General features: G+C 33.2%; 3 protein-coding genes across 3 annotated transcripts; 2 read left to right on the forward strand and 1 right to left on the reverse strand.

Annotated features, from left to right (window-relative positions):
• Window positions 1–3,995: 3,995 nt before the first annotated feature.
• LOC141519640 (olfactory receptor 4P4-like) lies at window positions 3,996–4,913 on the forward strand. The gene has a single exon (XM_074231819.1). It carries the CDS (start codon window positions 3,996–3,998, stop codon window positions 4,911–4,913), a length of 918 nt encoding a protein of 305 aa, XP_074087920.1.
• Window positions 4,914–29,686: 24,773 nt separating this feature from the next.
• LOC141516984 (olfactory receptor 4P4-like) lies at window positions 29,687–30,613 on the forward strand. Its single transcript, XM_074227929.1, has one exon. It carries the CDS (start codon window positions 29,687–29,689, stop codon window positions 30,611–30,613), a length of 927 nt encoding a protein of 308 aa, XP_074084030.1.
• A 15,667-nt stretch (window positions 30,614–46,280) lies between these two features.
• On the reverse strand, window positions 46,281–47,207 carry LOC141516985 (olfactory receptor 4P4-like). Its single transcript, XM_074227930.1, has one exon. It carries the CDS (start codon window positions 47,205–47,207, stop codon window positions 46,281–46,283), a length of 927 nt encoding a protein of 308 aa, XP_074084031.1.
• Window positions 47,208–72,089: the final 24,882 nt, after the last annotated feature.

Raw genomic sequence — 72,089 nt, forward strand, 5'->3', positions numbered from 1 at the left:
CTATTATATTGAAGAAGTGATGTAGTGGAGGTAAAATTGTCAAGTTTTGGTAGATTATTAGATGAGGACAATCAAAAAGAGAGAATAATAAAAACAGAAATGTTACCCAAAAAATCCTGTTAACCAGGAAAATGATGTTGGGAATAGTGACATTTAGAAAAAAATAGGAACTTAGCAGGGCATGTTGTGCTTGACATATCTTAGGAATATTCAGGTAGTGGTATCCAACACACAATAGGAAATAAAGCATATGAGATGAGGGAAATTATTATATACATTTGTATATTTGGAAGGAATTTGCATTTGACTGATGGTTCTATTTAAGGTACAAGAAAAGATTATTAAGTGATGAAGTGTAGATGAAGCATAGATAGATAAGAGGTAAATGCTCAGAAGAGGGAACATGTAAATATACATTTGGGAAATCATATCATTTATGTCAAGTTTTCCCAGCAAATGTGTTTAGATCTGGTAAAGAGGCAAGAAGAGAAGCACAACAACATCATGTTGACAGTGAGACAGAGAGAGAGAGACAGACAGACAGACAGACAGACAGAGGTAGAGAAAAGCAGAGAGTGACAGACAGAGAGATTGAATGAATAGAGAAAGAGGAGAATGAGAAGATGAAGAAGTAAAAGAAAGATAGAAAGAAAGGAAAGAAAGAATAAAAGAGACAAAAAGAGAAAATGAGAGAGAATCAAGGAAAGAAGGAAAGAAAGATTCAGGAAGAATATCAGAAGGCCCAGAAGAATTAGGAAAAGGAAGAAATAGGAGTGGGGGGACAAGAAGAAGAAGAAGAAGAAAGGGAGAAGGAAGGAAAGGAGACAACATATAAGGAAAGGTTATTAATAGTGTATGTTCTACAGATAGGTTCATAATATTTTCTTATGTACCACACATACTTTTTGGATGCAATCAGATATTGGAAACATCAGTATTGTGAATTTGCAATATCCAGTCAAAACCTTTCATTTCGCAGACCCAGTGCTCTTCAGTCCTTGTGACAGCCTCAGCAGAAAGGGCCCAGAAGGCAGCTGAATGGGAAAGGAGATTTTCTGCTTTCCAGAATAGGTAGTAATAATGCAGCTTTTAATCACCACTAAAAATAAAAACCCTAATGAGATGTCCCCAAGCAGTAAAGTTTTTTCCATGTTAGAAATAGTCCATATGTTGGACTGCTTTCAAAATCTTGTGGGAACCTATTTTCCTTCACTATAACACATCTTTAAATCCACGCAATACTCAGCCTTTCCTGATTGATTCTACTCTGTAAAGGTTTACAAAGGAATCAGTGACTTTGACTCTTTACTGATGGTTATTTTTCTTGACTGATTCAGATGGAGAGGAGCTGTCATGTGCCTTGCTTTCTAGTCTAATGAGTTAATGTCACCATGAAAAACACAGCTTTGTTCCAGTTGTGGAAAAGGCTTTTGAAGATAATTTTAATCATTGTCTTGGAGTGCACAGATCAATATTTGTCTACATCTCTTCCTCAGGTATCAGTTTAATTTTTCAGGTGATATATTTGAGTTCTTGTAATATGGCATAATTGAGTTGTTGACTCTGTTTATTCAGTTGTTTTCTGGATTGAATTTGTTTTCATTATCTTGAATCCTGGATTTTCCTGAGATGAGGAGGATCTTTACCATTTTTTTGTCCTGGATAGTCTTTGACTGTCAGGATAATGTTGTGGATAACTGAGAATAATGTGGTTAAATGCAAAAATATCAGTATTTTTAGGATTACAGCAAAACCCAAGTATATTTTTAAAAGATCATTTTTTTCCCAAACAATATCAAAGACACACGGATATGCATCCAAGGTTTGCAGGTTAATATAACCTTCTTTTATATTATGTAATTATATTAATATCAGAAATCTCTGATTTGTTAAGTGTTTCTATAGATTTATATGCATTTGCACTAAAATCATAATCTTCATAGATTAAGTAATTAAATATATTTAATGCTATTGGGAGAGGTCTGTTTAGCTCATAAACATGGATGACATCATCTTGGTCATCTCTATGCAAAGTCTCAATTCTTCAATCTCTCATTCTCCCCAAAAGTATCTTTAACTATTTCCAAAGTGTGTTGTATGTCACCAAGTCATTTCAAACTTCCCTATCCTCACTAAGGGAGAATGAAAGAACATAAGACTAAAAGGGATAATAAAGATAATTTACATAAAGTTATATATTATGGAAATATGATTTTTTTACACACTGATTTGCCCCTCTCTTATACATGTTTGAGGCAGGAAAGGAGGCACTCAGGCAGACATTGCTTCAGTGAGCCCCACTGATCCTCACAGTGATACAGTGCTTAATATATATCAAAATTCATTATCCAATATTATCTGATCTATCACCGGGAACATATGAGGTTTAGTGTTATCTCTTATAATTTCTTTTTTTTAAAGTAAAGTATAACTAGTATTATTACCTTGAGATCGTCCCATGACAAACCATTCCTACTTATTCAGGTCTCTGTCTTGCAGTCACTGGCACTAGAGAAAGAATTGTGTTTATCCTAAAGTGTTTACAAGAAACTCTATATTTTTAGTGAGGATTGTTCTTTGGCTTCTTTCTGAACAACTAAGTATGTACAGGGGAAAATCTAATAAAAACCCTTTACTCTATTTTTATTTAATTCTGAGATATTTTATTACATCAAAAGAAATAATTTTCTATTACATTTTCATATATGTTTTTAATTGTTAGAGAGAAAAAGAAAGAAAGGAAGAAAGAAAAAAGGGAGGAAAAGAGATGAAGGGAGAGTAAAATATAACAAGAAAAGAAGGAAGTTATCTTTTTGTATCCCTGATCAAGTCATTCCCTATATGTAACTCAAAAAAGCACTTAAAAGTTACCTGCATAGATACTGATTTTGTGGGAATTTTGGAATCGAGAATATATGTTAACTTTGGTTTTATATTTGGCAAATGACACTGCAATGATATATAAGAATCAGAAGAAGGCAATCGATATGTTAGAATACATTAATATTATGACATGAGCAAGAATTAGCAGTCATTTAATGTTTGAGGTTGGAGTCTTGATTGATTATAGAGGGAAATAATTTGGAGTTACAAATGTATGATTAAATGGCACATAGCACATGGATTCTAACAATATTAGTTTTATGCTTTAGCTAGTCTATGTTTGTCATTCTTGGCACTGTTTTCTGAGAATTTCTAATATAATTCTACAAAATTTATATTTAGTCATTGAATTTCTGGTAAACATTTAATATGTGTATGATAACCTCCTGACTTAACTATGGTTTAGTGAACTGTATTCCAGTAATAATTTAATTTTATCTAGTAAGTAATTTATATTTGTGGGGGAATGGCATGTCAATATATGATTGTTCTATCCCCTTCAATGTTAAGCCTAACTTTCCTGAGTAATATTGAAAGATTCACATTGCTACTTAATATTTAGCCTTGTTTTTTTTCTAATGAAAAGATCAAATTTAGAGAGAAACCCTTTGTTTAAAAAGTGATTTTTTCATGTCTTCTATACTGTTCAATTTTCTTTTTAATCAAATACATTAAGTTTAACTATATTGCATTTATGCTATATGTATTAAACTTTAATTACATCAGTTTCACATGGTGACTAGACTCAAGAAAGGATCTCCTTCAACTTCAAAATACAGTCCTTATATTCTTTGGCTACTGACATCTCCTTCAGATTGTGTTATAATTTGAACATGAAGACATCAGTTTATTTTCTTGGCAAAGAAAGCAATGTTGGATGAACAATAAATATTAGAAACTTTTGAATGAGAAACATAATTTAAGGCTACCTTGATCGTCTCATTTAAAAAGGCTGAAAACAAAATTAAATTAAAATAATACTGTGTGAGTTGCTATGATGATGTGGATTTTCATTTTGCTCACAGAATTATCCATTTGATGCTAGCTAGGTTTTATCATGCCCTCTGTATTTTCAGGTTTCACTGGTGGGTAATCATTTCTACTTTCAATTCATGGAAAACCATAACAATGTCACTGAATTTATTCTCCTGGGACTCTCCATGAAGAAAGAAATGAAGAAAGTATGTTTTGCCATTTTCACCACCTTTTATTTAGCAATCTTCCTGGGGAACTTCATTATCTTTATCACCATCAGTTACAGCCATCTGATGCAGCAACCCATGTATTACTTTCTTTGGCATTTGTCCTTCATTGACCCATGCTTCACTTCCACTGTAGTTCCCAGGATGATTGGTGACTTAATTTCTTCCAGGAAGACAATCTCTTACAATTGCTGCATGACTCAGCTCTTTTCTTTTCACTTACTGGGAGGTGTGGAGATTTTCATTCTGGTATCCATGGCTTTTGATCGCTATGTTGCCATCTGTAAACCCTTACACTATATGACAATTGTCAACAGACAGAGATGCAACATGCTGATCATGACATCCTGGTTGTTGGGATTTTGGCATTCTGTTGCCCAGATCTTCATGTTGCTCAGGTTACCTTTTTGTGGGCCTAATCAAATAGAACACTATATGTGTGAGTCAAAACCCCTCTTAAAGCTTGCCTGCACAGATACACATGTTGCTAGCATTTTAGTCATTGCAAATACTGGAATGATTGCCTTGGTAACCTTTCTTATCTTGGTGTCGTCTTACATCATCATATTGTATAATCTTAGGAAGCATTCATCTGAAAGTCGGCGTAAAGCCCTCTCCACTTGTGCTTCCCATGTCTTGGTTGTTCTTTTGTTCTTTGTACCTTGTATCACCACCTATCTCCCTCCTTCTGATACTGTGAATGACAAAGAATTTGCAGTGTTTTACACTGTGATTGCACCTATGTTGAACCCTCTCATTTACACACTGAGAAATGTAGAAATGAAGAACGCTATAAGAAAAGTGTGGTGTAGAAAACTGACCAGATGAATTTTAACGTGTGATTTTTTTTCTTTAACTGTCCTCAAGGTAAGAAATAGGTATTTGCCTCACAAAAAATTCATAAAAAATGCACTAGTGCTGACTATCCAGACTCCAAATTGTCAAGAAATGTTACATTTCCTGACTCTTCCAGGGTACTCTGAAAACCTTAATGGAACTGTAACTATCTTGGCTTTCAAGAGTCTTTGTCTCCACATATTACTTTCATCAAAGCATTGTCCTATTCTTCATTACTTCAGTTCTACTTAAATATTAATTATTGGATTGTTTTAAAAAGATATAATGATGAAATATAAACATTTATCTTTACCTCATCATTCTCTGAAAAAGGGAAGGGTATTAGTCTTATAACTTAATTGAGTTGCATAGCATAGTCCTATTATCAAATCCAGTGTTCCTATAGAGCTAAACAACCTGTTTCCTCAAGTTTTCAATAATGAGCTGAATATGTGCAAAATTCTACCTAAAATCCTGTTTACATATGTCATCATGCCTAAAGCTTCCATGTCCCATGGAGCTTACTTCATACATATTGAAAATGAGGAGAAATAAAAAAGGAATAAGACAAATATCCTTCTACTATTTCTCAGAACCACAGAACAAAATTGAGAACAGGATAAGTCAAAGGTCTTTCATGAATCAATCATTCATTCAGTTCTTGGTAACTATGCTTGGAATTAATCTTTATCATCTCTACAATGAGGACCAGGGAAGAAAGGATGACTATTTCAGTCCTCCAGTTTTAAAGATGATGACTATCAATGGAAGAAACTCTCAAACATGTGAAATGGGAAGGAAAAGAAATAACATTTCCAAGTTAGGCCCTTTTAGCAAGTTGCAAGCTTCCTTATACTTTAAAAACTCAACCAGGCCTCAATGAAAAACAGATATCCAGATGAATGATTGTCTCTTGTAACATTTACCTTGTACTTTCACATAGTAGACACTTCAATTACTCTTCAATGAATTTTCAGGGTTTGAAAGAGAATGGCAATCTCTCTTTTTGGTTTTCTATACAGAAGTCATTCTTCCATAGATAAGAGCCTTCTCTTTGCAAAGGTCAGTTATATCTAAAAACAGGGTCAAGCTTGGGTAGAACTTTGAAATTATCAATTGTTTCCTTTGATATTCAATGAACTTCCCCTGTCTTTACATCTCTATGCCCTTTTTGTTCATCTTCACAACAATGTTACTCTCACTGATGTGTCTATTTGTATTCTTTCTCTCTAATATCATCCAGGAAATCTTGTTATAATGCATTCAACCAGATTTTAATGTCCTTAACAAAAGTCACTATATGCCAACATCTGATACCCATCTGAACCAAGAGAAAATCCATAGCCTCAATTAACAGAAAGGCTATCTATAATGCTATTAATTTACATCACAATTAAGCATCCTTTTCTATATTATTTCTTTTTGAATATCTGGAAAAACAAGCATCTTATTTTTATAGATGGACTGAAGGTGGGAGAAGGATAAATGGAAAATAAACTGCTTCTTATACTTCCCAGACAAGACATGCCTTAAGAAAGGAAAATAAATTTTTGTCAATAAACATGTAGTAGCTTCTATGATATTCTAAGCATTATAATATTCACTGAGGATTCAAAAAGAGGCAAAAGAGCACCCATTTTAATGGAGGAGACAGTAACCAGACACCTATACAAACAAGCTCATACAAGATAAATAATAAGTCATTAAGAGAAAGAAGTCATTGATATAAATAATCAATAAAATATATAAGGAAAGGCTTCATGTAAACAAAGGGAATTTAATTAGCATTGGAAGGAATCCTAGAAAGGTAAAAGGTAAATACAAGGAGGCAGAACACAGAAGGCATTGGGGGACATTTTAGATAAAATGTCAAGAGGCGAGATTTAGAGTGTCTTCTTTGTCGAATTTCATGGAGTGCAAAGTCACTGGATAGACAAGTGACAGGGAGTAAGGATCAAGGAAGAGGGTTTGGTTGGAGGAGATGAAAGAAGGAAGGAAAGAAGATAGAGAAAAAAAAGGAAGGAAGGCAAGATTCCTTTTATAATTATACACAGTAAATCAAAGCAAATACATGTTGACCTTAACCCAAACATTTCTCATTCTTACTTTGAATGTATCACTTTCTGTATCTATCTGTAGCAGGCATCAGAGGGGCTACCTAAACCTTACCATATGTTTGATGCATGTCCAAACAAGGGAGCATTGATCTCTTATTATTCTAAGGTTGCTTCATCTGAAATGTACTGTACTAATCATATGTTAGTACACCCCAGCCTTCCCAGCCTTTTCCAAGGATTTTTGGTTGATATGTAAAAGAACTTATGTAACAGACTCCTTAGGCTGTTCCTTCCCTGAATCTCCCTGCATGCTGTTATTTCTTATTCTGCTTCCCCTGCCCTGCTAGGACACTCAAGGGCTTCAAACTGTGGGTTTTTTCTTAATTTCATTACTCTATCTGTCTGTCTCTTTCCATCTGACTGTCTGTCTATATATCTAATCCATCATAAACATTAAAGAGATAGGGTTAAAATAAAATGTCAGAAAATATTGATCAGAAATAATGTTTTATTCTCTATGATTTACCTTTATGGAAATCATTATGGTAATGACCACCCCAACTTAGAAAGAATGTTTTATTTATCAAAAACCAAGGATGTGCAAAATCATTAATCTGGTTGTAGGGCTGACAGTGAACATTGCACATTATTAAGCTGTCTGTTTCCCCTCAATGATTGTCATCTTTATAGAATATTTTCTTTTCCTGGACTTATAATATCATGATGGTGGGTCAGGTTTTCCAGCTTTCTAATCATCTGTCTTCCTGATTTTGTAATTAACAGAGGGGGAGATATTCATGGATCCACTCTTCTTACTTATTGGCAAAAGTGACTGAAACAGGAAGGCTGAGTACATTCTAAAGAAGTCAAAAGGAATATAGATTTGAGATGCATTATACCTTGACACTACTCATCTACCTATCTATCTATGCATGCTGTTATATCGATGTTCTATCTGTCTATCTATCTATCTATCTATCTATGTTGTGCTCTATGTTGCTATCTATCTATGTTCCTATATATGCATCTATGTATCCATCTATCTACCTATTACCTCTCAGTAGGAAAATGGACATAGTTATATATACACATATGTATCCATGCACTAGAATCTGCATATATAAAGAAGCATACATATATATGTAAACATACATATTCATATAAAGAGAGCTAATTAGTGTAAAGTGCACAAGGTAAACTGAATTCAGGTCCTCCTGCCTCTAGTGATTGTACCCTATCCACTGTGCTCCCTAGCTTCCTTGATTGCCTCACATCCAGTCCTCCTTATTCATATTGGGACAATGGACCCAGATAACTCTGGGGGAGAAAGTAAGGCTAGTGATTTAGCACAGCAAACTCTCACTCAAATCCAATTCACTTGTCATGGCATTATCTGCCTGATGACAAGATCTCTTTCAAGTATGAATGGCAACAGAGTAGCTAGGTGTCACAGAGGATAGAGCACTGGTCCAGAGTTAGGAGAACCTGAGCTCAAATATGGCCTCACACTAATTGTCTGTGTGATCTTAGGCAAGTCACTCAAATCCTACTGCCTTCAATAAATAAATAAAAAAAAAACTTTTAAAAAATGAATGAAAGGCCAAAGAATAGGGCAAGTCATCTCCCAGAGAAGAAACAAGAAATAAGTGTTTGTAGTGGATTGGAAGAAGGGGAGGTGAGTTGAAGTGAGTGAACCTTATACTCATTGAAATTGACTCAGAAAGGGAATACAAAACCTACTCAATTGGGTAGAGAAATCTTTCCCTAGAGGAAAGTAAGAGAGGAAAAGAATGGAAGGCCCAGGTAGGTGATAGAAGGGAGGGAAGATTGTGGGAGGGGGTAGTCAGATGCAAAACACTTTTGAGGAGTGATGGGTAAAAGGAAACACAATAGAATAAATGGATTGGGGATAATAGGATAAAGAGAAGAAAGAAATACAGTTAGCAATAGTAAGATGGGAAAAATATTGAAATAGATTTCTCTTTAAAAAACACCATTTCTCAAATATAGATAACAGAGTCAAACATTAAAATTAGTCATTCCCCAAATGATTAATGATCAAAATATATGATCTTTTCAGATGAGGTTATGAATGCTAGATATTTAAATCACTTTAAAAAGATCTAAACTCACTATAAGTAAGAGATATGTGGATTGGAACGATTCTGAGGGACTAACTTGGGTTGGCTAAGAGGGCAGATAGAAAAATGGCAAATGTTGGAGAAGTTGTGGGAAAAATGAAACATTCATGCACTGTTGGAGGAGTTATGAAAGGATTCAGCAATTTTGTAGAGCAATTTGAAAATATGCCTGTCAGTCTGTAAAACCATGCCTACACTTTTAACTAGCAATATCTCTACCAAATCTTTCTTACAGAAGAGATGACAAACAGGAAGGAAAACTACATATAAATATATATATATATATATATATATATATATATATGTATATATTCTTATATAAATAAGGGTATTTATTTATTTTCTAGTGACAAAAAATTGGAAACTGAGGGAATGCCCACCAATTTGGGAATAGCTAAACAAATTGCAGTGTGTGTGATAAGATGAAATATTATTCTGTTTTGAAGAATGAAATGGGTCAAGCAACAAATGATAAAAAGAATTAATTATTTCATCCTAGATAATGACAATAATGAAACAAATTTCCAAAACCTATGGGATACACTCAAGAGGGCTGTCAGGGGATATGTGATATGTTTAAATGATTACATGATTAAATTAGAGAAAGAAGAAATCAATAAAGTAAATATGCAACTAAAAATTATAGAAAGAACAAATTAACCCCCGAACTAAATATTAAATAAGAAATTCTAAAAATTCAAAGAGAAATTTAAAAAGTAAAAAATCAAGAAAACTATTGAACTAATAATAAAACCAAGAGCAGTTTATTTTTTGAAAAAAAAAACCAATACAATTGATAAATCCCTGGTAAATTTGATTTAAAAAAAGAAAGAAGAAAACCAAGTTGCTAGTATCATAAATGAGAAAGGTGAGCTCACCATCAATGAGGAAGAAATTAAAATAATACATTGGAATTATTTTGCCCAACTCTATGCCAAAGAATATGATAATCTAAGTAAAATGAATGAATATTTACAAAAATATAAGTTTCTGAGATTAAATGAAGAGGAAATTAAAAACTTAAATAACCCTATCTCAGAAAAAGAAATCAAGCCATTATTGAATTTGCTAAGAAAAAATCTCCAGTGTCATGTGTAGTCACAAGGCAATTCTATAGAACATTTAAGGAACAACTGGTTGCAATCTTATACAAACGTTTTGGAAGAATATGTGAAGCTGGAACTCTGCCTTACTCTGTCTATGGTGCTGATACCCAAACCAGGAAGAGTTAAAACAGAAAAAGAAAATTATAGACTTAATGAATTATAGACCTAATGAATATAGATACAAATATCTTAAATAAAATATTAGTCAAATGACTACAAGTTATCAGTAGGATAATACATTATGATCAATAGGATTTATCCCAGGAATGCAGGGTTGGTTCAATATTAGGAAAACTGTTAGTTTAATTATATCAATAACATACCTATCAGAAATCATATGATCATATCAATAGATGCTGAAAAAACTTTTGACAAAATACAGCACCCATTCCTACTAAAAACACTAGATTGTATGTGAATAAATGGACTGTTCCTTAGAATAATAAGCAGTGTCTATCTGAAATCATCAACTAGTATTATATTCAGTGGTGATAGGCTAGAGGCAATCCCAATAAGATCGGGGGTGAAACAAGGATGCCCATTATCACCAATACTATTCATTATTCTATTGGAAATGTTAGCTTCATCAATAAGGGAAGAAAAAGAAATTGAAGGAATTAGAGTAGGGAAGGAAGAGACAAAACTCTGACTCTGTAGATGGTATGATGTTATATACCTAGAGAATTGCAAAAATTCATCTAAAAACTACTAAAAATGATCAGCAACTTTAACAAAGTAGCTGGACATAAAATAAACCTTCATAAACCCTCAACATTTCCATATATGACTAGCAAGATACAGCAGAAAAAGCTAGAAAAAGAAATCCCATTCAAAGTAACCTCAGACAATATAAAACACCTGGGAGACTACCCGAAAGGCAAACTTTTTGAAAACAATTACAAAACATTTCTCACACAAGTAAAATCAGATATAAGTAACTGGGGAAACATCAACTATTCATGGATAGGTCAAGCTAATATAATAAAAATGACAATTCTAACAAAACCAAACTACTTGTTCAGTGCCTTACCAATCAAAATTCCACAAAGTCACTTTAATGAGTTGCAAACCCTAGTGCATAAATTTATATGGAGAAAAAAAAAAGACAGGGATTTCCAGGGATTCAATTAAAAAACAGTGTAAAAATACTGGCTTAGCCTTAACAGATCTTAAATTATCTCTATCTGAATGCAGCCATCAGAGGGACTACCTGACCTTTTCCCTAGTTTGATGCATGCCCAAACCAGGTGCATTGATCTTTTGTTATTCTATGGTTGCTGTAATTAAAAGCTGCAGTTCTGACAGAACATTACTAATTCCCAGGCTTTTCAAAGAATCTTTGGTTATTATGCAAAAGAACTTACGTAACAGACTCCTTAGGCTGTTTCTTCCCTGAATCTCCCTTCTACTATTTTTTATTCAGCTTCTTCTGCCCTACTAAGACACACAAGGACTTCAAGCTTTGTGTTTTTTCTCAATTTCATTATTCTATCTATCTAGAAATCTAGCCCATCATTAACATTAAAGATATTCAGTTAAAATAGAATGACAAAATATTAATCAGACATAATGTTTTATTTGTTAGCATTTACCTTTAACATATAGGTGGAAGTCATTATGGTAATGACCACCAATTTAGAAAGAAGGGATTATTTATTAAAAACAAAGGATGCCAGAATCATTAATATATTTGGAGGACTGATAGTGAATGTTGCACGATATTAAGTTGTCCTTTACCCTTCAAAGAATGCCATCTTTTTAGAGTTATTTTCTTCTCCTGGACTTTTAACATCATGAAGGTAGGACAGGTTTTCCAGCTTTCTAATCTTTGTCTTCCTGATTTTGTAATTAACAGGGGGGTAGATATTCATAGATCCTCTCTTGCCTATTGGTAAATTGGTATTTGATACAGTAAGACTGAGTACTGTCTAAAGAAATCAAAAGCAATATAGTTTTGAGAATCATTATACTCCTTCTCAAGGTATCCATCTAGCTATATATTATTTCTATTTAAAAATGAATATAATTATATACACATACATGTATACATGCACAAGCATCTACTACATGGAGACATATACATATATGTAAATAAACATATTCACAGAAGCACAGTCAATTAGCAAAAAGTATCTGAGGTCAACTTTGAACTCAGGTCCTCCTGACTCCAGATGTGCTGCCCTATCCAGTGAGCTCCCTAACTTCCTTGATTGCCTCAAATCCCATAGTCCTTATTCATCTCTGCACAATAGACCCAGATGGCTGTGGAGGAGAAAGTAAGGCTGGGAATTAGCTCAGCTCATCCTCCCTCAAATCCAATTCACTTGTCATGTTATTGTCTCCCTGATGAAAAGAGCTTTTTCAAGAATGAATGACAATAGAATGGAGTAAATTGTGCCCTATAAAAGAAGAATGGAAAAGTTTTTGTAGTGGATTGGAACAGGGAAAGGAGAGTTAGTTTACTCTCTTTGGAATTGACTCAGGAAGGGAATTAAATGATTACTTAATTCAGCATAGATATCTATCATTCTCTAGAGGAAAGAAGGAGAGGAAATGGGAGAATGGGAGAAAGAATGCTGGAGATCCAGGTAGGTGATAGAAGGGAGGGAAATGTGCAGCAGGGAGCCATTAGATGCAAAACACTTTTGAGAAGGAAATGGGTAAAAGGAGAGAGAGAGAGAGAGAGAGAGAGAGAGAGAGAGAGAGAGAGAGAGAGAGAGAGAGAGAGAGAGAGAGAGAGATAAGAGAATAAATGGGTTGAGGATAATAGGATAAAGAGAAATCAAGTTTGCAAGAGTAACTGGGGAAAATATTGAAAGGTGTTTCTCTGTTTAAGCCCTCATTTCTCAAAAGAACGTAACTGAATTAAACATACAAAAATAGTTATTCTCCAATTGATTAATGATCTAAAGATTTGAAGAGTTTTCAGATGGTGGTTATGAATGTAATCTATTTAAATCACTTTCAAAAAAGGTCCTAGTTCACTATTAACAGGAGATATGTGTGTTGGAACAATTCTGAGGTAAGACCTCGGGTTGACTAATTGGGCAGAAAGACAAAATGACAAATGTTGTAGGAGATGAAGGAAAAATGAGACATTCATACACTGTTGGAGGAGTTGTGAAAGGATTCAACAATTCTGTAGAGCAATTTGAAATTATGCCTAAATGTCTATAAAATCATGCCTACCCTTTTACTTAGCAATGTCACTACCAATTCTATATTAAGGAAGAGATGAAAAACAGGAATGAAAAGAGCCTATCTATATTATATCATATTATATCATATCATATCATATTATATCATATCGTATCGTATCGTATCATATTGTATTATGTTATATTATATTATATTGTATTGTATTATATTATATTATATTATATTATATTATATTATATTATATTATATTATATTAATTATATGGATATGTTGATATTTATATTTATATATAGATATAGATAAATAGATATCCTTATATAAATAAAGATGTTTATTCCTTTTCTGGTGGCAAGAAATTGGTAACTGAAGGAATGCACATCAGTTAGGGAATACCTGAACAAACTGTGGTGTGTGATTAAAATAAAATGTTATTTTGTTATAAGAAATGATGAACACAATACTCTCAGTAAAAAAACTTGCAGGAGCAGATGCAGTGGGTAATGTACTGTTGACAAAGTTGAAGGATGATCCGCTGTAAATAACTTAGCTATTCTCAGCAAAGCTGTGACCCAAGAGAACGCTGAAGTACTTATGATAAAGATTACTAACAGTCCCCCAAAACAGTTAATGGGGTGTGAATACAGCCTGAAACATAGCTTTTTTTTTTTTTTCCTTGAGATTTCTCTTTAGGGGGTTGGGGTAGGTTATGTTTGCTTTTGCAACTTGGCTGTTGTGGTAGTATTTTCCATCACTACACATTTTTAACTCATATCCATTAATTGGCTTTCTCAGTGAAGGTAATGGGGTTGGTGGAAGGTAGGGTATTCAGAAGTCAAGTTTTTAAAAATAAATCATGAAACGTATTTGCATGAAACAGGAAAAGCATGTAAGTTCATCATCATATATGCATACACACATATTCACACATAAATTTATACACCACATACACACCTAAACATCTGAACACATGGATACTTTTAAAATGTGTGTTTTATGTAAATATATCTATATCTATCTATCTATCTATCTATCTATATATATATATATATATATATATATATATATATATATATATTATCCTGTACATATTGTCTATGGATTACTAGACCTGAAGTCAATGAAAGTCTGAGTTAAAATTTAAATTCATATACTGTTTAATTCTAGACAAATCCCTTAATTTATTTTTGCCTCAGTTTTCTCATTCATAAAATAGGGATAATAATATCACCTAAATTGTGGGGTTGTTTTAAGGATCAAATTAAATAATATTTAGGAAGCATTTTTCACAATTCTAGGCACATAGCAACATGAGGACCAAGCCCCAAGAGATAGAGTTTCTGGGTAATTAATAATCCATCTGTTAATTAGACTAGCATGGAATCAAGAAATTGATGATCAATAAACCAACTATGTCCTCTTCTTATGGATACTGCCAAATCTTTAAATAATTTTTCGAATAAAATAATGCCTTGTCAAGTAAATGTACCCTTATTCCTGGCCATTTCATGAGAAGCTGGACTAGAGGACTTCAGGTCTTGCTGTTGAGAACATGATCATGATAAAACACCTTTAGTCATTTTGGAAGTACAATCTATCTCCATTTATACTGCTCTGGATCAATGTAAATTGGGTGACCATAAACTTTTATGAAAGGATTCAAAGACGGAACTCCTTTCCCCAGTCTAAGGACTTGTCCAGACTACATTCTGTTTATGATCCCAAGAAAAGTAAGATCTCCCAAGTGAGTAGAGTCATTCCTAACACTGAAGAGCATATTCCATGAGGACTGGGAGAACTCACTTTGATCAGGGATCCTTAACATACTGACTTTAACAAGAGCTAAACCTAATATGAGGAAACAGAAGAAAAGATTGGATCAATTGTAAATTAATAATTTGTTATTAATATGAGTAAAATAACAAATTTCCTTGATAGCAATCACTACAAATAAGATTAAAGTATTATTATTGACTGTTAAAACAGCTTCTACTAGATCTCTTTTCATTTTCCCAGAAAATTTTGTTGAATATTCAACTTCTAATCAAATAATTAGAGACTTTGATTTCATCAATTATTATAATGTTGAATATATGTATTTTTTCATATTTTGTAGCTAATCTTTTCCTGAAGTTTTATTTTTATATTTTCTTAACCAATGCCAAATTGAATTGCTGATAATTTATTTGCAAAATAACTAGGAATCAGGTTGAAACCACCTGTTTTTCAGTTTTGATTTATTTCCTTTTCAGATTATTGGCCTTGTCTTTAACCAAAATTTATGAGAGTATTTCCTTTACTTGTCCCGATTGCATCTTAAATATTCATCTTGCATAATCTTCTAATATAAAAGAAAGTAGGCATAAACCCCTCTCCACCCATGGCTCACTCATCATGGCTGTGGTCCTGTTTTTGCTGTCCTGTATATACCTATGAGCCACCACCCACCAAATACCAACACTAAAGAAAAGGATTATGATTCTGCATTGTAAACTGGGATTGCTTCATTGCTGAGCCCTTTTATCTACACATGGAGACATACATAAAGGAAGAATGTCATATGGAAGTTGAGTTGCCACAACACAGAATAGGATAAAAATAAAATATGCAACATTTTACTTGATCTATCTCTTGAATTCATAGTATCAAAACTGTTTTACATAATCTTTAATTTTTCTTGCATGAGGAGTATGTTAGTTTAATTGTAATAAATACCTTTGTAAAGATATACCTTCATCTAGTCTAAAATATAGATCTTTGGGGGTGCAGTGGGGGTGCAGTGGATAAAGCACCGGCCCTGGAGTCAGGAGTACCTGAGTTCAAATCCGGCCTCATACACTTAATAATTACCTGGCTGTGTGGCCTTGGGCAAACCACTTAACCACATTTGCCTTGCAAAGAAACCAAAAGAAATAAAATAATAAAATAAAATAAAATAAAATTTAGATCTTTGCATAGTCCAGAAGCAAGAACATCTGGGTGTATGTTTGTGTTTCTTTATGTCTATGTGTATGTGTGTGTGTGTGTGTGTGTGTGTGTGTTTGTGTTTGTAAGCCCTACCTGTACCTCAGAGACCATTCCACTCCTTTTATTTCCCCACATTCGGTTCCTATTATCCAGCTGACCATGGCTCAATCAGTTACTCTCTCTTTGTTAGAAGGGGACTGATGTTTTTTTGAGCTCCACAGAGGATGGAGATTCATGTATGGCTGGGCCAGGATGGCAAAAACTAGGGTCTGAGAATTGAGAGACCTTGATTCCAAAGTCTCTTTATTCTCCTTATCTTCTGTGTCCTGTCCAGGGTCCTCCCTGTGTCTTTGTTTGCTAAGTCTTGTGATGGGAGAAGAGGATATTGCCCTGAGTGGTTTCCTTATGAATACTTTAGGCTAGACTTTGATATTTGATATAATTTGTAAATACACACACACACACACACACACACACACACAGACATATATATAGGGAGAGAGAGAGAGAGAGAAAATTTATGCTGATTAAATGTTTTTGAATGAATTACATAATATTTCAGGATTACAATAATAACAGTTAAATATATTCCTTATTATTCTATCAAAACTTTTAAGCTTTAAAGTGAATTGATAATATATGAAATTATGAAATTATAAAATTGGGACAAGCACAACTGATTAGTTGAATACTGTCTGGGAAAAACCTTGATGTTAAGTGGGAAGTGAGGCTGTAATCATATTTTAATAAACAGTGTGGACAAATGATGAAAACAATGATGATGGGAGCCAAATAATGAAAAGTGTACAGAGGTTGAATGAATTGCTGCTACAAAGGATGAAACGGTGAAGGAAGCATGTAGCAATAATGGAGATGATGGGGAGGGAGAAAGGCAGAGTGTCACAAAACCATCATCTCTCTTTCAGAATCATCAAAATCCAGAAGCAATCCAAAGCCAAAATGTATGTTAATATCTAAGAATAAAATGCACTGTAATATTTGACTAAGTTTTAAAGTGTTCCACATCACTTGTTTCAGTTGTTTAACTCATGATATTTGTAACAAATATTCTCATTGGGCCATTCTGAGAAGTCTTCTCAAGCTTGGAGTGGACACACACCTCCCTCAACTCAGCCATGTATTTAAGGCACCAAGTACTCTCAAATTAGCTTCACCCACTAAAAAAACTTGCCCGCGACATGGTGATTCTTTTCTTTTTTTCAATTTTCATCCATTTGTACATGCATATTTCCAAATGACAAAATTTTGCTCCACCCTATTTTTCTAACTCCCTCCCCTCAGTAACAATCAGGTTAGCATTTTACATAGATATTTTATTTGATATATTTAAAAATCAGTAATTTTTGGCATGAAGAATTAGGATTGAGGGAAATAGATACATAAGAGATACTTTTTTATAAATTGTTCATCAGATTCATTAGGAGTGTTTTGTTCCCCCGTGTAGTTTGTTTTGTTTTTTCTTCCTCTGGTGGCATAATATAGGTCATAACCAGTATAATACAGTTGTCTCAGCTCTCTGTACTATCCAGAGGAATTGTTTCTATCAAGGTGGTTCATCACATAATATTGATGTGTACATTGTTTTCTTAACTCTACTCCTTTTGCTCAGATATCAGAGCCTGTAAGACATTCCATGCTTCTTTAAAGTCTAGACTTTTGTGGTTTCTTATAGAACAATAATATTCTATAGTTTCATGTACCATGATTTGTTTATTCTTTCCCTGAGTGATAGCATCCCCTCAATTTCCAATTCTTTTCTACTACAAAAAGAGCTTCTCTGAATATTTTGTAATGTGTAGGACTTTTACCTTTTCTTTTTTTTTTTTCAAATTCTTCTGTATATAGTCCTGGAATTGGAATTGCTGGGTCAGAGCGTATGAACAGTTTTATTTATCTCTGGGCCTAGTTCCATATTGCTCTCCAGAAAGGTTGGATTCATGAACACCTCCACAAGCAATGCATCAGAGTCCAAATCCAACACTGGTCATCTGCCCTTTTTCTCAACTGGGCTAATCTAACTGGTGTGAGATGATACCTCAGTGTTGCTTTAATTGGCATTTCTCTAATCAATAGTTTTTTCTTATAATGTTATGTAACTTTAATTTTTTTCATTTCAAAACTGATTATATCCTTTGACATTTGTCAATGGGGGAATGAGTTGTAAGCTTGTAAATTTGATCAATTCTCTCTATATTATAGAAATGAGATCTTTATCAGAACACTCAGTTGTGAAGATTTTTTCCCAGCTTTCTCCTTTCCTTCTAATTTTGGTAGCATTGAGTTTTTTAAATGAAAAACCTTTTCTTTTTAGTTAAAATCATTCATTTTGAATTTTATAATGTGCTCTAATTCTTGTTTGGTCATAAATTTATCCCTTTTCCATAGATCAGATAGAGTATTTTTGGTCTATTAATTTATCTATGGCATTGCTCTTTATGTCTATATCCTCTACCCATTTTGACCTTATTTTGGTATTGTGTGTCAGATGTGGATCTCTGCCTAGTTTATCCCATACTATTTTCCAGTTTTCCCAACAATTTTTGTCAAATAGTGAATTCTTATGCCAGAGGCTGATGTCTTTGAGTTTATCAAATAGTAGATGACAACTATTTGTGTAATGCTTGATGGATTGTTTAGTCTCATAGATTTCTAGGTAATAATGTTCTTTTGTTATTGTTGAGTTGTTTCACTTTTGTCTTCCTAATTCCATTGGTGGTTTTCTTGACAAAAGGACTTGGTTTGCCATTTTCTTCTCCAAATTATTAGACCAATGAGGAAATTGGGGCCAGCAGGATTGTCATTTTCCCAGTATCACTTAAGCAGTCAGTGTCTGTAATTGTATATGAACTCACAATATTCTTCCTAATTTCATAAGGAATGTTGTAGCCACTGGGCAACATAGCTACCCCAAAATTCACATTAGGAAATGAAAATAAGAACAGAGAAGATGCTGACCTGCCTTTGCAAAGAAAGCTTTATCATAGGGACGGAGCTGAATTAATATAAACACAAGTTTTAAATCTGTTAAGGTAGTCTTACACATGTTATAGAGAACTACAGCATTAAGGTTAACAAAAGACTGTCTTTGATGTCCAGGTAAAAATATGGTTATGTAGTATGGTTAGTTTTTCAGAATTTCTAATAGCAATTGGACCAGTCTTCAAGAGATCTTTGACTCTACATGGTAAAGCATCAATGAAAAGAAAATTAGTGATATTAATAAAATTCAATCTCAATATGATTCAACAGTTCAAAATTGCCTCCATAAATGTTAATTGCATTGTATGCTATATTAATAAAAATACATGATGCAGAATCAGAGTTGAGAATTCTACCGTGACCTAACTTATGAAAAGCAATGGCCCAAAAATTATTGTTCATAAATATCAACATTGTTATATCATATTTGAAGAAAGCAGGAGTACACTTCAGTTTACTCACATAAGGATATAATGCCTTTGAAATATTTTAAAATGAGGTGTCATTGACATGTACATTTATATTTTATTACACTGGAATTTGCAAAATGTTAATTTGGGTTTTTGGAAAGTTTAGAAAATATGATATTATTCATCATAATGATAACAATAATGGGGGTCGTTGATGAAATTAATGATGGTCATTGTAGTCACAAATTCAAACTGCAAACATTGAGCATACATCTCCTTCAAGACACTGTTCTAAGTACTAGAGATAGAAATCTAGGAAACAAAATGATTTTTACTTTCTAGTTCCTTATATTTTAATTTTAAAGACAACAATGCATCTATACTTATATACAAGAATGAATAGAAAGTGAATAGTTTCTCAGCCAACAGTCAGGAAGGAGGTAGACAGCAGATTACAGTGGTCTCTCTGCTCTGACTGAGGTAGGTTGCTCTGTTCATACTCAGATCTGTGTTTTCACTCTTATTTTCCAGTTCATGGAAGAGGTATAGATGGCACAGAGAGCTTTCTGCCTTCAGGGAAGCAGAGGGACCCTCCACAAAGATACAGGGTAGGAAAGAGTGCTTGTAGTCTCCAGCAGTCCAGAGCACAGGCCAGGACAATAGAAAAATGCTCTCCTTCAATCATGCCACTGTAAAAGAATTGAAAAGCTGCAGGTCACTAAAAGCATCCCTGAAAACAGCTGCAAAAATTCCCCAAAGCTTAGAACAGTGCATCCTTTTTTTTTTTTTTTCTGGAAGCAGAGCCTCACTTTAGCAAAGAGTTAAAAAATCTAGTCATAAGCTGGGGAAATGAGCAACCAATAGAAGAAAAGATTATACACAGTTATCATGGTCATACAGAAAATCAAAATATATAATCAAAAGAAGATAAAATAATGGAAGTTACTGCATCCAATACCTCCAGTTGGCTGTAGCACACACAGCAGCCACAGCCCAGAAAACCATTTTGACAGGCAGGTTAAACCGGATTGAGGATTACAAAGGGAGTCTCAGACTCATTGGTGAAATGCTATAGGTAGGCAGAAGGATGGGCAAAAGGATGTGTCTACCATTACTGGGCAAACGAGAACAAATTTTTCCAAAGGCCATGAAGGTACTTGAAGGAAGTTCCATGGAAATCTTAAAACTTATTTAGTTGCTGAAGGCACCAAGGTCATTTACCTGCATGTAGAATTATCAGCACTTGTTTGGACTCTAGATTATCACTTAACTATGATGACTTTAGAAGAGAGAGTGAGAACAATAACTTTGAGCAACTCTTAAATTTAGTGTAATCATGAATCAAAAAATATCACCCATACCAATTTACCTTTCCTTTAGTGATAGACAAGTCATGAAGAAACAGTGTGGATATACTGGGAGCTGTAGTCATAACCCCACACACAGCTATCAGAACATTTCCCCACTGAGAGCAGCCAAGTAATCAGCAATCCCCTGGGTGTCTGAGCATCATTTTTTTAAAATTTATTTATTTGATTATTTGTTGTTTGTTTATTCATTCATTCATTAATTTTTTCATCCATATGCACATGTATATTTTAAAATTACACAATTTCCTTCTACCCTCCCTTCCCACTCCCCTCTCTTCAATGGCAACAGAAGAAAATTCTGGTCGTGTCATTTACTAATTATAAATAAGTCATCCTACCTTTTGTTCTCGGTTTCATTATCTTTAAAAGAAAATCAACAATAGATCTCTGCCTTTCTCTCAGGATTCATATGAAGTTTATCTGATAAAAATCCATTAAGATATTCATTATTAGCTAGATGGAATATGTTAAGAAGGGAGGAAACTTTGATCTATCAAGTTCTATGAAAAATCCTATGGAAAAATTACAAGAAAAAATGTAAAAATGTCTTTCATATTAGAATTCATCTATTGTTTTATTTAGAAATATGATTACAATCATTCTCTGAATACTGTTGGAAGTTGGCCACTTATAGTACATTTGGGACTGACCATTATTTCTGACTACTGCAAAGAATGAGATAAAAAGAATAAAGTAATTAATTCTATGAGAGACTAAATTTATCACTCTGTGAAGAAATATGAAAAACCTTTTTGACAAATTCCAGACTGTAAAATTGAGTTTCAATACAGATAATAATGCATGATTTGTAAGCTTTAAGGGAACTTCAACTGTGGCCAGTATCATAGTTGAAAAATAGTTAGCTGTATCTTACTTGGCATTAATTACCTTTTCTTCTTGCTGCCCTTTTCCCCTTTTTTGTTTGTTTTTTAAAAAATATTAACAGTCAATCAGTATGTATTTCAGCATTTATTTCTATAAAATCTTCTCCTTTTGCTTTTTCCCCTCCTCCTTTTCCATGACAGCATGGAGATTTAGGCTATATATTCATAAATTGCTATACATTTTGGTATTAATAATGCTGTGAATGAAGAATCAAAAATGAAACAAATTACACGAAAGAAAGAAACAAAATAATTTTAAACTGAAAATAATATGCATTGATTTGCATTCAGGCTTCATAGTACATTCTCTGGAGGATGATAGTATTTTTTAATCCTAATCCATTTAGAATTGTCTTTGATCATTGTATTAATAAGAATAGTTGCACTTTTTCAAAGTTGATTATTTTATAGTATTACTGTTACTGTGTATGATGTTCTCCAAGTTCCACTAACTTCACTCAGCATCCAGTATATTCCAGCCATTCCAGACTTTTTCTGGTCAGCCTGTTGCTCATTTCTTATGTAACAATAACATTTGAGTACATTTATATACCACCACTTGTTCTGCTGTCCCCTCAGTTTCTATTTCTTTCTTCTACAAAAAGTGAGCTGCTATGAGTATTTTTACATATGCGATTTGGTTTCCATTTTTTTAGTATGTTGACAAGACAGATCCAATAGTGGTATTGGTGAATGAAAGTGTATACAACTTTATTGTCTTTTGGGATTAATTCCAGATTGTTCTCCAGAATGGTTGGATCAACAGTGCATCAGTGTCCTATTTTTCCCACATTCACTCCAACACTTATCAGTTCTTTTTCTTTCAGATCAGTATGCCTAAGAGATGTGTGGTGGGACTTCAGATTTGAGCTAATTTGAGTGTTAATAATTAATTATCATTGAGAGAATTTTTTCATAGGAGTATAAATAGCTTTAATTTCTTCATCTGAAAAGTGCCTGGTCATGTTTTTTTTGAGCATTTGTCAATTGGGAAATGATTTATATTCTCCATATATTATAGGAAAGAGGCCTTTATCAGAAATACTGCCTCTAAAAATTGGTTTCTAGCTTCCTGCTTTTGCTCTAATTCTGGTTGCATGAAATTTATGTAAAATGTTATTAATTTAATGCAATCACAATTATTTATTTTACATTTCATAAAGTCCTTTCTTTCTTTCTTTTGTCATTATTTCTTTTTTCTTCTTCATCATTTTTCTTCCTACTTCTCCATTATCTCCTCTCTCTCTCTCTCTCTCTCTCTCTCTCTCTCTCTCTCTCTCTCGCTCTCTCGCTCTCTCGCTCTCACTCTTTGTCTTTGTGTATCTTAGTCCCTATCCCTGTTTCTCTCTCTGTCTCTCTCTTGACATGATTCTGTTGTGCTTCTCTTCCTGCGTCTTCACCAAATCTATACACATTTGCTTGGAAAACTTGTAATTAATGACATGATTTCTCCAAGTGTATATTTACATGTTCCCTCTTTGGAGCATTTACCTTTGATCTATCTATACTTCATCACTTAATAATCTTTCTTGTACGTTAAAAAGAACTAGCAGTTTCAAGCAAATTCCTTCCAAATATGCAAATACATACTATAATTTTCCTCATCTCAAATGCTTTATTTCCTACTGTGTGTTGGATACCACTACCTGAATGTTCCAAAGATATCTCAAACTCAACATGCCCTGCTAAGTTCCTATTATTTTTCTTAAATGATTTTTTAATAATGCCACTATTCCCAAAATCATTTTCCTGGTTAAGTGGGGTTGTTTTGGGAACATTTCTTTTTTTTATTATTCTCCCTTTTTGACCTTTCTCATCCAATAATCTGCCAAAGCTTGTCATTTTTATTGCCTATACATCCCATCATTCTGTATAAATTTTCTTCATAACAACCCAGGTAGACTTGTATCATCTCTTGCCTTAAATATTACAATGACCACAAATTAATCTATTTGACTACTTTTCCCCCTTATAATCCACCCTTCAACCATCTATCCAAGTGCTGTTTCAAAGGATAATTGTGAGTTTAATATTCTTTTGACCAAAAAAAAAGACATAGCAAAACAAAAAAAAATAGTTCTTAGTAGTTTAACAAAACTGAAAAAATGACATATAAAATTTGTCTAATTGACATTTAAAGACTTCCCAGCTTTGTTCCAACTTTTCTTTCTGGGCTGAATGTATATTAATCCCCATCTTCTTTCTCTGCTATTTCACTTGGTGTATCTCATAATTTATTTTGATCCCTATTAAGATATTATTTTTTTCCTTAAAACTGTTTAAGACCTCTATTACCACCTTCATATCTTTATCACACATCTCAAGCTGAATTTTCTCCAGACATCTTAAACTCCACACTTCTATAAATAAGCTCATTATCTTCTTCCTCAACCTCTGCTCTTATCCTAAGTTCTCTCTTACTGATAAACATACTAACAATCTCTCAATCACTACACTTTAATCCATGTGTCCTCCTGACTTCTCATTCATTGTAGGTGTTCATCTCTGCCTTCATCAATATCCAATCAATGCTTAAGGTTTATCAATTTTATCTCCCTTAGATCTCCCGTACTGATGCCCCATTCTCCTTATATAACAACCATCTGGATTTGGTGCTCATCAATTCACACCTAGATGATTGGAATAGCATTTTGCTGTGCTTCCTCATACATATCTTATTCTACTCCAATTCACCCTACTTTTATCTGCACACTGATTTTTTCTAAAACACATATGACCATAGCAATGCACTATTCAACATCTTTGAATTGAATCTCTATGAATAGTTGAGAAAAAATACAAAATTACCTGTTTCATTTTTACAGGCTCTCTCTTTATTGCAAGGTAAATGGATTTAAGTGACTTGCTGAAAGTCACACAGCTAAGTAATAAGGTCTGAGGCCAAATTTAAGCTAATATCCTCTTAATTTTATGGCTGTGCTCTATTTACTGTGCCACCTCTATTTCCCTTATCTCCCAAATCTTCATACTGTACTCTAAATATTCTGTGATTCAGTATTCTTTTCTGTTCCTCACAGAGGACATTCAACAAGATTTGTTTTAGCTGTCAATCATGCCTGGAACTCTCTCTCTCCATCTCTATCTCCTATATATTCTTGATTCTTAATGTTTCATCTAAATTCCCATTTCCTGCAAGACAGGCTCTCTTAGGTCTCCATAATATCAGTGCATTTTCCCTCACACTAGTTCCAATTTAGTTCCTTTGTAGGATGCCTTTGCATAAATATTTTTGTTATGTCTCCCAATAAAATGTGAGTTTCTTGAGATGAAGGAATATTTTTGCTTTTTGTTTCACATCAATGTATAAGAAAGTGACTGGGTCATTATGAGCAGTAAATTCCTGCTAGCTGTGTGAGTGAGTGGACCTTCTATTCATTACTCATCAATGTTGAACTCATTACTCTCACCTTTGTCATTTAAATAATTGGGCAAATGTCAATTGCTAATGGATAGAATGAGCTGATATAATAAAAATTACAATTCCCCTTAAATTATTTTACTTTTTTTCAGTGCCATACAAACTACAAAAATATTTTTGATAAATAGAAAAAATAACATTTATTTGGCAATATAAAAAAGTGAAGCTATCAAGGGAATTAAAGGGGAAAATGCAAAGCAAAATTGCCTACCCATATCAAATATAAAATATATTAGATATTGCCAATCAAAACTATCTGGAAATTCATAAGAAAAAGAGTTAGATCATTGGTTAGGTACACAAGACACAATAATAAATAGTTATAGCAACCTATTGCTTGATAAACTCCAGCTTCTGCCCTAAGACATCATTATTTTCAAAAACTCATTGAAAAACTGAAAAATGATATGTCACAAACTAGGCAAAGATGAACTTATCATAACCTATACCACACTAAGATGAAAATGGGTGCATGATTTAGACATAAATGATAAAGCCATAAGTGAATTAGAAGACCAGGGAATAGTATTCCTGTTGGATCTATGGAGAGGACAAGAATGGATGACTAAACATAAGATAGAGAAAGAAAGAAGGAAGGGAAGAGAAAGAAATAAGGAAAGGAAGAAAGATTCAGGAAAAGTATCAGGAGGGCCAGGAGAATGAGGAAAAGGAAATAGGACAGGGGGAAAAAAGAAGAGGAAGAAGAAAGGGAGAAGGAAGGAAAGGGGGAGAATATGTAAGTAAAGATTATTAATAGTGTACATTGTACATACTGTTTTCTTGTGTCTCATATATGCTTTTTGGATGCACTCATAAATTGGAAGTATCAGTTTTATGTATTTTCAATAACCAATCAAATACATATCAAGTAGCAGATACAATGCTAAATTGTTCTTATGACAGCTTCAACAGAAAGGGCCCAGAAAACAGTTGAATGCGAAAGGATAATTTCTGCTTTGCAGAGTAGGTATTAATGATGCAGCCTAATCACTACTAAAAAGGAAAAGCCTAATGTGATTTCTCCAAGCACTAAAGTTTGTTCCTTCTTGGTAATAGTCCACATGTTGGACTGCTTTGAAAATCCTATGGGAACACATTTTCCTTCACTCTAACACAGCTTTAAATACATGCAATACTCAATCTTTTCTGAAAGGTTCTATTTGGAAAGGTCTAACAAGGAGTTAGAGACTGAGTCTTTACTGATTGATTGTTATCTTTCTTGACTTCTGTTCAGATGGAGAGGAGCTGTCATGTGCCCTGCTTTCTAGAATAATGAGTTAATGTCATCATGAAAAGCACATCTTTGTTCCAGTTGTGGAAAAGCCTTTAAAAGATAATTTCAGTCAATGCTTTGGACCATGCAGATTGATATTTGTAAACATTTCCTTCTCAGGTATCAATTTAAGTTATCAGGTGATATATTTGGGTTCTTATAATATTGCATAATTGAGTTGTTGCTTTGTTTCTTCAGTTGTTTTCTAGAATAAAATTATTTTCATTTTCTTGAATCATGGAGTTTCCCTAGATGGGGAGGTTTTTACCATTTTTTTTGTCCTGGATAGCCTTTAACTGTCAGGATCATCTTATGAGTAGCTGAGAATGTTGTTAAATGCAAAGAAAAAAATTCTTAGGATTACAGTATGACCCAAATATATTTTTAAAAAATGATTTTTTTCCCAAACAATATCACAGACACCCTGTAATACATCCAAGGTTCCCTAGTTACTATATACTTCTTTAAATTTCATCATTATGCTAATATCAGAAATCTCCAATTTGTTATGTCTTTGTGTAGATTTACATGCATTCTCACTAAAATCATAATCTTCATAGATTAAATAATTACAAATATTTAATGGTATTAAGAGAGGTCTGTTTAGCTTGTAAACATGGATGACATCTTGATCATCTCTATACAAACACAGTCTCTATTCTTCAATCTATCATTCTCCCCAAAATTATCTTTCTCTATTTCATATATATATATATATATATATATATATATATATATATATATATATATATATATATATATATATTGCTTGTTGTCAAGTCATTTAAAACTTCTCTATCCTTAGTAAGGGTGAGTGAAGTAATATCAAGCTAAAAGGTTTAATAAAAAAATACAACCTAAAGCTGTTTTGTGTGTTACGGAAATGTGATTATTATTTTTAAGCACTGATTTGCTCCTCTCTAACACATGTTTGAGATAGGAAAGGAAGCAATCAGGCAGACACTGTTATAGTGAGCCCCATTGATTCTTACAGTGACACAGTGCTTAATGTATTTCAAAATTCATTGTTTGACATTATCTGGTCTATCACCAGGAACCTATGAGATTTAGTGTTATCTCTTATGAGTCCTTTTTTTAAAAGTAATTTGAAACAAGTTATTATCAATTTCATATCATCCTGTTACAAACTATCCTTAATTGGACAGGTTTCTTTCTCTCTTGCTCTTAGCAGTCACTGGCACTAGAGAAAGAAATGTATTTATCCTAACGTAATTACAAGAAATCTCATACTTTTAATGAGGATTGTTCTTTGGTTTCTTTCAGAGCAGTTAAGTAAAGATAGGAGAAAATCTAATAAAAACTCTGTACTCTCTTTTTATTTATCTCTGAAACACTATCACTTCAAAAGAAAAAAATGTTATGTTGCATTTCATATATATTTTTGATTGTTAGAGAAAAAAGAAAGGAAGAATGAGAAAAGTACAAAAAGAAATGAAGGAAGAGAAAAATACAGAAAGAATGAAGTTATCTTTTTGTGTCCCTGCTCAAAACATTCCCTATATATAACTCAAAAATCACTTGAAATTTGCCTGCATAGACAGCTATGTTGTTGGAATTTTGGAGTCTGGACTATCTATTAAATTTGGTTTTATATTTGGCACATGACATTATAAAAACGTATAATAATTAGAAGAGGGCAATCAGTAAGGTGGAATACATTAATATCATGACATGAGCATCCATTGAAATTAATGGATATATTTAAACAAGACAAATATGATGCTATGGCCATTTTCAGTTATATAAAGGAATTACTTGACAAAAAAAGAATCATTTGTCTTTTAAAGTGGAACAAGAAGAACTGGATATAGGTTACAAAGAATTATATTTACTTTCAACACAAGGAAAAAATTCTAAATATTATTGAAATATGTATAAAGTCTGTTGGAGGTTATTTGTTTCTCTAGTGGTTGAGGGCTCCAGGAAATATATAAGTATATACCAGTATCCAAGACCTAACAGTCATTTAATGTTTGTGGTTGGAGTCTAGATTGTTTACAGTGGGAAATAATTTTGAGGTACAAATATGTGATATAATGTCAAATGGCACATGGGTTCTACCAATATTAGCTTTGTCTTTTACCTAGGCTATGGTTGTCATTCTTGTCACTATTTTCTGAGAATTTTTAAAGTATTTATACAAATTATACATTTAGTCACCTCATTTCTAGTCAACACATAATATGTGTATGTGCTAGTCTCTTCACCTGAATATTCTTTGGCCTATTAAAAACCAGGGATAATTTAATTTAATCGAATCATTCATTTATATTTGGGTGGGAAGGCGATGGCCTGTGAATAAAATATTTTTTGTATCACCCTCTATGTTATTCCTAACGTTCCAGAGTAATATTAAACTATTCAAATTGCTACTAAATTTTTAAAAGTTTTTTTCTTATAAAAAGACCAAATTTAGATACATTCCATTTATCTAAAAAGTCATATGTCTTCTTTATTGTTCAATTTTCCTTTTAATCAAATATATTGTTTAATTATATTGTGTTTATGTTATGTTAAATGTATAATACTATAATTTCATCAATTTTTCATGGTGACTAGACTCAAGAAATGAATTCTTTTAATTTCAAAATAGAGTCTTTGTATTATATGGCTAATGACATAATGACATCTCTTTCAGATTGAGCTATAATTTGAACCTGAAGTTTATCAGTGGATTTTGTTGGCAAAGAAAGCACTGTTGTACAAGCAATAAAAATTAGAAACTTTTTAATGAGAAATGTAATTTAAGGCTATCTTTGATGTTCTCATTTAAAAATGTTAAAAAATGAGATCAAATTCAAAAATACCGTGTGAGTTGTTATAATAGTATGGAATTTGATTGTGCTCACACAGAATCATCCATCTGATGCTAGCTAGGCTTTATCATACCCTCTGTATTTTCAGGTTTCACTAGTGGATAGTCATTTCTACTTTCAATTCATGGAAAACCATAACAATGTCACTGAATTTATACTCTTGGGACTCTTCATGAAGAAAGAAATGAAGACAGTGTGTTTTTTCATTTTCACTACCTTTTATTTAGCAATCTTCCTGGGGAATTTCATTATCTTCATCACCATCACTTACAGCCATCTGATGCAGCAACCCATGTATTACTTTCTTTGGCATTTGTCCTTCATTGATCCATGCTTCACTTCCACCATAGTTCCAAGGATGATTAGTGACTTAATGTCCTCAAGGAAGACAATCTCTTACAATTGTTGCATGACTCAGCTCTTTACTTTACATTTCCTGGGAGGTGTGGAGATTTTCATCTTGGTGTCCATGGCCTTTGATCGCTATGTTGCCATCTGTAAACCCTTACACTATATGACAATTGTCAGCAGGCAAAGATGTAACATGCTGATCCTGACTGCCTGGGTGATGGCTTTTTGGCATGCTGGTGCCCAGCTCTTTATGATGCTCAGGTTACCTTTCTGTGGGCCTAATCAAATTGAACACTATATGTGTGAGTCAAAACCGCTTTTAAAACTTGCTTGCACAGACACACGTGTTGCTAGTATCTTAGTCATTGCTAACACTGGAATGGTTGCTGTGCTAACCTTTCTGGTCTTGGTAGCATCTTACATCATCATATTATATAATCTTAGGAAGCATTCCGCTGAAAGTCGACGTAAAGCCCTCTCCACCTGTGCTTCCCATGTCACGGTTGTTCTTTTATTCTTTGTCCCTTGCATCACCACCTTTATCCTGCCTTCCGATAGCCTGAAAGATAAAGAGTTCTCAGTGTTTTATACTGTGATTGCACCTATGTTGAATCCTCTCATCTACACACTGAGAAATGCAGAAATGAAGAATGCCATGAGAAAGGTGTGGTGTAGAAAACCAGCATTCTTATTAAAATAAAGCAGATGAATTTCAATGTGTGATTTTTTTTCTTTGCATCACCAAACAATCCTAAAAAAATACATTATTACTGACTATTCAGACTCCAAATTGTCATGAAATATTACATTTCCTGACTCTTCCAGGATTCTGCCAAAATCTTAATGAAATTTTAGTTGTCTTGGCTATCAAGAGTCTTTTGACCTCTATTGATTATTTTTACTTGAATGCTGTTCTGTTCCCTTTTACTTCAGTTCTACTTAAGCATTGATTATTGGATTGTTTTGATAAAAACGTTTTAAACATTTATCTTTTCCATTTCATTCTTTGAAAAAAGGGAAGGGTATTAGGCTTATAGATTAATTGAGTTGTTGTATAGCACAATCCGAGTTACAAATCCTGTCTTCCTATGGAGCTAAAGTACCTGACGCCCATGTTTCTTAAGACTTCAATAATGTGCTGGATCAGTACAAATCCTGCTATATTTGTCACCATGGCTAAGGTTTCCATGTGCCATGGAATTTACTTCAGACATAATCAAAATTAGGTCAGTTAAAAAAAAGAATAAGATATATCCCTTCACCCATTTCTCAGAACCACAGGACAAAACTGACAGCAGGGATGGGAAGAGGTGTTTCATGATTCAATCATTCATCAATTTCTTGGTAGACTGGATTGGGGTTAGCTTTTAACGTCTGTGAAATTAGGACCAGGATAAAGATGATTGCTTCAGTCCCCCAGTTGTAAAGATGAAACTTGTTCTTGTTTGGCAGCCTATTAACAAAAGAAACTCTTAAATATGTGAAATGGGAATGAAGAGAAAAAACGTTTTCCATGTTAGGATTTCTCAGCACATTACAAACCTTTCCTTATGCTTTAAAAACTCAACTAGTCCTCAATGAAAAACAGACATCCATGTGTGAAATAGATTCTCTTGTAATATCTACATTGTACCTGCACTTACTATAAACTTAATAAATGCTTATTCAATGAATTTTCAGGGTTTGAAAGAGAATGACAGTTTGTCTTCTTGGTCTTCTGTTACAGAACTCATTCTTCCATAGCAAAAAGCCTTCTCTTTGCAAAGGTCATCTATGTCTAAAGACAAGGCCAACCCTCGGAAAACCTTTGAAATTGTCATTTTTTTTCTTTGATGTTCTTTAGCTTCCCATATTTTAACATCTCCCTGCCTTTTTGGTTCCTCTTCACATCAGTGTTTTTCTAACTGATGTATCCATTTGCAATCTTTCTCTCGAATATCTGCCAGGAGATTCTGCTATAAAGCATTCACCCAGATTTTAAGGTCCTTAACAAAAGTTAATATCTGCCAACATCTCATAGTTGTATAAGCCAAGAGAAAAATTCATAGTCTAAATTAACAGAAAGGCTATCTCTAATGCTTTTTACTGATCTCAAGATAAAGCATCCTTTTCTATATTATTTGTTTTTGAATACCTGGAAAAACAATCATTTCTTTAAAAATTGGGTAAAGATAGGAGAAGAATAAATGGATCAAAACTGCTTCCTATACATCCCAGACAAGAGTTGTCTTAAGAAAGAAAAGAAAATAGCTAAGTCAATAAATATTTTGAAGCTTCTACTCTATTCTAAGTATATTCACTGAGTATTCAAAAAAAAATCAAAAGAGCTCACAATATAATGGAGGAGACAACAAGCAAACACCAAGACACACAACCTCTATACAAATTCTTGTATATAATAAGGTATTAATTATTAATTTTAAGTTATAAAGAGAAGGAATGATAGGTTATTAAGAGAAGTAGTTGATTTAAATAATCAATAAAATGGATTGGAAAACTCTTCTTGTAAAGGGAATTTAATTATGATTTGAAGGAATCCTTGAAAATAAAAAGGAAAAGATGAGAAGGGAGAACATAGTAAGGCATCCAGAACAGTTGGAAAAAATGGCCAGAAGTGAGATTTAGAGAAAGTGTGGAATTTCAAGGAGTTCAAAGCAACTGCATAGAAAAAGGACAGGGAGTATGTTGCAAGAAGACTAGAAAGAAAGGTTTGGGAGAATGAAGGAAGGAGGGAAAGAAGAATGGGAAAAAAGGAAGGAAGGAAAGCAAGATTCCCTTTTTAATTATACATAGTAAATGAAAGCAAATGTATATTGACCTTTCCCCAAATATTTCTCATTCTTATTCTGAATGTATCACCACTCTTGATGTATATTTCTTCTACAGTTCAATAGAAATATAGTAAGTTATTTCATTAAACATTTTCTCAAAATCAAACTTATCTAATTTATATATCATGATTTTATATTTACTATAAAGTCATAATCTCTTTTTCAATACATTGTTTGAAAGGTATTGCCTTCCTTATTCAGCAAAGTTTCTTATTCTATGACTATACATATACAGGTATGCATATCTATACATATTTGCATTTACGTATGTTTATGAGATATGAGGGAGACACTATGTCTAGATAAAATATGTAATTCATAAGTACAAATTATGTCATATATAATTCATATACATATATAACTATGTGTGTATAGAAATTCATATACTCCTATATGGACATATATAGTCATGAGTATATTTCTCTCTCTCTCTCTTTCTCTCTCACTCTCTCCTTCTATCTGTTTCTCTCTATCTGAATGTAGCCATCAGAATGGCTACTTGATCCTTACTCTATGCTTGATGCATGGCCAATCCAGATGCATTGATATTTTGTTATCTATGGTTGCTGTAACTGAAAGCCACTGTTCAAACCAGCCATTACTACTCCTCAGCCTTCATAGGCCTCTCAATGCAAAAGAACTTATGTAACAGACTCCTTAGACTGTTGCTTCCCTGAATCTCCATTCCTACTACTATTTCTTATTCAGCTTCCTCTGCCCTGCTAGGACACTGAAGGACTTCAAGCTGTTTGCTTTTTCTTAATTTCATTACTCTATCTGTCTGTCTGTCTGTCTATTAATCTAACCCATTATAAACATTGAAGAAATAGTCAAAATAAAATGACGGCAAGCATTGATCAGACATAATGTTTTATTCTCTACAATTTACCTTTAACATACAGGTGGAAATTATTATGGTAATAGTCACCCAACTCAGAAAGAAGGAATTATTTGTCAAAAGCAAGAGATGTGCAAAATCATTAATCTTTTTGGAGGGCTGACAGTGAATGTTGCACAATATTAAGGTGTCTGTTGCCCTTCAAATGTTGTCATCTTTATAGAATATTATGTCTTCCTGGACTTTAAATATCATGCGGATAGAAAGAGTTTTCCAACTTTCTAATCTTTTTTCTTCCTGACTTTGTAATTAACAGAGGGGGGTGATATTCATGGATCCTTTCTTCATACCTATTGGCAAAGGTGACTGATACAGGCAGGCTGAGTACTCTCTAAAGAAGTCAAAAGGAATATAGATTTGAGAATCATTATACTTTGACAATACTCATGTATCTATTGACCTCTCTATGCATCTATCCGTATATCTATCAATCATCTTTATATCTATTATCCCTCTTGGATAAATGGATATAGTACTATGCATACAAATGTATACATGCATAAGCATCTATCTATCTATCTATCTATATATATATATATATATATATACATACATATGGAAACAAATACAAATATATGTAATATGCACATTCACATCTGTATATCTATCAATCATCTTTCTATCTATTATCTCCCTTTGATAAATGGATATAGTACTATGCACACAAATGTATACATGCATAAGCATCTACATATACATGGGAATAAATACATATATGTAGATATGCACATTCACATAAACACAGCTAATTAGTATAAAGTGGCTGAGGTCAACTTTAAACTCAGATCCCTCTGACTCCAGGGATAGTGGTTCCATTCCCTGGGCTCTCTAGCTTCCTTGATTGCCTCACATGCCATAGTCCTTATTCATCTCAGGACAATGGACCCCTATGGCTCTGGAGGAGAAAGTAAGACTGGTGACTTAGCACAGCCTGCCCTCCCTCAAATCCAATTAACTTATCGTTTCATTGTCTCCCTGATGATAAGATCTTTTTAAAGAATGAATGACAAAGAATGGGGTAAGGTATTTCCCATAAAAGAAGCAAGAAAAAGTTTTTATAGGGAATTGGAAGTGGGGGACATGAGGGAAAATGAGTGAACCTTACTCTCTTTAGAATTGACTCAGAAATTGAATTAAATGACCACTCTATTGGGTAGAGAAATTTGTTTTCCCTAGAGGTAAGCATGAGAGGAAAAGATTGGAGAAATAAGGTGGGAGTTCCAGGTAGGTGATAGAAGAGAAGGGAAGATTATAGGAGGGAGTTGTAAAATACAAAAGAGTTTTGAGGAGGGAATGCGTAAAAGGAGACAGAGAAGAGAATAAATGGGTTAGGGATAATAAAATAAAGAGAAATGCAGAGATATCCAGTTAGCAATAGTAACTCTGGAAAAAATATTGAAACAAGTTTCTCTGTATAAGCCCTCACTTCTCAAATGTAGCTAACTGAATCAAACATAAGAAATAGTCATGCCCCAATTGATTAATGATCAAAAGATTTGAAGAGGTTTACGATGAGTTTATGAATGCAATCTATTTAAATCACTTTAAAAAAGAGGTCCAAACTCAGTATTAATAGGAAATATGTAGGTTGGAACAATTCTGAGGTACTACCTTGGACTCACTAACAGGGCAGAAAGACAAAATGACAATTTTTGGAGGAGATGAAGGAAAAATGAGACATTCAAGCACTGTTGGAGGACTTGTGAAAGGATTCAACAACTCTATAGATCAATTTGAAATTTTGCCTGAATGTCTGTAAAATCATGCTTACCCTTTTACTTAGCAATGTCACTACCAATTCTATATTGTGGAAGAGATGAAAAACAGGAAGTAAAAGAGTATATCATATATATATATATATGCATATATATATATATATATGGATACTTATCCTTATATAAATAAAGATATTTATTACTTTTCTGGTGGCAAGAAATTGGAAATTGAAGGAATGCACATCAGTTAGGGAATGCCTAAACAAACTGTGGTGTGTGATTAAGATGAAATGTTATTCTGTTATAAGGAATGATGAGTATGATACTAAAGCATAGTTTATTTGTTTTTCTTGAGTTTTCTCTTTGGGGAGCTGGGGTAGGTTATATTTGCTTTTGCAACTTGTCTATTGTGGTAATATTTTTCTTCATTACACATTTTTAACTTTTATCCATTAATTTTCTTTTTCAGTAAAGGTAATGGGGTTGGTGGAAGGTAGGGTATTTAGAACTCAACATTTTAAAAATAAATGTTGAAACTTGTATTTGCATGTAATTGAGGAAAATAATTTAAGATTCTCATCATAGACACATGTACACACATATATTTTCACACAAAAAATTATACACAACATACAAAATTAAACATAAGCACACATGGATGTTTTTAATATGTGTTATTATGTAAATATGTTTGTGTATTGGTATCTACATTTTCCTATACAAATAGATTATAGATTACCAGGCCTGAAGTTAATGAAAGTCTGAGTTAAAATCTAAATTCATATACCGTTTAATTCTAGCCAAATCCCTTAACTTATTTTGCCTCCATTTTCTCATTCATATATTGGGATCACAATATCACCTACATCATGGTGTTGTTTTAAAGATCAAATTAAGTCAAATTTAGGAAATGCTTATCACAATTCTAGGTACATAATGACATGATGTCCAAGCCCCAAGAGACAGAGTTTCTGGTTATTAATAATCCATCTTTTAATTAGACTAGTGTGGAATCATGAAATTGTTGATCAATAAACCAGATACCACCTGCCTGTGGATACTCCAAAATCTTTAAATTGTTTCTCAAAAAATAATGCCTTGTCAAGTAAAATCTACCCTTATTCCTGGACATTTAATGAGAAGGTAGACTAGTGGACTTCATATCCTCCTGTTGAGATCATGACTTGATTATGATAAAATGCCTTTAGGCATTTTGAAAGTACAATCTATCTCCATTTATACTGCTCTGTATCAACATAAATTGGGTCACCATGAACTTTAATGAAAGGACACAAGGACAGGACTTCTTTCCCCAGTCTAAGTAATTGTCCAGACTAGATTCTGTTTATAATCCAAAGAAAAGTTAGATCTCGCAAGTGAGTAGAGTCCTGCCCAAGATTGAAGAGCATATTCCATGAGGGCTAGGAGTAATTCCATTCATCAGGCATCCTTAACATACAAACTTTAAGAATTAAACCAAAATCTGGAAACAGAAGAATAGACTGGAACATGAATTAATAATTTATAATTGATATAAGAGTATACCAATAAATTAGTTTGTTAGTAAACACTACAAATAAGATTAAACATTATTATTGACTCTTAAACCAACTTCTGCTAGACCTCTTTTCATTTTCCCAGAAAAATTTTGTTGAATAGTCAACCTCTTATTCGATAATTGGAGACTTTGATTTCAACAATTATTATAAAATCGAATTCATGTATTTTGCATAATTTGTACCTAATCTATTCCTTTAGTGTTTTTCTTATATTTTCTTATGCAACACCAAATTGATTTGCTGATTATTTATCTGCAAATTAATTAGGAAATCAGTTAGGTTGAAACCACCTTATATTTCAATTTTGATTTATTTCTTTTTGAGATTGTTGACCTGAATAACCAAAATTTCATTAGATTAGTTCCTTTACATGTCCTCAGTACATCTTATAAATTCATATTGTATAATCTTCTAATAGAATGTAAAATAGGCACAAACCACTCTCCACCCATGGCTCGCTCATCATGGCTGTGGTCCTGTTTTCGCTGTCCTGTATATATCCATGAGCCACACTCCACAATACCAACAATAAAGACAAGGATTATGCTTCTGTGTTGTAAACTGATTGCTTCTTTGCTGAATAATTTTATTTACACACAGAGACATACATAAATGAAGAATGTCACATGGAAGTTGTGATACCACAAAACAGAATAGGATAAAAATAAAACATATAACATTTGACTTGATCTATCCTTTGAATCCCTAGTTCAAGATTATTTTCATAATCTTTAATTTTTCTGGCATGAGTAGTATCTTAATTTAATTCTAATAAAAACTTTGAAAATATATACATTCATCTAGTCTAAAAATTGATCTTTTCATAATCCAGTAGCAGGAACGCATATTTGTGTCAGTGTGTGTGTGTGTGTGTGTGTGTGTGTGTGTGTGTGTGTGTGTGTGTGGTTGTATGTGTAATACTATCCTTTGGAGAACAATCCACTTTTTTCTCTCCCCACATTTGGTTCCTATTATCCATTTGATCATGGCTCAATCAGTTCCTCTCTCTTTCATATAAAGAGACTGATGTTTTTTTTGAACACAACACAGGATGGGGATTCATGTATGGCTTGTCCAGGATGGCAAGAACCAGGATATGAGAATTGAGAGACTTTGATTCTAAAGCCTTTATATGCTCCTTATCCTCTGTGTCCATAATCCTGGGTCCTTCCTGTATCTTTGTTTGCAAAGGCTTTAATGGGAGAAGAGGATATTGCTTTCTCAGTGGTCTCCTTGTGAACACCTTAGGTTAGGTTTTGAGATTGCCATAATTTGTAAACAAACACACAAACACACATAGACATATAAAGAGAGAATTTATATTTATTAAATATTTTTGAATGGAAATTTTACAAGAAAATATATTCCTTATTATCCTGGCAAAACCTTTATCCTTGAAGTGAATTGATAATTAATTTAAGAAATTATGAAATTATAAAATTGGAACAAGCACAACTGATATGTTGAGTACTGTCTGGGAAAGATCTTGATGTTAAGTGGGAAGTGAAGCTGTAATCATACTTTAATAAACAGTGGGAACAAATGGTGAAAACTATAATGGTGGGAGACAAATAATGAAAAGAGCAGAGAGGTAAAACGGATGGCTACAAAGAATGGAATGGTGAAGGAAAGCATGTAGCAATATGGAAGATGACAGGGAGAGAGAGTGGCAAGTGTCATTAAATCATCAGCCTCACTCTCTTTTCCAGAATCATCAAAATGCAGAGGCAAATCCAAAGCCAAAATGCATATTAATGTCTAAGAATGCAATAAATGACCTTTCTATCTGTGATATTTGACTAATTTCTAAAGTGCTCCGCAGCACCTGTTTCACCTGTCCTCCTCATGATATTTGAAACTAATATTCTCATCGGCCCATTCTGAGGGGCAGTCTTCTCGAGTTTGGAGTAGAAACACACCTCCCTCTACTCACTCAAAAGTTTAAGGCATCAGTTACTCTCAATTTGGTTTAACCTAGCAAGAGAACTTGACTGGGTCATGACAACTCTTTTGTTTATATATTTGCATCCATTAGTACATGCATATTTTCAAGTTATAAAGTTTCCCTTCACCCTCCCTTCCCACCTCCCACCTCTTGGCAGGGAACAACTAGTTTAGCATTTTACATATACATATATACATATATATATGTATATGTACATATATATATATATATATAGTTAAACATATTTACAAATTAGTTAAGTTTTGGTATGAGGAATTAGGATTAAGGGGAAAAGATACATAAGAGATTCTTATTTATGAAGTGTTCATCAGATTCCGTAGTGTTCTTTTTTCTGGATATTTTGGAACATGTAGGACTTTTCTCATTTTTTAAAATTTCTTCAGTATGTAGACCTATAACTGGAATTGCTGGGCCAAAGATTATGAATGATTTTATTGCTCTTCGGGCATAGTTCTATATGGCTCTCTAGAAAGGATGGATCCATTCACAATTCCACCAGCAATCCATCAGTGTCCTAATCATCCCACAACCTCTCCAACATTGACCATCATACCTTTTACTCATGTGAGCTAATCTAACAGGTGTGAGATAATACCGTATTGTTGTTTTAAATTCTCATTTCTTTAATCAATAGTGAGTTGGAGCACTTTTTCATATAATTATATATAACTTTAACTTTTTCATTTGAAAACTTTTTGTTCATGTCCTTTGACCATTTATCAATTGGTGAATGACTTGAGACCTTATAAATTTGCTGCAATTCTTTCTATATTTTAGAAATGAGACCTTTTTTAGAACTCCAAGTTGTGAAGATTATTTTCCAGCTTTCTGATTTTCTTCTAATTTTGGCAGCATTGATTTTTTTTTTGGTGCAAAACCTTTTTATTTAATGTAGGGAAAAACATTCAATTTGCATTTTGGTATAGGGTGCGAGCTTTGGGTTTATATCTACTTTTGCCATATTATTTTCCAGTTTTCTGAACAATTTTTGTCAAATAGTGAGTTCTTCTCCCAGAGGCTGATGTCTTCGGGTTTGTCAAATAATTGATTGCTGTAGTCATTTACTGCAGTTGCTTTTGGGCCTATATGAAGATATTTGAACCTATTTGAAGATATAAAAGATAACCCTGATTGTATTCATGAATGGCATTCTAAATATAATTCAGCTTTCTATTATTGCTGCTTCAAAGGCTCTTGTGTTTTTCTATTAAATAAATTAAATAAATAGAGACAAAAAAGATATCCATGCCCTTGGAATTTTGTGATTCAAAAGGAAATTCATATGTCATTGATTCAAAACCATTCATAGTTCCTTGTTTCTTCTTGGTCATCTCAGAGAAGTTGTTACTGAGTTTTTGCTAGAAAAATCTCTATCAAGAGGAAGGAAAATGCCCATTTTATTCACCTTCCTATGGTATCAAATGTCACAGATTTAGAGATAAGAAAGTCAAGAGTTTGAATTCCACATCATATTTACTAACACAAACAACATGTTTTTAAAGCATAGTTTCCTGATGTGTATGATGGGGACATTAAGATTTAGGATTTATAATTTCATGCTGAGATTAAAATGGATTAATGGATTTTGGATATCCATAATCACTATTATTTTCCTTCTTTCTATTGAGTTGTAAGATCATATGTTTTCATGCCAAACTTTTAAATTGTACAGTCAACCCACATCTCACACTTTCACTTGATATTCCTTCAAATATTAAAAAAAATTAATTTCCTGTGATCTTTTCTTTTTCTCTTATTCTATTCATCAATCTAATTACATAACATGATTTTCAATACTTTAATGATCCTGGTCATTTTCCTTTGAATATGCCTCATTTTTTAAATGTCCTTCTTAAAGGACATTCTATGTTACACTTGGTGAACCCAACACCCCAATCAGTTTCTTGAAGTGGCTGAGTATGATGGCATTTTTTAACACAATTGTAACAGTGTTGGGTTATGCCCAACTAACTTAACTATTACTGATAACCTAATACTTGACTCAGTACTGCTATAGTCAACTTTTCAGATGAACATTGAAGATCCAGGAGAAACTCTGTCTCTTGGTGCATGGTCTTCATGTTGCTAGGTGCCTAGAATTGTGATAAACATTTCCTAAATATTACTTAATTTGATTCTTAAAACAACCTCACAATGTTGGTGATATTATTATCCCTATTTTAGGAATGAGAAAACAGAGGAAAAACAATTGAAGGGATTTGTCTAGAAATAAATAGTATATAAATTTAGATTTTTACTGATACTTTCATTGACTTCAGGCCTGGTAAATCTATAATCTATATGTACAGGAAAATGTAGATACTGATACACAAACATCTACATAGAAACACAGATGTGTGACCTTGGACAAGTCACTACGCCCGATTGCCCTGCAACCCCCCCAATACATATACATGAAGCATCCATGTGTGTGTGTATATAAATTTACATGGATTGCATATACAAATTCACACATATAAATTTCATGCATGTATATACCACATGTATAAATTACATGTGTGCACATATATACACATATAAAAATAAATTACATGGATAAATATATACATAAATTCAATGTATAAAATTACATATATATCAATTAAATATATAAATTTACATGTTTGTGCAGGTGTATATGATGATGATCTTTTCTATGTATATGATGATTCTTTTCCCCAATTACATGCAAGTACATATTTGAAAATTTATTTTTAAAATCTTGAGTTCAGAATACCCTGCCTTCCACCATCTCCATTCCCTTCAATGAGAAAGATAATGGATATATGTTAAATTGGGCAATGAAAAACATTACCATCATAGCCAAGTTTCAAAAGCAAACATAACCTCCCCCAACCTCCCAAAGAGAAATTTCGAGGAAAAAAAAGAACTAAGATTTGATCTGTATTCACAACCTATCAGCTCATTTTGGGGATTGATAGTATTCTTTATCATAAGTACTTTCAGAGTTCTCTTGGATCCCAGCTTTGCTAAGAATAGATAAGTCATTTAAAGCTGATTCTACTACAACTTTGTCTATAGTACAATAACCATTGGATCTGTTCATGCAAGCTTTTTATTGAGACTATAGTGTTCATTATTTTTTTTAATAAAACAGCATTTCATGTTAATCAAATACCACAATTTGTTTCGATATTCCCTAACTGATGGACATTCCATCAATTTTAATTTTCTTGCCACAAAAAAATGTACTTATGTATGGCACATGGGCCACTTTCAGTTATCTGACTAGTAGAGAATTTTTCTCAGCTACAGTGAATGAGATGGGAGCCAGAGATGGTATGAACTACAAGTTTATTCGATTCATGTAGTGGTTTATATCCTAATCTACATATGTACTTGCAAACAACTCATGCTACCAGCTTAAGCACCAATCATGTTAAAGATTACACATTGTTTAAATGATTACATATTGGTTAAACAGTTACATTTTTATGCCTCAAAAGTGTTTTGCATCTAACAGCTCCCTCCTACAATCTTCCCTCCCTTCTATCACCTACCTGAGCCTCCCACCCTCTTTCTCCCATTGTTTTCCTCTCCTAAATTCATCTAGAGAAAGACAGATTTCTATGCCCACCTGAGTAGGCATTTAATTTCATATCTGAGTCAATTCCAATGAGAGTAAGGTTCACTCACTTTCCCACACCTCCTCTTCTAATCTACTACAATTTTTGGGGGGGTTCTCTTTTGGGAGATAACTTACCCTACTCTTTTGTCTTTCATTCTTGAAAGAGGTCCTGTCATCAGGGAGACAATGACATGAAAAGTGAATTAGATTTGAAGGAGGGAGGGCTGTGCTAAGTCACCAGCCTTAATTTCTCCTCCAGAGCCACCTGCGTCCATTGACCAGAGATGAAAAAGGACTATGGCATGTGAGGCAACCAAGGAATCTAGGGAGCCCAGTGGATAAGGAGCCATCCCTATAATCAGGGGGACCTGAGTTTAAAGTTGATATCAGGCACTTTATACAAATTCACTGTGTTTATATAAATGCGTTTATTTATATATATTCATATATTTCTGTGAATATGTAGACATGGAACTTGTACCTTTATACATAATTGTCTATATAACTATACCCATTTTTCTATAGATAATAGATCTATAGATAGTGTCAAACTATAATGATTCTCAAAACTATATTGCTTGTGATCTCTTTAGAGAGTACTCAGCCTGCCTTATCAGTCATCTTTGCCATTAGGTAAGAAGAGAGGATCCATGAATATCTCCCCCTCTGTTAATTACAAAATAGGAAGACAAATGATTAGAAAGCTGGAAAAACTTGCCTACCCTCATTTTAAAGTCCAGGAAAAGAAAATATTCTATAAACATGACCATCATTGAGGGGAAACAGACAGCTTAATAATGTGCAACGTAAAAATAGGCAACATTCACTGTCAGCTCTCCAAAAAGATTAATGATTTTGTACATCCTTGGTTATTGATAAATAATTCAATCTTTCTAAGTTGGGGTGATCATTACCATAATGACTTCCACCTATATGTTAAAGGAAACTCCTATGTTATGTTTGATCAAAATTTTCTGTGATTTTATTTTAGCATTATATCTTTATGATGGACTAGATTGATAAACAGACAGATAGACAGAGTAATGGAATTAAGGAAAAAACCCACACAGCTTGAAGTCCTTGCGTGTCCTAGCAGGACAGGGGAAGCAGAATAAGAAATAGTAGCAGGGAGGGAGATTCAGGGAAGGAACAACCTAAGAAGTCTGTTACATAAGTCTTTTGCAAAATAACCAAAGATCCATTGAGAAGACTGGGAAGGCTTGGGAGTAATAATGTCTAGTTAGAGCAGCAACTTTCAGTTACAGTAATGATAGAGTAAAAAAAGATCAATACACCTGGTTTGACCATGCATCAAGCATAGAGTAAGGGTCAGGTAGCCCATATGATAGATGGCTGCATTCAGATAGCAAGACAGAGAAAAAGAGACTCATTTCTCTATGTCTATATAGGGATATATGTATGTATATATGTATATAAATTATATATTACATATTTTATCTGGAGGAGTGTCTCTCTCATATCTCATAAATATCCATGAATACAAATAGATGCATATATGCATATATAATTATAAATCTGTATATGTATAGTCATAGAATAAGAAACTTTGCAGAATAAGAAAGGCAATACCCTTCAGACAATGCATTGAAAAAGAGATTATGACTTTATAGAAAATATAAAATCATGAAACATAAACTTGAAGGGTTTGATTTTGAGTAAAGTGTTTAATGAAATAACTCACTATATTCCTATTGAACTGTAGAAGAAATACACTTTGAGTGGTGAAACATTAAAAATAAGAATGAGAAATGTTTGGGACAAAGTCAATATACATTTGCTTTGATTTGCTATGTATAATGATCTCCTTAAAAGTCCACAAAGAAGACACCCTATATCTCACATCTGTACATATTCTCCAACTTTCCCCCATTCCTTATATGTTTTGTCTCCTCATCATTTCCTTTTAACATTCTAGAATTCCTTCAAATCATAATTAAATTGTCATCTTTTACATGAACCCTTTCCCAAGACATTTTCTTGATTATTTAGAGCAAGGACATCCTTCTCTTAATAATTTTATTATTACTTCTCTTAACAACTCAATGACTTATTATAAACAATAATTTGTATAGAGTTTGTAAAGGTGTTTGCTTGTTGTCTGGTCCATTAGAATGCGAGCTCTTTTGCCTCTTTTTGAATGCTCAGTGAATAGTGACAATACTTATGCTTAGAATAGAGTAGAAGCTACTAAATGTTTACTGATTTTACTTTTTCCAGGTTTCAAAAATAAACAGTATAGAAAAAGATGCTTAATACTGAGATCAGTTAATAGCATTAGAGATAAACTTTCTGTTAATTGAGGCTATGGATTTTCTCTTGGTTCATATGGCTATAAGATTTTGGCAGATAGTGACTTTTGTTATGGACCTTAAAATCTTGTTGAATGCTTTATAACAGGATCTCCTGGCAGATAATAGAGAGAAAGAATGCAAATAGAGACATCAGTTAGAGTAACATTGTTGTGAAGAGGAACAAAAAAGGCAAGATGTTAAAATAGGGGAAGCTAAAAAACATCAAAGGAAAAAGATGATAATTTCAAAGTTTTATCCAAGGTTGACCTTCTCTTTAGACATAACTGACATGTGCAAAGAGAAGGCTCTTAGCTATGGAAAAATGAGTTCTGTAATAGAAATCCAAGAAGACAGGTTATCATTATCTTTCAAACCCCAGAAATTCATTGAATAAGGATTTATTAAGTGTCTAGTAAATGTAGATAAAAATGTAAATATTACAAGAGACAATCTCACCCATCTAGATATTTGTTTTTCTTTTTTTTTTGTTTGTTTTTGGTAGGCAATGGGGTTAAGTGACTTGCTCAAGGTCACACAATTAGGTAGATATCTGTATTTCATTGAGGACTGACTGAATTGTTAAAGTATAAAGAAGCCTTGCAACTTGCTGAGAAAGCCTAACATGGAAAGCATGTTTTTCTCTTCAATCTTATTTAAAATGTTTAAGAGTTTCTTCCATTGGTTGACTGCAAAACTAGAACAGGTTTTGTTTTTAACCTGGGGGACTGAAACAGTCATCCTCTTACTCCTGGTCCTCATGTCAGAGAGCGTAAAGGCTAAGGGTAAGCAGAAGAATCAAGAAATCGAAGAATGACTGATTCATGGAAGACCTCTTCCTTCTCCTGGTCTCAATTTTGTTCTTTGGTTTTGAGTAATGGATGAAGGGTATTTGTCCCATTCTTTTTTTATTTGACCTTCTCATTTTCAATATGCATGAAGCATACTCCATGGGACATAGACGTTTTAATCATATATATATATATATATATATATATATGTATGTATGTATATGGGTTTTATGTAAAATTTTGCACTGATCCAACACATTATTATCTTTACAAACCAGGATGTCAGGACCTTTTGCTCTATGGGAAACTGGATCTGAAATTGCACTTGTGCTATAAAAGTCAATTAATCTATAAGTACAATATCCTTCCCTTTTTCAGAGAATGAAGTGCTAAACATAAATGTTCATATGTCATCATTATAAAATTAATGTTTAAGTAGAACTGAAGGGAAAGGGGACAAAACAATGTTTTAGTGAAAATAATCAATGGAGGTTGGAGACAAAGACCCTTGAAAGCCAAGATAGCTAAAATTTCATTAGAGCTTTGGGAGATCCCTAGAAGAGTCAATAAATGCAATGTTTCATGACAATTTGGAGTGGGGATGGTGAGTACTAATGTATTTTTTTCATGAAAGTTTTTTTGATGCAAATATTTAATTCTTAGCTGGAGGGCTGTTAAAGAAAAAAACTCACATTGAAATTCATCGGCTTTATTTTAATAAGAATGTAGGTTTCCTACACCACACCTTTCTCATTGCATTCTTCATTTCTGCATTTCTCAGTGTGTAGATGAGAGGGTTCAACATAGGTGCAATCACAGTGTAAAACACTGAGAACTCTTTGTCCTTCACGGTATCAGAAGGCAGGATATAGGTGGTGATGCAAGGCACAAAGAACAAAAGGACAACCGTGACATGGGAAGCACAAGTGGAGAGGGCTTTAAGCCGACTTTCAGATGAATGGTTTCTAAGATTATATAATATAATGATGTAAGATGTCACCAAGACCAGAAAGGTTAGCAAGACAACCATTCCAGTATTAGCAATGACTAAAATACTAGGAACATGTGTGTCTGTGCAAGCAAGTTTCAAAAGTGGTTTTGACTCACACATATAGTGATCTATTTGATTAGGCCCACAGAAAGGTAACCTGATCATCATGAAGAGCTGGGCAACAGAGTGCCAAAATGCCACCACCCATGCAGTCAGGATCAGCATGTTGCATCTCTGTCTGTTGACAATTGTCATATAGTGTAAGGGTTTACAGATGGCAACATAGCGATCAAAGGCCATGGACACTAGTATGAAAACCTCCACACCTCCCAGGAAGTGTAAAGTAAAGAGCTGAGTCATGCAGCAATTGTAAGAGATTGTTTTCCTGGAGGAAATTAAGTCACTAAGCATCCTGGGAACTATGGTGGAAGTGAAGCATGGATCAATGACAGACAAATGCCAAAGAAAGTAGTACATGGGTTGCTGCATCAGATGGCTACATGTGATGGTGATGAAGATAATGAAGTTTCCCAGGAAGATTGCTAAATAAAAGGTAGTGAAAAGGAAAAAACACATTGTCTTCATTTCTTTGTTCATGAAAAGTCCCAGGAGAATAAACTCAGTGACATTGTTATGATTATCCATGAATTGAAAGAAGAAATGACTATCCAGTAGTGAAACCTGAAAATACAGGGGACATGATAAAACCTAACTAGCATCAAATGGATCATTCTATGTGAACAAAATCAAATTCCACATCATTATAGCATACTTTTGAATATGATGTCATTTTTAGCATTTTTAAATGAGAGGATCAAAGATAGCCTTAAATTATGTTTCTCATTCAAAGGTTTCTAATATTAATTGTTTGTCCTACAATGCTTTCTTTGCCAAGAAAATGCCCTGATATCTTCAGGTTTGAATTATAGCACAACCAGAAAGGGATGTCAATAGCCACAGAATACAAGGATTGTATTTTGAAATTAAAAGAGGTCCTTTCTTGACTCTAGTCACCATCCAAAATTGATCTTATTACAGTATAATACATATCACATAAATACAATATAATTAAATAATATATTTTATTAAAAAGAAATTGAACCACAAAGAAGCCACATAATTATGACTTTTTAGATGAAAGATTCTATCTATATTTGGTCTTTTTTATAAGGAAAAACTTTAAAAATATCAAAAATTAAGTAGCTATATGAATATTTCAATATTACTCAGAAAGTTGGGATAAACAGAGAGGGGCATATTAAAAACAGTAGATTTAAATGCCATTTCTCACCCCAAATATGTTAATTATTAGATAAATTAAATTTTCCCTGGATTTTAATATATCAAATAATAGCCAAATGAAGAGACTAGCAGATACACATATTATGTGTTGACTAGAACTCATTTGACTAAATATAACATTTCTTCAAATACTTTAAAAATTCTCAGAAAATAATGAAAAGTATGACAAGCATAGCCCAGGTAAAAGATAAAACTATTATTCATAGAGCCCATGTGCCATGTGCCATTTTATTATACATTTGTATCTCAAAATTATTTCCTTCTATAATCAATCAAGACTCCAACCCCAACCATTAAGCAACTGTTAATTTTTAGATACTGTGAAACTCAGCTATTTCATGGAACCCTCCAAAAGACTTTATCAAATTTCAATAATATTTAGAATTTTTTTTCTTTTTATTGAAAGTAAATCTACTGTGGTAGCTAGGTGGAGCAGTGGATAGAGCACCTGTCTTGTAGTCAGGAGTATCTGAGTTCAAGTTTGGCATCAGACACTTAATAATGGCCTAACTTTGTGACCTTGAGCAAGTCACTTAAACTCATTGTCTTAAATAAAAAAAGAAAGCAAATCTACTTTCTTGCAACTAATATCCAGTACTTTCTTGTTCCACCTTAAAAGAAAGATAGTTATTTTTTGTCAAGTAATTCTTTAATTTAACTGAAGATCATGATATATTGTTTGCCTGATTTAATTATAATCCATTAATTTCAATGGAGGCTAATGTCATGATATTAATGCACATTACCATACAGGTTGCCCTCTTCTGATTTTTATATACCTTTTAAGTGTCATTTGCCAAATATAAAATCAAACAACACATATTCAAGATTCCCAAATTCCAATAATATAAGTGTCTATGCAGGCAAATTTTAAGTGATTTTTCAGTGATTTGATAAGGGACACAAAAAGATAACTTCCTTCTTAACTTTCTGTATTTTTTCTCTCCCTGCATTTCTTTTTTGTACTTTTTTTCCTTCCTTTCTTTTTCTAACAATCGAAAACATATATAAAATGCAATTTAACATTATTCCTTTTGAAGAGATAAAGTGTTTTATAGTTAAATGAAATGAGATTAAGGGTATTTATTAGATTTTGCCCTGTATATACATAGTTGTTTGAAAAAGAAGCCAAAGAACAATTCTCATTAAAATTATGGGATTTCTTATAAACACTTTAGGATAAATACATTTCTTTCTCAAATGCAAATGACTGCAAAGAACAAGACAGAAACCTTTACAAGCAGAAATAGTACATCATGGGATGATATCAAGTTGATAATACTGGTTTCACTTTATGTTAAAAAAAATATAAGAGATAACACTATATCTCATATGTTCCTGGTGATAGACCAGATAATAGTAGACAATGAATTTTGAAATGCACTAAGCACTGTGTAACTGTGAAGATCATTTGGGCTCACAGAAACAATTTCTTCTTGAGTGCCTCCTTTTCTTGCCTCAAACATGTATTAGAGAGGAGACAATCAGTGCTTACAAATAATAAGCATTTCCCATTACACTTAAAATATTTAGGTTATATTTTTTATTAAGCCTTTTAGTCATATATATTTCCACTCTCTCTTAGTGAGGATAGGGAAGTTAGAAATGACTTTATGATGTACAGTATATATGAGAAATAGAGAAAAATACTTTTGGGGAGAATGAGAGATTGAAGAATGGAGACTATTTGTAGAGATGACCAAGTGGATGTCATGCATGTTTATGAGCAAAACAAGTCTCTCCAAATATCATTAAAGATTTTAAATGAATTTATGAAGATTATGATTTTAGTGAGAATGCATTTAAATCAATACAAACAAAAATGAATTGGAGATTTCTGACATTAAGATAATGATGAAAGATAAAGAAAGAATATATTAACCTGGGAACTTTGGATGTATATCATGGTGTTGGTGATATTGTTTGGAAAAAAATTCATTTTTATAAATATAATTGGGCTCTGCTGTAATCCTAGGAAATTGTGGTATTTTTGCATTTAATAACATTATTCTCAGCTATCTATAAGATTATCCTGACAGTTTACAAGGAAAAAAATGGAAAAAACCTCCCTCTCTAGGCATAATCCAAGATTCAAGGTAATGTAAACAAATTCAATCTAGAAACAGTTAAACAACAAAAGGCACCAAGTCAATTATGCTGCATTATAAGAATTAATATTTATCACCTGAAAAACTTAAATTGATACCTGAGGAGGAAATGTTGACAAATATCGATCTGTGTGGTCTAAGACAATGACTGAAATTATCTTCAAAAGGCTTTTCCACAACTGGAACAAAGCTGTGCTTTTCATGGTGACATTAACTCAGGACAGAAACCAAAGCACATGACAGCTCCTCTCCATCTGAACAGATTCAGGAAAAATAACAAAAAATCAATCAATACTCAAAATCTCTAACTCTTTGCTAAACCTTTCCAGAATAGAACCTTTCAAGAAAGAGTGAGTATTGTCTGAATTTAAAGCTGTGTTAGAGTGAAAGAAAATGAGTTCCCACAGGATTTCATAGCAGTCCAACATATGGACTATTATTAACAAGAAAAAAAAAAAAAAACTTTACTGCTTGGGGAAATCACATTAGGCTTTTCCTTTTTAGTGGTGGTTAGGCTGCATCATTAATACCTATTCTGGAAAGCAGAAAGTCTCCTTTCCCATTCAGCTACCTTCTGGGCCCTTTCTGTTGAGGCTGTCATAAGCACTATGTAACAATGTGACTGCTAAATGGTAGATGTTGTCTGAATATTGAAAATACACAAAACCCATGCTTCCACTATTTGAGACCATCCAAAAAGTATATATGACACAAAAAAAAAACATGAATCTCTCAGCAGAATGTACACTTAATAACCTTTACTTACATCTTCTCTCTTTTCCGTACTTCTCCCCTTTCTTCTTCCTCTTCTTGTTTCCCCTTCTCCTGTTTCTTCCTTTTCCTCATTCTCCTGACTCTCCTGATACTATCCATGTATCACTCCTTCCTTCCCTCCTTCCTTCCTTCTCTTTCTTCCTTCTTTCCATCCCTTCCTTTCTTCCTTCTCTTTCTTTCTTTCTTTCTTTCTTTCTTTCTTTCTTTCTTTCTTTCTTTCTTTCTTTCTTTCTTTCTTTCTTCCTTTCTTTCTTTCTTTCTTTTTTTTCTTTCTTTCTCTCTCTCTCTCTTCCTTCCTTTCTCTTTCTCTCTCTCTCTCTCTCTCTCTCTCTCTCTCTCTCTCTCTCTCTCTCTCTCTCTCCTTTCTTCCTTCCTTCTTTTCTTTTTCTTTCTTTCTTTCTTTCTTTCTTTCTTTCTTTCTTTCTTTCTTTCTTTCTTTCTTTCTTTCTTTCTTTCTTTCTCTCTTCCTTTCTTTTTCTTCCTTCCTTCCTTCGTTCCTTCCTTCGTTCCTTCCTTCCTTCCTTCCTTCCTTCCTTCCTTCCTTCCTTTCCTTCTTTCCTACCTTCCTTCTTTTCATGATCTTACCATTGTTTTCAAAATAATTGAGCAATTTTCAATTGCTAATAGGTAGAATGAGTTAATATAATAAAAATTACAATTCCACCTAAATTAAATTACTTATTCAATGACATAAAATCCTTTATTTGGAGTTATAAAAAATAAAGGAAAAATGCAAAAGGAAGATTGTCTAACTGTACCAAATATAATGACATAATATAAATATATATATTTAATTTCATAATTTTATAATATTCTATAATTATAATAACATAATGTATAGTATTTATAATTATTTTATAATATATAAAGTGCCAATCAAAACTCACTGGAAATTTATGAGAAATAGAGTTAGATTAGTGGAATTATTTCAGCACACATGGCACAACAATAAATAGTTATAGCAATCATAGCTTGATAAACCCCAGCTTCTGCTGTAACACCTCTTCCTTTGATAAAAATATCTGGAAAAATTGAAAAATGAAATGGCATATACTTTGCATAAAAAAACTTCTCATAACCTATACCAAAATAAAATGAAAATGACTGCATGGTTTAGGCATAAATAATGAAACCATAAGTGAATTAAAAGACTGGGGAACAGTATAGCTCTTGAATGTATGGAGAGGACAAGAATGTGTGACTAAACATTTGATAGAGGACATTTTAAAAATGTAAAATAAATAATTTTGATTACATTAAAGTAAAAAAAATTACACTAATTAAATGCAACAAAAATGAGAATGAAAGCAGAAAGCTAGAAACCATTTTTTTTTTTTTACCAGCAGTTTTTCTGATAAAGGCTTCATTGCTAAAATATATGGAGAATTGTGTCAAATTTTTAAGCATACAAGTCATTTTCCAATTGACAAATCCTCAAAGAACATGAACAGACAATTTTCAGATGAAGACTTTAAAGCTATTTTTAGTCCTATGAAAAAAAGTTTCTAAATAATAATTAATTATAGACATTCAAACTGGCACAATTCTGAAGACCTCCATACATCTAACAGGCATACTAATTTGAAAGAAAAATAACTGATAAGTTCTTAATGCAATGTTGATTGAAGCATTCTGGACAATAATTTGAAACTAATTCCAAAAGACAACCAAGCTCTAAACCCTTTCATTTAGCAATACCTCTATTAGATCCAAATTGCAAACATAAAAAAATGCAAGCAAAATCACATATACAAAAATATTTGGGGGCAGCTAGGTGGCACAATGGATAGAGCACTGGTCCTGGAGTCAAGAGTACCCGAGTTCAAATCTGGCCTCAGACACTTAAAAATTATCTAGCTGTGTGGCCTTGGGCAAGCCACTTAACCACATTTGCCTTGCAAAACCTAAAAAAAAGATTGGGATCAATTTTTTAGGTGCTATCAAAGAAACTGAAAATGAAGGAACATAAATGTACCTGAATATTATTGTTCTATAAGAAATAAGGAGCAGGCTGAATTCAGAAAATAATCTGGAATGGCTTGAATATACCAAAGCTGAGTGAAAGTGAGTGGAACCTGGAGAACATCCTATGCAATAACAGCAATATTGTACATTGATCAATTATGAAAAATGCAACAATTCTTATATACTATGATCAAAGACAATTCTAAAGTTGTTGGGATAGAAAATACTTAGGATAGGAAAAAACTTCCAGAGAATGAACTATTGAGACTGAATGAAAAAGGAAGCATACGATTTTCATTTTTAAAAATGATGTTGTTTTTTTGGTGTGGTTTGGTTTATTTTAAAATTTATTTATTTCTTCATTTTTTATATTATTTATATTTGAGTTTTACAATTTTTCCCCTAATCTTACTTCCCTCCCCCAATAGAAAGCAACTTTTTAGTCTGCACAGTATTTCCATATACATTGATCTAAGTTGAATTTGATAAGAGAGAAATCATGTCCTTAAGGAAAAAATAAAGTATAAGTGACAGTAGAATTACACAGTAACATAATGTTCCGGCCCCCAAATTAAAGATAATAATCTTTGGTCTCTTTTCAAACTCCATGATTCTTTCACTCTATACAGATGGTATTCTCCATCGCAGATAACCCAAAATTGTCCCTGATTATTGCACTGATGGAATGAATGCATAAGGCCATCAAGGACAGTCATCACCCCCATGTTGCTGCTAGGGTGTTCAATGTTTTTGTGGTTCAGCTCATCTAACTCAGCATCAGTTTATGGAAATCCTTCCAGACTTGCCTGAATTCTCATCCCCCTTGGTTTCTAATAGAATAATAGTGTTCCATGACATACATATACCACAGTTTGTTAAGCCATTCCCCAATTGAAAGACATTCACTTATTTACCAATTCTTGTTCACTATAAAATGGGTCACTATGAATATTTTTGTACAAGTGATGTTTTGACCCTTTGTCATAATCTCTTCGGGGTATAGACCCAGTAGTGGTATTGCTGAATCAAAGGCTATGTACATTTTTGTTGCCCTTTAGGCATGATTGAAAACTGCTCTCCAGAAATTTTGGATGTTTATGGATACACCAACAATGTATTAGTGTCCCAGATTTTCCAAAATCCTTCGGACATTGATCATTATCCTTTATGGTCATATTCGTGAGTCTGAGAAGTGTGAAATCTAAGAGATTTTTGCTAATAAGTAATGATTTAGAGCAATTTGGATCACTTTAATTTCCTCATCTATAATTGCCTTTTGCATATCCTTTGACCATTTGTGAAGTGGGGAATGGAATTTTTTGTGAAAATTTGACTCAGTTCTATGTATATTTTAAAAATAAGTCCTTTGTCAAAAATATAAGCTGTAAAGATTCTTTCTCTATATTTCTTTTGACTTTAGTTACAGTGGTTTTATACCTACAAAAAAAAACATTTCAATTTAATGTAATCAAAGTTATCTAGTTTGTTTTTTCTGATGTTCTCCATCTCTTCCTTGCTCATAAACTGCTTCCCTTTCCATAGATATGACAAGGAAACTATTACTTGATCTTCAAGTTTGCTTATAATAATGTTTTTATGTCTAAATCCTGTATCCATTTTGATCTTATATTGGTATAGGGTGTGAGGTGTTGGTCTAATTTAAGTTCCTTCCATACTAACTTCCAGTTTTCCCAACAGTTGTTATCTAAGAAAGAGATTTTATTACAGTTGCTGGGCTCTTTGGGTCTATCATACAGTAAATTACTATAATCATTTCCTGCCATTATACCTAGTCTATTCCATTGATTCACCACTCAGTTTATTAGCCAATACCGGACAGTTTTGATGACTGATGCTTTATAATATAATTTTAGATTTCGTAAGGTTAACCCATCTTCTTTTGCATTTTTTTCATTGAATTCCTGGAAATTCTTGACTTTTTAATTCTGCATATGAATTACATAAAACTTTTTCTAACTCATCAAAGTAATTTTTTGGAATTTTGATTGGTAGAGCACTAAACAGGTAGTTTAGTTTTGGTAGAACTGGCATATTTATTACATTAGCTTGACCTATCCATGAACAGTTGATGTTTGCCCAGTTATTTAAATCTGATTTAATTTGTGTGAGAAATGTTTTGTAATTGTTTTCAAAATGGTTTTGAGTCTATCTTGGCAGATAGACTCCCAGATATTTTATATTCTTTGAGGTTACTTTGTATGGGATTTCTTTCTAGCTCTTTCGGTTCTATCTTACTAGTCATATATAGAAAATTTGAGGATTTTTGAGGGTTTCTTTTACATACTGTGACTTTGTTAAAGTTGCTCATTATTTCTAGTAGTTTTTTATATGATTTCTTGGGATTCTCTAGGTATACCATCATGTCATCTGCGAAGAGTGAGAGTGTTGTCTCTTCCTTCCCAGTTCTAATGACTTCAATATCTTCATCTTCTCTTATTGATGAAGCTAACACTTCCAATATGATATTGAATAGTAGTGGTGATAACGGGCATCCTTGATTTACCCCTGATCTTACAGGGAATGCCTCTAGCCCATTCCCATTGAATATAATGCTTGTTGATTGTTTCAGATAGATACTGCTTATTATTCTAAGGAACAAACCATTTATTCTTACACTCTCTAGTGTTTTTAGTAGGAATGGGTGCTGTATTTTGTCAAAAGCTTTTTCAGTATCTATTGAAATAATCATATTATTTCTGATAGGTTTGTTATTGAATTATACAAACAGTTTTCTTATTATTAAACCAATCCTGCATTCCTGGGATAAATCCTACTTAGTCAAATTTATTATCCTTGTGATAACTTATTGTAATTAAATTGATAAGATTTTATTTAATATTTTGGCATCTGTATTCATTATGGAGATAGGTCCATAATTTCCTTTCTCTGTTTTAACTTCTTCTGATTTAGGTATCAGCAATATTTGTGTCATAGAAAGAGTTAAGTAGATATCCATCTTCACCTAATTTTCCAAAGAATTTATATAGAATTGGAGCCAATTGTTCCTTAAATGTTTCATAGAATTCACTTGTGAATCCATCTGGCCCTGCAGATTTTTTGTTAGGGAGTTCAATAATGGTTTGCTTAATTTCTTTTTCTGAGATAGGGTTGTTTAGATTTTAAATTTCCTCTTCACTTAACCTGGGGAACTTAAATTTTTGTAAATATTCATCCATTTCACTTAGATTGCCAAATTAATTGGCATAGAGTTGGGCAAAACAATTCTGAATGATTACTTTAAATTACTCTTCATTGGTTGTGCATTCACCTTTTTCATTTATGATACTAGTGATTTGGTCTTCTTCTCTTTTTAAATCAAATTGACCAGAGGTTTATCAATTTTACTGATATTGATATTATTTTTCTTAAAACTAACACTTGGTTTTATTTATTAGTTCAATAGTTTTCTTGCTTTGGAATTTATTAAGTTCTTTAAATTTATAATTTCTAATTTGCTTTTTAATTGGGTATTTTCATTTTTTCTTTCTCTTTTTATTTGCATAATTAGTTCATTGATTTCCTCTTTCTCTACTTTATTTGTGTAAGCATTCAAAAGTATAATGTATCCTCTGAGACCTGTCTTGAGTGAATCACATAGATCACGGTATCTTGTTTCATTATAGTCATTATCTAGGATGAAATAATTAATACTTTCTATAATTTGTTGCTTGATCCACTCATTTGTTAAAATGAGTTTATTTAGTTTCCAATTAGTTTTAGGTGCAGTATTGCATATGATTTTTATTGCATTGTGATCTGAGAAAGATGTATTCACTATTTCTGCCTTTCTGCAGTTGATCATTAGGTTTTTAATTCCCTAGTACAAGGTCAATTTTGTGTAAGTGCCATGTACTGCAGAAAAAAGTATAATCCTTTCTATCCCTATTCAATTTCCTCTATATTTCTAGCATATCTAGGTTTTCTCCTTAACTTCCTTCTTGTTTATTTTATGTTTAGATTTATCTAAATCTGAGAGTGGTAGGTTGAAGTCTCCCACTAGTAGAGTTTTTCTGTCTATGTCTTCCTGTAGCTCTATCAACTTCTCCTCTAAGAATTTGGATGCTATACCATTGGATGCATACTTATTTAATTTTGAAATTACTTTATTGTCTCTGGTAACTTTTAGGAGAATATAGTTTCCTTCTTTATTTCTATTAAGGGCTCTATTTTACCATATGCTTTGTCTGAGGTAAGGATTGCTATCCCTGCTTTTTTCTCTTTAGATGAAGCAAAATATATTTTGCTCCAACCTTTTACCTTTACTCTATAGGTATGTCTGCTTCAAATAGTTTATTGTAAGCAGTATATTGCAGGAGTCTTTTTTTTTTTTGCAAGGCAATGGGGTTAAGTGGCCTGCCCAAGGCCACACAGCTAGGTAATTATTAAGTGTCTGAGTCTGGATTTGAACTCAGTTACTCCTGATTCCAGGGCCAATTCTCTGTCCACTGCACCACCCAGCCGCCCCCAGGAATCTTCTCTGCTATTTGCTTCTGTTTTAAGGGAGGTTTCATCCCATTCACATTCAAAGTTATAATTATTAACTCTTTATTGCCCTCTGTGCTATCTTCCCTCTGTTTTTATTTTTCCCCCTTTTTCCCTTTATCCCTATTCCCCAGTATTTTTTTCTGAATACTGTCCCCTTCAATGTGTTTGCCCTCCTATATTAACTCCCTCTTCTTTCTTTCCCCTTTCCCTTTTCCCCTTCTTCTCTCCCTTCTTTCTGTTAGTTCCCCTTTTTTTCCCTCCCTCCCTTTCACCCCTCCCCTTTTCCCTTTTTAATACTAGAAAGGTAAGATAAATTTCTTAACTGGCTGCAAAGATTCAGGTGGTTCTCGATTTTTCCCTTCTTCCCCTCTATTAGAATAGGTCTTTTGTACCTTTTAATGTAATGAGATATACCGCATTCAATCTCCTCCATCCTTCCTTCTCCTTACTGTCCCTTTTTTAAGGAGGTATTGCTTTTTAAATCATTCTGAGTTACAAAACAGTCATGAGTGTTCTTCACTTCTGGCTAAGTATATTCTCTCTAATAGAGTTGCAATTCTCATGAGAATCTTTCTACAGAGGGGTGGGGGATATAGTCAGTTTCATCTTATTGGATAGCAGTTTTTTTTTTCCCTTTAACCTTTTTTGCCTTTTAATTTGTCTCTTGATCCTCCTGTTTGATGCCTAAATTTTCTATTAAGCTCTGGCGTCTTCATCAGGAAATGTTGGAAGTCTTCCATTTCATTAAATGTCTATCTTTGTCCCTTGAAGAGAAAGCTCAGCTTTGCTGGGTAGTGGATTCTTGGCTGCATTCCAAGCTCCATTGCTCTTCAGACTATCTCATTCCAAGCCCTTTGATCCCTTAAAGTTGATCCAGCCAGGTTCTGTTTAATCCTTACTGTGGCTCCTTGATATCTAAATTATTTTATTCTGTCTGCTTGCAGGATTTTATCCTTTATCTGTTAAACCTGGAATCTGGCTACAGCATTCCTTTGTGCTTTAATTTTAGGATCTCTTTCTGGAGGGAATCAATCTATTCTTTCAATAAGAATTTTGCCCTCTGATTCCATGTTATCAGGGCAGTTTTCCATCACTAAGTCATGTAATATTAAGTCCAGGCTTTTTTCTCTTCAATGTTTTCAGGAAGACCTATAATTCTCAGATTGTCCCTTCTCGATTGGTTCTTGAGGTCATTGGTTTTGCTGATGAGGTATTTTATATTTCCTGCTATTTTTCCTAATGTTTGATTTTGTTTAACAGGCTCTTGCTGTCTCGTGAAGTCATTGGTTTCCATAGACTCCATTCTTTTTTTAGAGAACAATTTTCTTCATTTACCTTTTGCAGCTCCTTTTCCAATTAGTCAATTCTATTTTTGAAAGAATATTCCATTTGACCAATTGAGGTTTTGAAAGAATTATTTTCATTTTTGCATTTGTCCAATTGTATTTTCCACTGACTTGTTTTCTTGTTGCAAGGTCTTAATTTTCTCTCTCAAATTTTCAAATTGATTTTCAAACTCCTTCCTTATTTATTCAAGGAAGTCTTTCTGTGTTTTAGACCAGGTCATATTCTCATCAGAGGTTCTAGGTCTTTTTGAGTTAGGGACTTTTCCTTCTAGAAATTTTTCTATGGGCCATCCTTTTCTCTGACCTTTCTTCATTTTACTAAGACCCTATGTTGGCAAGGGGCTAATTCACAGAAGTTTACTTTTGAGATCCCTAGAAGCTTTACTCAATGGGTTTATTTAGTATCTCCAAGTAGGCTGGCCAGTAGACTGTGTTGGTTACTTTCTCTGGAGTGTTTGTGACCTTAATTTGAGGCCCTCTCCCTTAGCCTGGAAGGGGTGGATGAAGGGGTTGAGTACTCTTATCTTTGTCCAGTGGTGGGTTTTGCCCTAGGGGAAGGTAATTGCTCTCCCTATTCACAGCTGAGGGAGGTCTGCTGCTCTTACCCTGGGGCAGAGGTATTTGTTCTGGAAAGAGTCTTCAGCTGAAATGAAGGTATGTTGCCACTCTTCTGCACTGGAACTCAACCTCCAGCTCTGCAGTCAAGTTCCATATTGTCAGTTCCACAACCAATGCCTCTGCTCCCTAGTTGGCCCACACCCCTGTGGCTGATCAGGCTTGTTCAGCTTTTAGGCTTTCAGGCTCTCGTCCACACCACTGATCAGAGCAGTTTAGCTTTCTGAATCTTGCCAGCCCCACCAGTCAGGCTAGTGGAGCTCTCAGGCTCTGACCCTGTGCTGTGGTCCTGGCAGAGTCTTCCCTCTGTGCCTGGTTCACCCACAATCCCAGAGGCCAAACCTTGAGTTAGAACTCCTTCTCCTAGTTTCACTTTCTGGGCTTTGTAGATTGCATTTCTATTAAGAAGTTTATTTCATATTATATATATGAGGGAAGATTAGGAGAGAAGATCAGGAAACTAGCACTGTGCCTATCTTCTCTCCACCATCTTCCTGTTTCATTTTTTGATTCTTCATTCACCACAATATTAACACCAAAATATTTAGTATATTTGTATATATATAGCCTATATCCCTATGATGTCATGGGAAAGAGGGAAGGAAAAGACAAAAGTACATTTTATACTGAAATAAATCCTGGTTGATTTTGGAAAAAATTTATAAAAAATAAGCAAAAAAAAGGGGAAAGGGGAACAGAAAGAGGTAATTCATACCCAAGTAAGAAAAAAGATGACTATTTTTCTGCTATGAGATTGGCCACAGTTGGAGTCACATTAAAACTTAGAAATAGTGCCTTATCATCTCTATTGCAACTCAAATTTACAGTTTGGAATTTGTCAAAAGTCATTTTTATATTTCTCCATAAAGTGATAAATTTTTTCTCACATAAAATTAGTTACTTTAGTCTTTTTATCCCATTCTTTGCAAAAATAAAAAATAATGGTTTGTCCAGAATGTACTATAAGTTGCCAACTCCAAACAAAGTAGTCAGAGAATGATTTTAATCATAATTCTAAATAAAGTAATAGATTAGTTTTAATATGAAAGACATTTTTAAATTCTTTCTTTTGTAATTAGCCATCATTCCTTCATAGAATTTTATAGATCAAAGTGTCCTCCCTACTTTAAAGAATTCCATCTAGCTAATGATACAAATCTTAGTGAATTTATATCAAATAAACCCTCTCATGGATCATTAGAGATAATCAGACTGATATTGTTGGTTGTCTTTTAAAGATGATGAAATTGACACCAAAAAACAGAATGATTTCTTTATAATTAATAAGTGCCAGGACCAGAATTTTCACCTTCAATTTCAAATAATAGATTAAAGGCTTTTCTATGTTGATAGATCATATTTGTAGAGGATTAAAACTATTATTTAGTCTATGATATGATTATCCGTCATATAATGGGTGAATTGACATTTTTATCATTGAAGGCATTACATAAAGGTTAGTGAGAAATATCCTGACCACACCCCAAAGTTAGCCTTGTGTTACTTGTCATTTTTTACATAATTATGTTGTATTCAAAAGAAAATTATACAGAAGAAAGAACTTCAAAGTCTGTCGACCTGAAATTTCCACATAATAATTATGGTTCTCACATTCTTTTGCCCTTCCATACTCATATATACTCATATATTATATTAAATGCAAAAATTATATAATGTAAATATTTGAAAATTATATAACATAAAAGTTAAAAAATGCCATAAATAAGTTATTTTTAGCCAAAGGCAATGGCAACTGTGGGAACAAATGTTGAAGCAAATTTTCTGAAGGGCTTATGATAAAAAATGCTATCCATTCCAGAGGCAGAGCTGAATGCAGATTGTAGTACATTATTTTTCTTTTTCTCTTATTTTATTTTTCATGAGATTTCTCTGTCTTTATTAAGAGGGGGAGATGATGCTTACTTTACAATAAAACTATTGTAGTAATGTATAAATAAATTAATCAATTAAATAAAACTCAAGCAAGCAGCATAAATTTAGCTCGTTACTCTATGAGTTTCTCAGTGTCAGCTCTATGGAAGGGGAATTAATTTATGACCAAATAAGAATTAGAGTATATTGTAAGCTGCATAATTGAACAATTTTGACTATAGTAAAATAAAAAGGTATTGCAAAAATTCAATCAGTACTGCCAAAAGTAGAAGGAAAGCAGAAAATTTGGTTATAATCTTAAGTAGGAGTTCTGATAAAGTTCTAATTTCTAAAATATATAAAGAATTGCATCAAATGTAGAAGGCTACAATTCATTCCCCATTTGATAAATGATTAAAGCATATAAATAGTTTTCAAGTGGAGAAATTAAAGTTATATATAATCATATGGAAAATGGTTCAAAGCATTTCTGATTAGAGAAATTCAAATTAAAACAACAATGAGACGTTACCTCACACCTATCAGAATGGCCAAGATGAGAAAAATGGAAAAATGACCAATATTGGAGAGGTTGTGGGAGGATTGGGATGCTGATTCATGGCTGGTGAAGTTGTGAATGGATCCAATCACTTTGGAGAGCAATATGGAACTATACTCAAATAGCACTAAAACTGTTCATTCCCTTTGACCCAGCAATTCCAATTTTGGGCTTAAATCCCAAAGAAATAAAAAATTGGAAAAGTTCCACATGTTCCAATATAATCATAACAGCTCTTTTTATAGTAGCAAAGAATTAGAAATTGAGGGGATGCCCTTTAATTTGGTAATAGATAAACAAGCTATGGTACATGTATACTATAGAATTTTTTCATTCTACAAGGAACCATAAATGGTTGGACTCTAGAGAAGCATAGAGTGACTTACAGGATCTGATGCTGAGCAAAGCAAGCAGAACAAAGAGAACAATGAACACAGTAACAACTACACCGAAGGCATTATTCAACAGTTCCAAATTGCCTCTAAAAGCTTAATAGCACTGTAGACAATATTGATAGTATTAAATGAGTCAGAATCAGGGAGTTGAGAATTCTGTCATGAGCTAACTTAACCAAAGCAATGGTTCAAAATTTATTGTTCATAGACATCAACATTGTTATGTAATGTTTGAACAAAGCAGGCAGTACACTGCACTTTACTTCACATAAGGATATAGAGAAATTTAAAATGAGGTATCACTGATGTGAACATTTATATATTAATATACAAGAACTCACAAAATGTTACGTTGGCTTTAAGAAAAGTTTATAGTATATCATATTATTAATCATAATGATAACAATAATGGTAGTCTATGATGAAATTAATGATGCTTACTGTAGTCTATTAATTCAAACTGCAAACATTAAGCATACATCTCCTTCAAGATACTGTACTAAGTACTAGAGATAGAAATCTAGCAAACAAAACAAATCTTACTTTCTAGTCCCATATATTCTAATTTTAAAGACAACAGCACATCTATACTTATATACAAGAATGAATAGTAAGTGAATTGGTTCTCAGCCCCTGGCCAGCAAGGAGGTTGGAAGCAGATTACAGTGGTCTCTCTGCTTTCACTGAGGTAAGATTCTATTGCTTTGTTCATACTCAGATCTGGGTTTGCAGTTTTATGTTCCAGTTCGAGGAAGAGGTGTAGATGCCCAAAAGAGCTTACTGCCTTCAGAGAAGCCAAGGGACCCTTCTCACAAATCCAGTCTAGAAAAGAATGCTTGTAGTCTCCAATAGAACAGAGCAGAGGCCAGGACAATAGAAAAAACCATTCTTTAGATCATATCACTTTGGAAGAATTGAAAACTTGCAATTTCCTAGAAACATCCCTAAAAGCAGCTGCAAAAGTTTAGAACAGTGCATCTTCTTTTCTGGAAAAAGAGTCCATCATTAGCAAAGAGTTAAAAATCTAGTCATGAGCTGGGGAAATGAACAGTTAATAGAAGAAAAATTTCTGACCATAGACAGTGACTATAGTCATACAGAAAATCAAAATATATAATCATAAGAAGATAAAATAATAGAAGTTACTGCTTCCAATGCCTCCAAGAAGCTGTAGCACACACAGTATCCATAGCTCAAAAATCCATATTGATAGGTTAAACCAGATTGAGGATTACAAAGGTCATCTCAGAATCATTGATGACATGCTAGGGGTGGGCAGAAGTAAGGGCAAAAGTGTGTGTCTACTCCAAGCATGTGAATTCTACCATTACTGGGGTAATGTGATGAATTTTTTCCAAAGGCCATGAAGGCACCTGAGGCAGGAGCCATGGAACTCTGATAACTTATTTAGTCAATGAATACACCAAGATCATTTACTGCATATAGAATTATCATCAGTTGTTTGGATTCTAGCTTATTACTCATCTGTGATGAGTTTGGAAGACAGAGTGAGGTCAATAACTTTGTACAACTCTGTCTCACCTAAATTTAATGTATCTATGAATCAAAATATATCACCATACCAATTAGCCTTTCTAATCTCAAAGTCCTTTAGCAATAGACAAGTAATGAAGAAACAGGTGTGACTCTTGTGGGAGCTGTAGTTACAACCCTACACACAGCCCATCCGAACATTTCCCCACTGAGGGCAGCCATAGGAATCAGCAGTCCCCTGGGTGTCTGATTATCGCTTATTTATTTATTTATTTGTGTTTATTTACTTGGTCATTCATTCATTCATTCATTCATTTTTCTCCTCCATAAACAGATGTATGTTTTTAAGATACACCCTTTCCTTCTACCCTCCCTTTTCACTCCACTTACCTCATTGGCAAAAGAAAAAAAATCTGGACCTGTCATTTATTAACTATGAATAAGTCATTCTAACTTTATCCCTCAGTTTCATCTTTGAAAGAATATCAACAATATATCTCTGCCTTTCTCTCAGTAGTCATAGGAAGTTTATCTGATATAAATCCATTAGGATCTCCAATATTAGGCAGCTAGAATATTGTAAAGAAGGGAGGACACATTGATCTTTAAAATTCTATGAAAAAATCTACAGAAAATTACAGGAAAGATAATGCAAAAAATGTCTTTCATATTAGAACTCATCTATTGCTTTATTTAGAAATACCTTTAAAATCATTCTTAGAATATTCTATTGCTAGTTGGCCACTAAAAGAACATTCTGGATGAATTATTTTTTTCTGATTCCTGCAATAAATGAGATAAAAAGTCTAAAATAATTAATTTTATGAGAGACTAAATTTGTCATTATGTGGAGACAGGTAAGGCATTGTTGTGTGTGGGAGTACTGTAAAATTACAAGACCTGGCATCCTCTAGCAGCAGAGCTTTATGTACTGGTTGATTGTAGAGTACCATGGAAGTGGGAGTGTACCAGAGATTGGGGAGGATATTTAAACACTTGTATTTTGATTAATAAATGGAGATCTTGGAGAACTAGGAGAACTTTAGGGAGAATTTGTCATCCTTGTCTCCCTTTTCTCCTTCCCCTTCAATGGAGAGATGGCAGGAAGCTCACACTTCCTGAGCAGCTAGTCTGACAGGAATTGGACAGAGAAATATAAAAATGCTTTTTGACAAATTCCAAACTGTAAAATTGAGTTGCAACAAAGATAATAATGCATCATTTCTAAGTTTTAAGGTAACTTCAGCTGTGGAAAAATATCATAGTTAAAAATAATTATCTATGTCTTATTTGGGCATTATTTACTTCTTTTTGTTCCCCTTTCTCCTTTTTTTCCTTTATTTTGTTTAAAATTTTTTTGTCAACCAGTATTTATTTGACCATTATTTCTATAAAATCTTCCCCACCTTGTTTTCCCTCCTTCTTTCCCATGACTGTTGGGAGCCAGGGTCTCTAAGCTGTTTGACACAGTCACACTGCCTGATAGAATAACATTTCTTTCAATATATATGCATATATATATGTATATATATGGATTTCATGCATACCAATATTTATAGGTTTATTATTGATTACCGTATTTACTCACCCTAATAGTGAAATTACTATAAAGGAAGGATTTCAGAAAAATTCCTTGAATAAAACAGATTGTAAACTGTCCAAATTTAACAGGACTGACTCTCCCTGAGGCATACAAAAGGCTTAAACATTATGAAATCTCTGGAAAACCCAACACTGGGAATTCCAAGGAGATGCCAGAATATATACAGGGAAAAGAGATACAAGATGGGTCAGATAGAATTCCAGGGAAATTAATAGTTTTGCCCCCCTTAGCATACACAGGAATATATGATAAAGATGGTGAGAAAATAGTACAGATGACCGATATGTGAACTCCAGCAGTCTTAGTTTCATGGGAAAGAATAAAAAAGTCGCAGAAACTGTGATTTTTATCAACAAGGCCTGAAAGAAAAATTGGTTATTGTAAGAGTTAATGGATGGATGGACAATCATAAAGACCCTCAGTATAGATTGTTAAGGAAGTGTATCTAAAAACATTACTTACACAAAAAATATAAAAAAAACTTTCCATTAAAAGAATTGCTTAATTAATAACTTTAAATGAATTAACAATTATACAATGTAGTGATAACTAAGGTAACAGACAGGTTAAGTTCATCATGGTCTGAGTAGGGATAAGAAATAACTTAACTATATGATTATTACTTAAACTTGTAATCACATGATTAGAATTTTTAACCATATGAACTATATGATTGATGATGAAAATTGTACACTTTAGTAACCAAGAAAATGATCTCAGCTTGCTTGCTTGCTTGAAACATCCATGATTCTGAGACTATAAAAATAAATTCAAACAGCTGACAGTCAGTCAACCTACTCCTGCCTTTACCTACTTCTTGACTCAACTCATTTCGCCGACTCTATCCCTCCTGTCACTTTCCAAGGACCCTGTGGAGGCTGATCCCTTCACATGACAGCATGGAGATATAGGCTATATAGTCACATAAGTGCTATTTTGTATTAATAATGTTGTGAATGAAGTAGCAAAAAAGAAATCCGAAGAATTATTTTTAAATTTTAAAATCAAATAAAATAATTTTAAACATGAAAATAGCATACTTTGATTTGCATTTAGCCTTCATAGTTCATTCTTTGGAAGTTGATAGCATTTTCTATCCCAATACATTTAGAATAGTCTTTGATCATTGTATTGATAAGAATTGTTATATTTTTCATAGATGATTATTTTGCATTATTGCTGTTATCACGTACTATGTTCTCCAGGTTCTAGTCACTACACTCAGCATCAGTATATTCAACCCATTCTAGACTTTTTCTCATTAACCTGTTCCTCTTTTCTTATGGAACAATACTATTCTAGTGTATTTATATACTGCAACTTGTTCAACTGTGCCCTCAGGTTCTATTTCTTTGCCATCACAAGGAAAGAGCTACTATCACTATTTTTGTATATGTGATTTTGTTTCCCTTTTTATGATTTTTGTAATGCAGATCTAAAGGTAGTATTGTTGAATGAAAGGATATGTAGCTTTATTGTCTTTTGGGATGAGTCCCAAATTGTTCCCTACAATGGTTGGATCAACAGTGCATTAGTGTCTGAGTGTCCCACATTTCCAATTTTTTCTTTCAAATTAGTATGACTAAGAAATGTGTGGTGATACTTCAGAACTGTGCTCATTCTATAATTAATGAAAATTTAGGGAATTTTTTCATAGGACTACAAATAACTAATTTCTTCTCCTGAAAAGTGTCTGTGCATGTCTTTTGAGTATTGGTCAATTTGCCCCAAATTTGTGTAACATGTTTTTAATTTAATGTAATCAAAATTATTTATTATACATATCACAATGTTCTCTATCTAATCTTTAGTCAATCATTCTTGAGGTCTCCATAAATGCAACACATATGCTGTATCTTGTTCTTTTAATTCACTTGTGGTTTTACCCTTTATGGCTAATTCATGCAGCCATTTTCACCTTATCTGGGTATGGGTTATGCCTATACCTAGTTTCTGCATAGTTTCTACCATATCATTTTTCAATTTTTTGAGTTTTTATCATATAATGCAGTCTTAGGGCAAAAACTGGAGTTTATCAAGGAGTAGAATATTATAACAGTTTATTGTTGTGTCTTGTATACCTAAACAATTCCACTGATCTAACGCTATTTCCTATGAATTACAGATAGTTCTGACTGACAATTTATAATATATTTGATATTTGATACAGATAGGCAATTTTCTTTTGCATTTTTCCTTTTAATTCCTTGATATTTTTACTATTTAGATCTCCACATAAATGTTATTTTTTTCTATCTATTGAAAATATCTTTGGTTGTTTGACTGTATGGTACTGAAAGAGTAATATAAGTGAAATTGTAACTTTTACTGTATCAACTCATTCATTCCATTAGTAATTGATATTTTCCTCAATTATTTAGATGACAAAAGTTACGGTAAGCAATCCAACACTGATGAATAATGAGTAGAAAATGCATTCAACTAGCAAGAATTAACTGATTATATTGAGCCAGCCACTTTCTTAAACACTGGAGATGAAACAAAACACAAAAATATTCCTTCATCTCAAGAAACTTGCATTCTAATGGGAGAAATAACATAAAAATATTTGTGCAAAAGCAGCTTGCCCAAATGAACTATCTTGGAGCTAGTGTGAGAGAAAATGTACTGATACTATGGAGACCTAAGAGAGGCTTCTTGCAGGAAGTGGGAATTTAGATGAAACATTAAGCATCAAGAATATATAGGAGATAGGGACGAGGAGAGAGTTCGAGGAATGAGTGACTGCTGATTCAAATTCTTCTTATTGAATGTTCTCTGTGAAGAACAGAACAGAAGACAACGTCACTGAATCACAGAATATTTAGAATACAGTATAAGAAGACTTGGCAGATAACAGAAATCTAGGTGGCATAGTGGGTAGAGTCCTGGCCCTAGAATTAAAAGGATATAAATTCAAATTCAGGCTTAGACAATTATTCCTTAACGTTGTAACATTCAGCAAATCACTGAAGCCCATTGCCTTGCAAAAAAGAGAGTGCATATAAAAGAAACAAGTGATTTTGTATTTTATCTAAAATATTAACAGATTCAATTTAAAATTGTTGAATAGTGAGGTGCTATGGTCATATGTGATTTAGAAAAATCAATGTGCAGATGAAAGTAGGGTGAATTGGAGTAGATAAGATTTATATGAGGAAGCACAGCAAAATGCTATTTCAGTCATCTAGGCATGAATTGAAGAACACCAGAACCAGGTGTCTGTGAGATAAGTGGAGAATAGGCCATATGTGCAGGAGATTTAAGGGAGATAAAAATGGTAACACTTGAGAATTGATTGGATATTGGTGGAGGCAGAGATGAACAAATAGAATGAAAGAGAAGTCAGAAGGACACCTGGGTTAAAGTGTAGTGATTGAGAGATTGTTAGTATATTTGTCAGTAATAGGTAGCTTAGGATAAGGGGAGAGTTTGAGGAAGAAGATAATGAGCTTATTTTGGGATGTGTGGAGTTTAAAATGTCTGTAAAAATTGAATTTGAGATGTGTGATAAAGATATGGATGTGATAATAGAGGTCTGAAACACTTTACTCCAGGAAAAAAAATAATATCTTAATAGGGAGCAAATAGATTAGTTTTAGATCCACCAAGTGAAATAATAGAAAAAGAAGATCAAAATTAAACATTCAGACTGGGAAGTAAAGTCAGAACCAGGCTGAGAAGTCTTTAAATATCAAATAGACAAATTTTGTTTTGCATTTTTCAATTTTTTTCAAACTACTAAGAACTGACTAAATTATTTTTTTAGTTTTCTCTTTTTTGGTCAGAAGATTACTAAATTGAGAATTATTCTTTGAAACAGCACTTTGATAGCTGGATGAAGGGTGCATTATAGACAGGAGAGAGTAGTCAAGCAGAACATTTTGTAGTCATTGTATTATTTAAGAGATGATAAAGGTCTACTAGGGCTGATATGAAGGAGAATACACTGAAGAAGGGGTGTAGAGGAGGTAAAATTGTCAAATTTTGGTAGATTGTTAGATGAGGATGATCAAAAAGAGAGAATAATAAAAAGAGAAATGTTGCCTAAACAATCCTGTTAAGCAGGAAAATGATGTTGGGAATATTGACATTAAGAAAAAATAGATTAAGAGAAAAAAAATAGGAACTTAGCAGGGCATGTTGTGCTTGAGATATCTTAGGAATATTCAGGTAGTGATATCCAACACACAATAGCAAATAAAGCTTATGGGATGAGGAAAATTATGGTCTACATTTGCATATTTGGAAGGAATTTGCATTTGACTGATGGTTCTACTTAAGGTACAAGAAAAGATTATTAAGGGAAGAAGTATAGATATCTAAGAGGTAAATGCTCAAAAGAGGGAACATGTAAATATACACTTGGAAAATCATACCATTAATGAATAATTTTCCAAGAAAATGTATTTAGATGTGGTCAAGAGGCAGAAAGAGAAGCACAACAGCATCTTATCAAGAGAGAGAGAGAGAGAGAGAGAGAGAGAGAGAGAGAGAGAGCTAGAAAAAGAGAGACAGAGACTGACAGAGACAGAAACAGAGAGAGAGAGAGAGAATGGTGAACGAGGACGATGAAAAGATGAAGAAAAAGAAAGATAGAAAGAAAAAAGCAAGAATAAAAGAGAGAAAAAGAGAAAGAATGAGAGAGAAAGAAACAAGCAAAGAAGGAAAGCAAGAAAGATTCAGGAAGAATAACAGGAGGCCCAGAAGAATGAAGAAAAGGAAGAAATAGGAGAGGCGGGGAACAAGAAGAAGTAGAAAGGGAGAAGGAAGGAAAGTGGAGAACATGTAATAAAGGTTATTAATAGTGTATGTTCTACAGAGAGGTCCATATCTTATGTGTCGCGTATACTTTTTGGATGATCTCAGATAATGGAAACATCAGTTTTGTGAATTTTCAATATCCAGTTAAAGCCTTTCATTTGCCAGACCCTGTGCTCTACAGTCCTTGTGACAGCCTCAACAGAAAGGGCAAGAAGGTAGCTGAATGGGAAAGGAGACTTTCTGATTTCCAGAATAGATATTAATGATGCAGTCTGATCACCACTAAAAAGCAAAAGCTTAATGAGATGTCCTCAAGCAGTAAAGATTTTTCCTTGTTAGAAATAGTCCACATGTTGGACTGTTTTCAAAATCCTGTGGGAACTCATTTTCCTTCACTACAACACATATTGACATACATGCAATAAGCCTTTCGTGAACGGTTCTCCTCTGAAAAGGCTGAGTCAGGGACTTTGAGTCTTGATTGATTGATTGTTATTTTTCGTGACTGATTCAGATGGAGAGGAGCTGTCATCTGCCCTGCTTTCTAGACTAAGGAGTTAATGTCACCATGAAAAATGCAGCTTTGTTCAAGTTGTGGAAAAGGCTTTTGAAGATAATTTTAATCATTGTCTTGGAGTGCACAGATCAATATTTGTCAACATTGCTTTCTCAGGTATCAGTTTAATTTTTCAGATGATATATTTGAGTTCTTATAATATGGCATAATTGAGTTGTTGCCTCTTTATGTTCAATTGTTTTCTGGATTGAATTTGTTTTCATTGTCTTGAATCCTGGATTTTCCTGAGATAGGGAGGATTTTTACCATTTTTTGTCCTGATAGTCTTTGACTGTCAGAATAATATTATGGATAGCTGAGAATAATGTTGTTAAATGCAAAACTTCCACAGTTTCATAAGATTACAGCAGAACCCAACTATATTTTAAAAAGATCAAATTTTTTCCCAAGCAATATCAAAGACACACTGATATGCATCCAAGGTTCCAAGGTTAATATAACCTTCCTTTATATTATATCATTATCTTAATATCAGAAACCTCCAATTTGTTATGTATGTCTGTAGATTTGTGTGCATTCTCACTAAAATCATAATCTTGGTAGATAAAGTAATTAAATATCTTTAATGGTAATGGGAAATGTCTGTCAATCTCATAAACATAGATGACATCATCTTGATCATCTCTATACAAACACAGTCTCTATTCTTCAATCTGTCATTCTTCCCAAAAGTACTTTAACTATTTCTAATGTGTATTGTATGTCACCAAGTCACTTCTAACTTCCATATCCTCACTAAGGGAGAGGGAAAAAACATGCGACTAAAAGGCTTAATAAAAAAAATGCAACCTAATGATGTTATGTGTTATGGAAATATGATTTTTTAAGCACTGATTTGCCCCTTTCTAATACATGTTTGAGGCAGGAAAGGAGGCGCTCAGGAAGACATTGTTTCAGGGAGCCCACTGATCCTTACAGTGACACAGTGCTTAATGTATTATCTGGTCTGTCACCAGGTATATATGAGGTTTAGTATTATCTCTTATATTTTTTTTAAAGTAAAGTGAAACCAGTATTATTACCTTGAGATCATACCATGGCAGACTATTCCTACTTGTACAGGTTTCTGTCTTGCTCTTATTAATAACTGGCACTAGAGAAAGAATTGTATTTATCCTAAAGTGTTTACAAGAAACCCCATATTTTTAATGAGGATTGTTCTTTGGCTTCTTTCCGAACAACTAATTATATACAGAGGAAGATCTAATAAATAATCTTTACTCTCTTTTTATTTAATTTTGAGATACTTTCTCACTTCAAAAGAAAAAAATGTTATAAATCATTTCATATATTTTTAATTGTTAGAAAGAAAAAGAAAGAAAGGAAGAAAGAAAAAAGTACAAAATAAAATGAAGGGAGAGTAAAATACAGAAAGAATAGAAGGAAGTTATCTTTTTGTGTCCCTGATTAAATCATTCCCTTTATGTAACTCAAAAAACACTTAAAATTTGCCAGCATAGACATTGAACTTGTTGGAATTTTGGAATCTGGAATACTTGTTAAGTTTGGTTTTATATTTGGCAAATGACACTGCAATAACATATAATAATCAGAAAAGGGTAATCAGTAGGGTAGAATACATTAGCATCATGACATGAGCCTCTATTGAAATTAGTGGATATATTTAAATAGGACAAACAAGATGTC

This window comes from Macrotis lagotis, chromosome 3 (genome assembly GCF_037893015.1).
Source record: "Macrotis lagotis isolate mMagLag1 chromosome 3, bilby.v1.9.chrom.fasta, whole genome shotgun sequence".
Taxonomy (NCBI): Eukaryota; Metazoa; Chordata; class Mammalia; order Peramelemorphia; family Peramelidae; genus Macrotis; species Macrotis lagotis.

Excerpts from the sequence above, each read along its gene's own strand:
- LOC141519640 (XM_074231819.1), top strand. The coding sequence starts at position 3,996 with ATGGAAAACCATAACAATGTCACTGAATTTATTCTCCTGGGACTCTCC.
- LOC141516984 (XM_074227929.1), top strand. The coding sequence starts at position 29,687 with ATGGAAAACCATAACAATGTCACTGAATTTATACTCTTGGGACTCTTC.
- LOC141516985 (XM_074227930.1), bottom strand. The coding sequence starts at position 47,207 with ATGGATAATCATAACAATGTCACTGAGTTTATTCTCCTGGGACTTTTC.